General features: G+C 40.8%; 2 protein-coding genes across 2 annotated transcripts; both read left to right on the top strand.

Moving 5' to 3' along the window:
* Positions 1–21,921: 21,921 nt before the first annotated feature.
* On the top strand, positions 21,922–22,550 carry LOC120063500 (inactive phospholipid phosphatase 7-like). The gene is made up of 2 exons (XM_039013878.1): positions 21,922–22,411; positions 22,519–22,550. The coding sequence occupies exons 1-2, from the start codon at positions 21,922–21,924 to the stop codon at positions 22,548–22,550; spliced, it is 522 nt and encodes a 173-aa protein (XP_038869806.1).
* A 1,338-nt stretch (positions 22,551–23,888) lies between these two features.
* Positions 23,889–41,295, top strand: LOC120063501 (inactive phospholipid phosphatase 7-like). Its single transcript, XM_039013879.1, has 2 exons — positions 23,889–24,378; positions 40,910–41,295. Exons 1-2 carry the CDS (start codon positions 23,889–23,891, stop codon positions 41,293–41,295), a joined length of 876 nt encoding a protein of 291 aa, XP_038869807.1.
* The last annotated feature ends 27,325 nt before the right edge of the window (positions 41,296–68,620 follow it).

The following is a 68,620-nucleotide window of genomic DNA, read 5'->3' on the forward strand; positions in this document are numbered from 1 at the left end:
TAATGAATGTAATTATGTGTTGAAGGTCTCCGATGGGGGTCTCTGCGTGGACCATGGTTCTGACTTCTCTGATGACGGTCTGTCTTCGGTTACCGGGTGTAACTCTCTGTTTCTCCTCACTATGTCAGTGTCCTTTCTCTTAGTGCTTTGTTTCCTCGCCCTTGCTCTGAAAAGGGGTCTTTGGAGGAGGGCTCATCAGCTGTGGGGATGGTTCCAGCGTGGGAAGTTGTAGAGCACACGATTCCTTGGAAAATGGTGACCGAGTGGTCCTGCTTGAATTCACCCCCTTTAGATACAGCTACTCGTCCGTAGCATAGGTTGTTAAAAGGTTCCTTTGTCTTCTTCAACCTCGTGTTGCGTTTTGGGTTTGTTGACCACTCAGACCTTGGCTGCAGCTCAGGGTCCTTAGTCTAATATGTTCATTCTTAACTCACATGTTTTATGCCCTCAGGTCAGAAATTGCCGTTTCCGCCTTCAGGGCAATTCTCTGGGTGTACCAAGTTACGAGGCAAGATATGGATTTGACTCAGATCCAATTTAGACAACCATCTTCACATTTCATCTTTACAAAAACATTCTCTTTGATCTTGACATTTTCCACACACCGTACAATATGCAAACAGTTGGCACATAGTAAGAACACTCTTAAAGGTACAATGTTTTCGTTATAACGTTGTCCTTAACTTTTAATGACATAACAAAAACAACGTTCATTTTCATATTCAATCTATCGTCATTACCACCATTGTGGCTGACGAAACCTATTGTCCCAAAGTCAATTTATTGGATGTTAATGTTCTGAGGCCGGTTCTCTATAGTGAGAGGACAAAGGAATTTTGTCTGCTGCCTTACAATGGGCGTGAGGTGTCATAAACCCCCTCCATCTCCATACCTCTCGATCTCTTCCCCTCTGGTGGGTGGGAGAAATCTCTCTGTAGGATTGTGGTCCACGGTAACCTGACCCGAGCAGGCCAGTCATGACTGTGGGGAGATTTTGAATGTTGAAAAAAGTTCCATGAAAGTGAATGACGATGGACAAGGAAAGCACAAAAAGCTTAATTGTTTAACTTGTCAATAGGGGGGCGCTGTTTCCACTTTGGAAAAAATCGTGCCCAAATTAAACTGCCTCGTACTCTATTCTAGATCGTACAATATGCATATTATTATTACTATTGGATAGAAAACACTCTCAAGTTTCTAAAACTGTTTGAATTATATCTGTGAGTAAAACAGAACTCATTTTGCAGCAAACTTCCAGACAGGAAGTGAAAAATCTGAAAACGATGCTCTGTTCCAGGGCCTGCCTATTCAATTGCCTAATATTTATCGATATGCATGCACTTCATACGCCTTCCACTAGATGTCAACAGGCAGTGGAAGGTGGAATGGGGTGTCTAGCTTGATCTGAGGCCGAACAAGAGCTGTTGTAGTGACTGGTCTGGAAATGTCTTTCTCTTCTCTCGCGTGCGAAGCTCCTCCATATTGTCTTCTGATAAGCGTTCGGTATAGACGGCTAATATCTCCGGCTCTGATTTGATTTGATACATGTGATAATAACGTCGTAAAGTAGGTTTTTTCAACCGAGTTTTATCAGTTTATTCAACGTTTATTGGGAGTTTTGGAATTTTCCGTTCTTTGCGTCAAGAGGAGATGGACATGTTCGCGCCACATGGCTAGCTAAGGTTGCTAATTCGATAGGAGAAAAGGACATTCTAAAACCAAACAACGATTCATTCTGGACCAAGGACTCCTTGTACAAGATTCTGATGGAAGCTCAGCAAAAGTAAGAACAATTTATGATGTTATTTCGTATTTCTGTGGAAAATGTTGGTTCCTATTCTCTGCTGTTTTGGCGGGCGCTGTCTCTCAATAACGCAAGCTGTACGTTATGGTAAAGTTATTTTTAAAAATCTAACACAGCGGTTGCATTAAGAACCAGTGTATCTTTCATTTGCCATACCACAAGTATTTTTATGTAAAGTTTATGATGAGTTATTTGGTCAGATTAGGTGAGTGTCCAAGATAGCTCCGGACATTCTGGTGAATCGATGCTACGTATTCACAATGTATAACCACGGTTTGCAGCTCTAAATATGCACATTTTCGAACAAAACATAAGTGTATTGTATAACCTGATGTTATAAGACTGTCATCTGATGAAGTTGGTCAAGGTTAGTGATTAATTTTATATCTTTTGCTGGTTTTTGCGAATGCTATCTATGCGGTGAATAAATGCAGTTGTGTGTTAGACTATTGTGGTAAGCTAATATAATGCTATATTGTGTTTTCGCTGTAAAACACTTAAAAAATCGGAAATATTGGCTGGATTCATTCATTCATTTGCTGTACACCATGTATTTTTCATAAATGTTTTATGATGAGTATTTAGGTATTTCACGTTGCTCTCTGTAATTATTCTGGCTGCTTTGGTGATATTTTTGATGGTAGCTGCAATGTAAAACTATGATTTATACCTCAAATATGCACATTTCCGAACAAAACATAAATTTATTGTATAACATGTTATAAGACTGTCATCTGATGAAGTTGTTTCTTGGCTAGTGACTAATTATATCTCTATTTGGTCGGTTTTGTGATAGCTACCTATGCGGTAGACACATGGTGAAAATATGCGGTTGAGTCTTTGGCTATTGTGGTTAGCTAATAGAAATACATATTGTGTTTTCGCTGTAAAACATTTTAAAAATCGGAAAGGATGGCTGGATTCACAAGATGTTTATCTTTCATTTGCTGTATTGGACTTGTGATTTCATGAAATTATATTATATGATATCCCTGTAGCGTTAGGCTAGGCTATGCTAGTCAGCTTTTTTGATGAGGAGGATCCTGGATCCGGGATGGTGACTCGTTAGAGGTTAAAAAGTATAAAATATATCAAAAAGTTGTATACAACCACATTATTCCAGGCATGTTGTAAAGTTTGAAAAACGTTTCTAGCTGAAACTGTGTAAGAGGAGTAGTGTTCAAAATAATAATAATAACTAGATGGTAACTTTACAAGTAAAGTTATGGGTTTTGCTTTAGCTCTTTAAAAGTATGTTTGTGGTAATGGAAAGCAAAGCAATTCTGAATCATTCATGCTGTAGGTTTCAGATAAATAGATGCAATATTTACTTTTGAAAAACGTTCAGTGTAAATTAAGTTTGATTTTAGTTTGAATGATTTAATTATTAGAAAGTTTTGGGCTATCATTTGGGGAGAGAAATATGATAGTGCATCTAGTGATGACAGCTATTTAAAACATTTTTACAGTAGTTGATGAACTATGAAGAACAGGTTTGTATTTAGACTTACTGGTAGTTAGCTGTAGTTCTATCTAATAAATAAACTCTTTAGGCTAACAGTGATCCCTGAAAAAGATGTAAATTTGAAATAAGTTATAGCAGTGGTATAGTCTGCAGTAGTAATGGTGGTGACTAGTTATAGTTGAAAAGGTAAGTGGATTGATTGATTGGTTGGTTGATAGGCTAAGATAGCCTGAAAATGTGAAAGTTGCTTAAGCAGCTCTATCTTGAATGGTTCAAGATTTACAATTATTGTTGGTGGGTATTGTGAGTTCCAAATATCTCCAACTATGTTTTTCTTCAACTTGTCAATTTCAAAATATTTTTAAACAACAATATATTTTCAGTTTAAATGAGGTGCGGTCCTCCTCCTCGTTAAAACCTATACGGGATAGTTGTTGCTCAATATGCGATAATGTGACTGGAAAACATTGTATACAATAGACAACTTTCCAGGACATAGACATGACCTATACGGGCAGAAAGCTTAAATTCTTGTTAATCTAACCGCAGTGTCCAATTTACAGTAGCTATTACAGAAAAAAAGACCATGCTATTGTTTGAGGATAGTGCACACCAACAAAACACTTTTATCATGGCAACTGGTTTGATACATTCACCTCTGAAGGTAAATAATGTACTTACATTCAGTAATCTTGCTCTGATTTGTCATCCTGAGGTTCTCAAAGATAAAATGTAGTGTAGTTTTGTTTGAAAAAATATATTTGTATATTCAAATGTAGCATCTGGGTTCTTCAGTTTGACCCCACTGCTGTCCCTGGCTCCAAACCCCACCCCGCCCGGCCATCTAGATGTGTGAAGGTTAGTGTCTTTTCTGTATGACATTCCTGGGAGTGTGTAAATTAAATGTTTTATTACCATAGCATTGTTGTATGTTCTCTATAGTTATGTACTTGAAAATGTATAAATTTAGCAATTCAGGCACATTTGGGAAAATTCCTGACAGACGTGCTCCAAAATATTGTGTAGTGAGGTAATTCTTCACTGAATCAGTCTGAAGCTTTGCACGCACACTGTTGCCATCTTCTGGCCAAAATCTAAATTACACCTAGGATCCTATCTTTAATGTATGGCCTTTCTCTTGTATTTCAAAGACGATACATTTTTTTTACAAAAAACGCTTGTTTTTTGTTTGTATTATCTTTTACCAGATCTAATGTGATATATTCTCCTACATTAATTTCACATTTCCACAAACTTCAAAGTGTTTCCTTTCAAATGTTATCAAGAATATGCATATTCTTGCTTCAGGTCCATAGATTTGGGTATGTCACTTTAGGCAAAAATTGAAAAAAAGCGTCCGATCCATATTAATTCACATAGAAGTAGCCCTTTTCACTGTGGCGGACAATTTACATTTGAGGCATGTTATGCTCATGTAAGGCGAGGACTAGCTAGATGAGCCAGACAAACTTCTCTCTTCGATGAGAGCCCAAGCACTTCCCCAGTGTTTTGCCAGTTCAAGTATGCAGACATTTGCACATCTCCAGTCAGAACAAACCTGACCCAACTTTTTCCCTGTGGCGCATTTTCCGGCTGGCTCCCGCATTGCCTTCATGGATGTTTCCTTAATAATAAATCCGTTGAAAATGTGTGCATTCCTGTCAAAGTAAGTGCCTTATTACGTTATCATAATTGTTTCTGTATATCATGTTCTGTCATTCCTACTGTAACACAGCATTTGTAGCTATGTATGGAGCATAATGTATTCCTTGTGTACTATTTTGTAATTATGGACACGCAAGGTACCTAATTCATAACCTTTATGGTGTTGTACTCAATTGTGCTTATGTAGCTAGTTACATTCTTCAGTTAGCTCTGTAAAACAATGCTAATGGCATCAGAGAAGAATTAGCTTGAGTTGTATCCTTTGAAGCTGCTCTGGCCTTATCATGACCATGGCCTGTGTATTCATTTGGACGGTTTAGTATAGCTCTGCTCTGTCACCTTGTGAAAATCTTCAGTCACTATTTCTTATTGTTTCTATATCATTCATAATTGTGATGTTGTAAATGCAACTTTGTCACGCTCGTTATAATGAGTGGACCAAAGCGCAGCGTGATCTGGGTTCCACATCTTTTATTTATAGGTGAAACTCACAGCAAAACAAAAATAATAAATCTCAAAACGAAACGTGACGCTATCAATAGGGCTAACAGGCAACTATGCATAGTCAAGATCCCATCAAGTACAAAGGGGAAATGGCTGCCTAAATATGATCCGCAATCAGAGACAACGATAAACAGCTGCCTCTGATTGGGAACCATACCAGGCCAACATAGATGTATAAATCACCTAGATAACCCACCCTAGTCACACCCCGACCTAACCAACATAGAGAATAAAAAGCTCTCTATGGTCAGGGCGTGACAAACTTATAATTTTATAGCAGTGTTGTTATGTTACTTCATTGTAATATTGTTTTATTGCTACATACTGATATTTTATTCTAATTACTAATAGTTCCTCTTTATTCTGTACTTTCAGAAACCACACACACAAACAGTATTGAACATTATTTGCCAACATCATAACGAGGGCTATGGCAGTCACAAAATTTCGTCAGCCGGTGATTGTCAAGCAAACAACTGTAGGTCTCACGGTAATTGACTGTTAATTAACATAAACACATTTAGCATCTCCTGGCTTCCACACAAGCTACTGATGCAGACCTTTGGAACATCTACATTTTAAAAAGTATAATAAATCCATGTAATATAGCCTACACAGACAGGTCTAAAGAAGCATGAGATGATGATAATGTAGTCTATTTCAGAAGAACAGAATAACATACTCTGAGTTGTCCTTATGTTAGATCCTGATCTGACTACCCCAAATGGCTGTGACACTAGTTCCTTTAGCAAACAAGATTTGCTTAAATTTCCACGGCATTATTTTATAGTATGAAGAATACAATTGAACAAAGTTTAATAAAATAGAAAGGATATTTCCTCCAAACGATTTGAGGGAGTGCGCACATGCTGCTATTCTGTGTTGAGCGGTTAACAAAGAAATAGGTGTCACTGATCACCCAGGTACCGCTGCGCATTCCGTTCACCAGCTTTGGCAGTCTACGTCATCGGCCTTCTAGGCGTCACTGAACTGGATTCATAACCACCAACCCCGGACTGTCTTGTCTCATTACGCACACCTGGTTCCCATTCCCCCTGATTAGTATGTGTATGTATGTGCCCTCTGTTTCCCATTGTCCTTGTTGATTATTGTTACCATGTCCATTGGTCCTGTGAGTACCTGTGCTATTGTATCAGCTTCCATGATACGTGTTATTGTGCATTTGTTTTATGGGTCTCGTCCCGTATATTATGTAGAGGTTTCCACCTCGCTCTTTTGTTTGGGTGGAGAAAATAAAAAACCCTATTATGTATTCCTGCGCCTGTCTCCAATCATTAGACAACGTGACAATAGGTATTCCTAAATGCTTCATTTATTGTTATTAATGCAACTTTAGTTGTTCTACAAACGTTGGGCTATATGTTTTGATTTTTAATACATTGTAAGGCTGCATGATGCGACTCTAAAAATGATTCTAAAAAAAGTAACTTGAAAGGCATGATCTCTGCTTTGTTTTTTGCGCAGGCTGTACACACTTCATCAGTCACTCATTCACAATTTGACAATCACTGGACATTACCTCGAATTTCACAGCGGCGTCCCATTTGTGTGGCCGTAATGCACCCTAAACAAATCCAGGCCTTTTTACGGCCAGTGGCCATTGTGCCCTTCTCCCTGAATGCTCTCACTCACATAGCTCTCCATCATGTGATCGGGTCTTTCTCACAGGTTACAAGTGAAGAAAGACACATCGGGGACGCAACTGCATGCCATTATCCAATTCCAAGGTGCATATTGAAGATATTGGAAGAACTTTCCACATTTACCATTCGTCGGCCCAATGAACAGCAAAAGCACTAGACTATGTCAATTTACTATCCCCATAGTACAAAAGCCTACCTATTCTGTGCAAGAAATACATATTCCAAACATAGTCTGGGACAGTTGTCGGATGCGAAAGATCCCAAATTAATACACCACTACCATCAAAACACTTTTTTACGCAATGTGGCTGATCAGAACGTTTAGCTTAAAATGTTAATATACTATTAGGCTATTTCTTCAACATTTTAAGCGCAGCAATACACACATGGCAGTAGGCTATAAGTGCAAATGTTCCATTAGCGGGAAAACGCCCTTATCAAATTATGCAATTATCTTTCGCTGGAAAAATGGCTGTGCTTATTGTGGTTTGGTGTGACCTAACATAATCGTTTGTAGTGCTTTCGCTGAAAAGCATATTTGAAATCGGACACTTTGGTGGGATTAACAACAAGATTACCTTTAAAATGGTATAAGACATCATTTTAATTATGAGATTTCTGTTTTTTAAATTTGGCGCCCTGCACTTTCACTGGCTGTTGTCATATCATCCCGTTAGCGGGATTGTAGCCATAAGAAGTTAAACCCTCGCAAGGCTGCCGGCCCAGAGGGCATCCCTAGCCACGTTATCAGAGCATGCGCAGACCAGCTGGCTGGAGTGTTTACGGACCTATTCAATCTCTCCATACCCCTGTCTGCTGTCCCCACTTGTTTGAAGATGTCCACCACTGTTACTGTACCCAAGAAGGCAAAGATAACTGAACGAAATGACTATGAGAGGCTAGTCAAGGCTCATATCATCTCTACCTTAACTGACACCCTAGACCGACTTAAATTTGCTTACCGCCCCAATAGATCGAAAGACGATGCAATCGCCATCACACTGCACACTGCCCTATCCCGTCTGGACAAGAGGAATATCTATGTAAGAATTATGTTCATTGACTATAGCTCAGCATTCAACACCATAGTACCCACCAAGCACATCATTAAGCTCGGGCCCTGGGGCTGAACCCCGCCCTGTGTAACTAGGTCCTGGACTTCCTGAAGGGCTTCCCCCAGGAGGTGAAGTTAGGAAACAACACCTCCACTTTCCTGATTCTCAACACAGGGTGCGTACTCAGCCCCCTCCTGTGCTCCCTGTTCACCCATGATTGCGTGGCCACGCATGCCTCCAACTCAATCATCAAGGTTGCAGATGACACAACATTAGTAGGCTTGATTACCGACAATGACGAGACAGCCTACAGGGAGGAGGTGAGGGCCCTGGCGGAGTGGTGCCAGGAAAATAACCTTTCCCTCAACGTCAACAAAACGAAGGAGCTGATCGTGGACTTCAGGAAACAGCAGAGGGAGCACGCCCCTATCCACATAGATGGGACCCCAGTGGAGAAGGTGGAAAGCTTCAATTTCCTCAGCGTACACATCACTGACAATCTGAAAAGTGCCCACCCACACAGACAGTGTGGTGAAGAAGGCACAATAGCGACTCAACCTCAGGATGCTGAAGAAATTCAGCTTGGCCCCTAAGAACCTAACCAGCTTTTACAGATGCACTATTGAGAGCATCCTGTAGGGCTGTATCACAGCCTGGTACGGTAACTGCACTGCCCGCAACCGCAGGTGTCACGTTTGTCATATGAATCGGACCAAGGCGCAGCGTGGTATGCGTACATTCTTTATTATAATAAGAAAGAACACTGAACAAACTAACCAAAATAACAAAACGACACGTGAAGCTATACAAAACGAGTGCTGACAGGCAACTACACATAGACAAGAACCCACGAACACCAAAGGGAAAATGGCTACCTAAATATGATCCCCAATCAGAGACAACGATAAACAGCTGCCTCTGATTGGGAACCATATCAGGCCATCATAGACATACAAATCACCTAGACCTACAAAAACCCTAGACATACAAAAAACCCTAGACAATACAAAAACTACCGTACCCACCCTAGTCACACCCTGACCTAACCAAAATATAAAGAAAACAGAGATATCTCAGGTCAGGGCGTGACATCAGGGCTCTCCAGACGGTGGTGCAGTCTGCCCAACGCATCACCGGGGGCACACTGCTTGCCCTCCAGGTCACCTACAGCACCCGATGTCTCAGGAAGGCCAAAAATATCATCAAGGACATCAACCACCTGAGCCACAGCCTTTTAACCCCGCTATCATCCTGAAGGCAAGGTCAGTACAGGTGCATCAAAGCTGGGACCAAGACACTCAAGGCGATCAGACTGTTAAATAGTCATCACTAGCCGGTTACTTAACCTTTCACCTTAGACGCTGCTGCTTTATATACATGGAAGCAAGGGCCACTTTAATAACGGAACACTAGTCACTTTAATAATGTTTACATACTGCGTTGCTCATCTCATATGTACTGTACCAGTCAAAAGTTTGGACACACCTACTCATTCAAAGATTTTCTTTATTTTTACTATATTGTAGAATAATAGTGAAGACATGAAATAACACATTGAATCATGTAGTAACCAACAAAGTGCTAAACAAATCGAAATATATTTTAGATTCTTCAAATTCACCACCCTTTGCCTTGATGACAGCTTTGCACACTCTTGGCATTCTCTCAACCAGCTTCATGAGGTGGTCAACTGGAGTGCTTTTCCAACAGTCTTGAAGGAGTCCCCACATATGCTGAGCACTTGCTGGCTGCTTTTCCTTCACTCTGTGGTCCAATTCATCCCAAACCATCTTAATTGGGTTGAGGTCGGGTAATTGTGGAGGACAGGTCATCTGATGCAGCACTCCATCACTCTCCTTCTTAGTCAAATAGCCCTTACACAGCCTGGAAGTGTGCTGGGTCATTGTCCTGCTGAAAAACAAATTATAGTCCCACTAAGCGCAAACCAGATGGGATGGCATATCGCTGCAGAATGCTGTGGTAGCCATGCTGGTTAAGTATGCCTTGAATTCTAAATAAATCACTGACAGTGTCACCAGCATAGCACCCCCACACCATCATACCTCCTCCTCCATGCATCAAGGTGGAAACCACACATGCAGAGATCATCCGCTCACCTGCTCTGCATCTCGCAAAGACACGGTGGTTGGAACCAAAAATCGCACATTTATTTTGGCTGCAAATATGAGGTGCAGTTAACTCTAATGAACTTATTCTTTGCAGCAGAGGTAACTCTGGGTCTTCCTTTCCAGTGGCGGTCCTCATGAGAGCCAGTTTCATCATAGCGCTTGATGGTTTTTTCGACTGCACTTGAAGAATCTTTCAAAGTTCTTGAAATTGTCTGTATTGACTGACCTTCATGTCTTAAAGTAATGGACTGTTGCTTCTCTTTGCTTTTTTCAGCTGTTCTTGCCATAATATGCACTTGTACTTTTACCAAATAGGGCTATCTTCTGTTTACCAGCCCATTCCTTGTCACAACACAACTGATTGGCTAAAACCCATTAAGAAGGAAAGAAATTCCACAAATTAACTTTAACAAGGCACACCTGTTAATTGAAATGCATTCCAGGTGACTACCTCATGAAGCTGGTTGAGAGAATGCCAAGAGTGTAAAGCTGTCATCAAGGCAAAGGGTGGCTACTTTGAAGAATCTGAAACATAAAATATATTTAGATTTTTTAAACTCTTTTTTTATGTCTTCACTATTATTCTACAATGTAGAAAATAGTAAAAATAAGAAAAACCCTGGAATGAGTAGGTGTGTCCAAACTTTTGATTGGTACTGTATATACTATAGTGTATTCTGTTCTACTGTATTTTCGTCAATGCCACTCCGACATTGTTCATCCTAATATTTATATGTTTCTTAATTCCAATCTTTTACTTTTTGATTTGTGTTTATTGTTGTGACCAGCATAACAATGGGCTAATAGCACGAAGACCAAATAAACATGTTAATAAAAATAAAATGTATTAACATGTTTATTTGGTCTTCATGCTATTAGCCCATACAAACACATTGAATAACAAATTCACTACATGGAACAACAGACAGTCCCAACAAAAAAAACATCTATGGAAGTTTGTTCTGAAGTGTCTGTCCTATATCTGAGAGATATATGAAAAATCAGGAAACATTTGTAAAAAAAATTGTACATCTATTTAACCTCTTATTTTTGGAACTAAACAGTGTACATACATACTGTACTTTCATTATTTGTTTTCAACTGGGGAGTCTTGTGAGGCCTGTGGGCATCCTTGAGCAAAACAACCGACATGCTTCTGAGAGACTTTCCACAGCGGGGTCATATTAGTGTGTAGCCCAAACTGTACAGACGATTTTGTGTGAAGACCGATTTTTGGGGTGTCTCATGGTCTGACAAACACTCTAGCTCTGTCACCTTTCACCGCATATGCGGAAGTGCGACATAGAGGGATGTGGTGGATTGAGACACATCTAATGCAAAAAAATAAAAAGTATTTTTTTTTAATGGGGATTTTTTTATGATGCTAATTAGATGTCCGTGGGGATGTGGACATCGACCTTAGGGGGTTTTAATAATAGGCTACACATTTAACGAATATGTACAACTTTAAAAAAGCTCTTGTTAAACTTTAAGAAAGCTCCTGAAGAGGTGTATCTCTACTGCAAAGTTGTAAATAGTAAACCATCCAGTCCAGGACTAGGGGACCTTATTTGTCCTTGTCCTGTGGCCAATAATGGCATGTGTATTGAAGAATCCTCCTGTCATGTGTAGGGTAATGTCATACCTCAGCTGCTGTGGCTCTTTTTTTAACCAAGAGGTCTTAGAGCAAGACTTCCCTCTAACATGGCTTGCTACTTGAGAAATGTAGTTGTAGTGAGTTCCTCTTTCAAAACATGCAATAAGCCCATGAAATGTCAATATTTCCAGTTATTGTGTTGGTAGAAAATTGTTATTGCTCATGCGAACACGGGGCCACCAGACCAACATAATAATAATTCCTCCACAGGTTTAGAGCAACCCCATCACCCCAAACTGTATGCATGCAATATGCAAGTCTGAAGCATAATTTATTCTCATATTAACGGAGTGTATAGCACTGTGGATTGGCCTATTAAACATAATTTCTGTTTGAAGTGTGTATGTCTACTCTCAAATCTATCTACTGGTAACTGCCAAAATAAAGGAAACTCTGAGTTGTATGCGGAAGTGCGACATAGAGGGATGTGGTGGATTGAGACACATCTAATGCAAAAAAAAAAAAACATAAATGTTTTCATAGGGAGGTTGGGCCACCACGAGCCGCCAGAACAGCTTTAATGTGTCTTGGCATGGACTCTACACGTTTCTGGAACTCTATTGGAGACATGCGACACCATTCTTCCATGAGAAATTCCATAATTTGGTGTTTTGTTTGATGGTGGTGGAAAACGCAGTCTCAAGCGCCGCTCCAGAATCTCCCATAAGTGTTTTAATTGGGTTGAGATATGGTGACTAAGACTGAGACACACACACATGCTTTAAACCCCCTATGGTCTTTGAGGCCTCTCTTTCAAAGTCACTGAGGTCTCTTCTTCTAGCCATGTTTGCCAAAATAATGGGCAACTAAGCATTTTTATACATGACCCTAAGCACGATGGGATTGCTTAATTAACTCAGAAAATCACACCTGTGTGGAAGCACCCATCATACTTTGTATAACAATAAAAACATATGTTTTTTTCCTATCACTCATTTACTCAAGTGTTTCCTTTATTTAGACTTTGTATATAGACCTGAATATTTAGACCAAGTATAATATTTCAATAAACGCAAAATGATTGCTTAGCTGCACCGGCTGCTGCCTTATGTGTGGTTATCATTTAGGGTAGTCTACTTGTTACAAGATGAGCTATTGTGTAACCAACTTTATTAAATATATGTTGATATACGGCTATCCAGAGCCGCCGGAAAATATGTGGCGAGACAGCATTTCCACTTTCAAATCAGCAGCACCGACCGGGCTAGTAACTTTTCTTCCCTGTTCAACATTTACCTGCTCTGCTGCAGTCTACCATTAAAACCATTGAAGACTACACACAGAACACTGCTGGAATAAAAGCATAGACCAGCATACATTTCAAGCTGGTCCATGCTGGTCTATGCTGGTCTGTACTGGTCAGATGCTGGTCAAGCTGGTCTGACCATCATGGAATAGATGGTCAAGCTGGTCTGATCAGCACAGTCTAGCTGGTTATGCTGGCAGACCAGCCTTTGTTGTGTTTTCTCTGGTTATCAGCCTTAGTTGTGTTTTCGCTGATGACCGGCCTTCATTGTGTTTTTGCTGGTGACCAGCCTTTGCTGTTTTTTTGCCTTATGACCAGCCTTCATTGTGCTTTTGGTGTAGTCTCAACTAACCAGCATTCAGCAGAATACTGTACTTTTACAGCCTAAACACCTTAATTCAGCTGTAAAAATTTAGCAACTTGTTGTTTAGCTTCTCTGGTATCATTGGGACGCTAGCGTCCCACCTCGACAACAGCCAGTGAAATTGCAGGGCGCCAAATTCAAACAACAGAAATCCTATAATTAAAATTCCTCAAACATACAAGTATTATACACCATTTTAAAGAAACTTCTTGTTAATCCAACCACAGTGTACGATTTCAAAAAGGCTTTACGGCGAAAGCACACCATGCGATTATGTTAGGACAGCGCCTAGCCACAAAAACCATAGACATTTTCCAGCCAAGGAGAGGACTCACAAAAGTCAGAAATAACGATTAAATGAATCACTAACCTTTGATCTTCATCTGGTGGCACTCCCAGGACTCCATGTTACACAATAAATGTTCGTTTTGTTCGATAATGTCCCTCTTTATGTCCAAAAACCTCCGTTTTGTTGGTGCGTTTAGTTCAGTAATCCAAAGGCACAAAGCGCGCTCTCAACATCCAGACGAAAAGTCAAAAAAGTACATTAAAAGTTTGTAGAAAGATGTCAAACGATACTTTCAATATTTCAACCGGACAAAAGCTTCATCAATAGAAAAGGAGAAACAAGAAAGGCGCGCTCCCGATCACGCGCTGCACTCATGTCTGGAAATGTCCACTGTCCACTCATTGAAAGTGCTGTATCTCCCTAATTTTTCATAGTAAATGCCTGAAACAATGCCTAAAGACTGGCCACATGTAGAACAAGCCATAGAGATCGTGAACTGGGTCCTAAGTCTTTGTATGGTGGATAGGCTTTCAATGGAAAAACAGCCTTTCAAAATAATAGTACTTCCTGGATGGATTTTCCTCAGGTTTTCGCCTGCCATATCAGTTCTGTTATAACTCAGACATTATTTTAACAGTTTTGGAAACTTTAGAGCGTTTTCTATCCAAATCTACCAATTATATGCATATCCTAGCTTCTGGGCCTGAGTAGCAGGCAGTTTAATTTGGGCATGCTTTTCATCCAAAATTCCGAATGCTGCCCCCTACCCTAGTGAAGTTAACATACTTTCACTGCATCCAGTAGCCAGGTATTCATGTCTTTATTGAACACACTGTGTAAACATTCACAGTGCAGGGTGGAAAAAGTATGTGAACCCTTTGATTTAATAACTAGTTGAACCTCCTTTGGCAGCAATAATCTCAACCAAACGTTTTCTGTAGTTGTGTATCAGACCTGCACAACGGTCAGGAGGAATTTTGGACCATTCCTCTTTACAAAACTGTTTCAGTTCAGCAATACTCTTGGGATGTCTGGTGTGAACCGCTCTCGAGGTCATGCCACAGCATCTCAATCGGGTTGAGGTCAGGACTCTGACTGGGCCACTCCAGAAGGCGTATTTTCTTCTGTTGAAGCCATTATGTGGTTTATTTACTTCTGTGTTTGGGTTCGTTGTCCTGTTGCATCACCCAACTTCTGTTGAGCTTCAATTGGCGGAAAGATAGCTTTACATTCTCCTGAAAAATGTCTTGATAAACATGGGAATTCATTTTTCCATTGATGATAGCAAGTTGTCCAGGCCCTGAGGCAGCAAAGCAGACCCAAACCATGATGCTCCCTCCACCATATTTTACAGTTGGGATGAGGTTTTGATGTTGGTGTACTGTGCCTTTTTTTCTCCACACACGGTGTTGTGTGTTCCTTCCAAATAACTCAACTTTAGTTTCATCTGTCCACAAAATATTTTGTGGACAATACTGGAAAATCCAGATGCTCTTTTGCGAACTTCAGACGTGCTGCAATGTTTTTTTTGGACAGCAGTAGCTTCTTCCGTGGTGTCCTCCCATGAACACCATTCTTGTTTAGTGATTTACAGTTGAAGTCAGAAGTTTACATACACCTTAGCCAAATACATTTAAACTCAGTTTTTTCACAATTCCTCACATTTAATCCTAGTAAAGATTCCCTGTCTTAGGTCAGTTAGGATCACCACTTTATTCTAAGAATGTGAAATGATTTCAAAAAAACTTTACGGAAAAATAAACCATGCAATAATCTGAGACGGAGCACCACTTTATTCTAAGAATGTGAAATGATTTCAAAAAAACTTTACGGAAAAATAAACCATGCAATAATCTGAGACGGAGCTCAGATGAATAGCCAAATTAGCCGCCATGTTGGACTCAACAGAAACCAGAAAATACATGATAAATGTTTCCTTACCTTTGATAAATTCATCAGAATGCAGTCCTAGGAATCCCAGGTCCACAACAAATGCTTGATTTGTTCGTTAATGTCCGTTATTTATGTCAAATTAGCTACTTTCGAATTGTTTACCAAACACCCTAACCAAAGTCTCAAAGCGCGACCACTATAACGTGACGAAATGTCCAAACGTTCCGTTACAGTCAGTAGAAACATGTCAAACGATGTACTGAATCAATCTTTAGAATGTTGTTAACATACATCTTGAATAAAGTTCCGACCGGAGAATTACATCGACTTCAATTGAGAGATGGAACGGAGCTGCCTCTCACGTGAACGCGCGTTGAATGCATGGTCACCTCATGGCAGTGATTACTAATTTCTGTCTCCTTCGACCCCCCTTCACATTAGAGTCATCAGACTTAGTTCTATTGACTGTTGACATCTAGTGGAAGCCGTAGGAATTGAAAACCCATCCATATCTCTCTGTATTTTCAATGAGAGCTTTGTTGAAAATATGGCACCCCCAGAAAAAATCCAAACAGGAAGTGGAACTTCTCAGGTTTTTGCCTGCCATATGAGTTCTGTTAATCTCACAGACATAATTCAAACAGTTTTAGAAACTTTAGAGTGTTTTCTATCCAATACTAATAATAATATGCATATATTAGTAACTGGGACTGAGGAGCAGGCCGTTTACTCTGGGCACCTTTCATCCACGCTACTCAATACTGCCCCTGCAGCCATAAGAAGTTAAATTGTTTAACTTGGGTCAAACGTTTTGGATAGCCTCCCACAAGCATTCCACAATAAGTTGGGTGAATTTTGGCCCACTCCTCCTGACAGAGCTGGTGTAACTGAGTCAGGTTTGTAGGCCTCCTTGCTCGCACACACTTTTTCAGTTCTGCCCACAAATATTTTATAGGATTGAGGTCAGGGCTTTGTGATGGCCACCCCAATACCTTGACTTTGTTGTCCTTTTTTTGCCACAACTTTGGAAGTATGCTTGGGGTCATTGTCCATTTGGAAGACCCATTTGTGACCAAGCTTTAACATCCTGACTGATGTCTTGAGATGTTGCTTTAATATATCCACATAATGTTCCTGCCTCATGATGCCATCTATTTTGTGAAGTGCACCAGTCCCTTCAGTAGCAAAGCACCCCCACGACATGATGCTGCCACCACCGTGCTTCACAGTTGGGATGGTGTTCTTCGGCTTGCAAGCATACCCCTTTTTCCTCCAAACATAACGATGGTCATTATGGCCAAACAGTCCTATTTTTGTTTCATCAGACCAGAGGACATTTCTCCAAAAAGTACGATCTTTGTCCCCATTTGCAGTTGCAAACCTTAGGTTTTGGAACATTGGCTTCTTCCTTGTTGAGTGGCCTTTCAGGTTATGTTGATATAGGATATCGTTTTACTGTGGATATAGATACTTTTGTACCTGTTTCCTCCAGCATCTTCAGAAGGTCCTTTGCTGCTGTTCTGGGATTGATTTGCACTTTTCGCACCAAAGTATGTTCATCTCTAGGAGACAGATCACGTCTCCTTCCTGAGCAGTATGACGGCTGCATGGTCACATGGTGTTTATACTTGCGTACTATTGTTTGTACAGATGAATGTGGTACCTTCAGGTGTTTGGAAATTGCTCCCAAGGATGAACCAGATTTGTGGAGGTCTACAATTTTTTTCCGAGGTCTTGGTTGATTTCTTTTGATTTTCCCATGGTGTCAAGCAAAGAGGCACTGAGTTTGAAGGTAGGCCTTGAAATACATCCACAGATATACCTCCAATTGACTCAAATGATGTCAATTAACCTATCATAAGCTTCTAAAGCCATGACATCATTTTCTGTAATTGTCCAAGCTGTTTAAAGGCACAGTTAGCTTAGTGTTTGCTAGCTTCTGACCCACTGGATTTGTGATGCAATGAATTATAAGTGAAATAATCTGTCTGTAAACAATTGTTGGAAAAATTACCTGTGTCATGCGCAAAGTAGGTGTCCTAACCAACTTGCCAAAACTTTAGTTTGTTAACGAGAAATTTGTGGAGTGGTTGAAAAACGAGTTTTAATGACTCCAACCTACGTGTATGTAAACTTCCGACTTCAATTGTACGTATCGTAGACTCGTCAACAAAGATGTTAGCATGTTCCAGCGATTTCTGTAAGTCTTTAGGTGACACTAGGATTCTTCTTAACCTCATTGAGTATTCTGTGCTGTGCTCTTGCAGTCATCTTTGTAGGTCATCCACTCCTAGGGAGACAAATTATAGACAATTTGTCTTACCGTGGACTGATGAACATCAAGGCTTTCAGAGGTACTTTGTAACCCTTTCCAGCTTTATGCAAGTCAAACATTTTTCATCTTAGTACTTCTGAGATCTCTTTTGTTTGAGGCATGGTTCACATGAGACAATGCTTCATGTGAATAGCAAACACATTTTGTGAGTGTTTTTTTATATTGCAGGGCAGCTCTAACCAACATCTCCAATCTCATTGATTAGCCTAGGGGTTCATATACTTTTTCCAACCTACACTGTGAATGTTGAAACGAAGTATTCAATATAGACAAGAAAAATACAATAATTTGTGTGTTATTAGTTTAAGCACACTGTTTGTCTATTGTTGACTTAGAGGAAGATCAGATCACATGTTTTGACCAATTTATGTAGAATTCCAGGTAATTCCAAAGGGTTCATATACTTTTTCTTGCAACTGTACATGTATCATATTTTTAGAGTGTATCCTGCCCCATTGTGGTCAAGCTGGTCTGCTAAACCACACCCATGATGATCACATTTCCCAACATGCTCTATTGCAGTTACATTTTTAGAATGACATGTAGCCTACATTGATTGATTCATTTATAACTTCATTTATCTTATGCTACACAAAGATAAATAACATACATCCAATCTGTTTGTTGGACTTATTTTACCCATTACTGAAATCGTTGTTCCAGTTTAGATGGTTTAGGTAGTCTCATTCATACATTTTTTTCTAACACTGGCAGTCATTCTGAATGCAGGTTGTGGCTGAATAAAAGTTCAAAATGTTGGATTGCCCTAATAAACCTGGATTCCAATAGGAAATAAACATCTCTTTGCAAGTCAGCTTATGCTGGTCACCAGCAAAAACACAACGATGGCTGGTCACCAATGAAAAAACACAATGAAGGCTGGTCACCAGTGAAAACACAACAAAGGCTGGTCACCAGCGAAAACACAACGAATGATGGTCTATGCTGTTTTTTTCTGTAGGGAAAAGTCGTGCTATTTGTATTTAAGCAAAATGATTGGCCGTTCATTCAAGCACCACTACGCTTCCATGAGTCACAACTACTCGAGCACTTGAGTAGTACAAAAGGTGGTAGCTAACATAAACTCCCTCACTTTTGTACATCGCGCTGGTCCGTACAATTGACCTTATTTTAGTGCCCAAAAAACGTAATACTTCCAGATCAACTGTAATATCAATACCAATGTAAAGCACAATTTCTCCCCTTTCCAACAAAATCAATGACAAGGCCTTCATGATGCCCATCGCTGCATGATCCAAGAAGGCAATGAGCTCCGTCAGGTCTTTTTTAAAATGTCGGGTGGGGAAGCTAACCTATTGTGTGATAGTGAGAAGGAGAGATGTCGTGTTGGGAAACGGCTTTTTTCACTCGATCTGTCCAATTTATCAGCTTATCGCCTCTAAGATATAAATAAAACACTATAAAGAGTTTATATAATGTGTCATTACATACCTATTTGAAGGTTTGTGTCGAATTTGAATCGGGTTTTTAGGGCGTTGCTAAAGTGATCTTCAGAAGTAAACAGCAGCTTTTAAAAGTCATGATAGCTTGCAGTGATGACGCAAAAAATGACTAGGTATCCCCCCTTACTCTGTCCCTGTCCCTTTCTTGTTTTTGAATGGTGAGAGAAGTGCTACACCTAGTGGAGAGAGGCTGTAAGACAAAATTAGTTGCTTTACGCGTGCTGTACGTTACGCCATGACACGTCATGATGTAACGTACAGCGTCGGAGGGGTCAGTTTTTTCAACTTTTCTCCAATACTGTACAGCCATCTATCTACTAGCTGAACTTATTTATTTTAGGGAAAGTGATTTACAAAAGTAAACCTTCAAAATGCTGGCTACTGTTGATAGTCTACAAAAACAAAATACACTTTAGCATTCGTCTGGCTAGTCTACTGTAGCCAGGTTTATATATTTTTTTGGAATGCAATTGTCTTAAAGGGGCAGCGCCCCATTGATAAACTACTCCATTTCCGGGCCAATAGAAATTCTGTTCGGTGCAGTGAGAAAAAAGTTTACGTTAATGACCAGGTCATGAGATCAGGAAAAACTTTTGAACCTGTGGTGCAACTTCTGCAGCTATAATTTTTATATCTTAATAATAGTCCATGGTCGATTGGCTGAGGTTACTGTCAGTCATTTCAAATCAAATCGTATTCGTCATGTTCTTTGTAAACTACAGGTATAGATTAACAGTGAAATGCTTACTTATGGGCCCTTCCCAACAATGCCGAGAAATCAAATAAAGAAATAATAGAAAAGTAATAACACATAATAATAAATACTCGATGAATAACAATAACCTGGCTATAAATCAAATCAAATTGTATTGGTCACATACACATGGTTAGCAGATGTTATTGCAAGCGTTGCGAAATGCTTGTGCTTCTAGTTCTGGCAGTGCAGCAATATCTAACATGTAATATAACAATTCCACAACAACTACCTAATACACACAAATCTAAGTAAAGGAATGGAATAAGAATATATACATATAAATATGAGCAATGACAGAGCGGCATAGGCAAGATGCGTTAGATAGTATAAAATGCAGTATATACATATGAGATGAGTAATGCAATATATTTCAAGATTATTAAGGTGGAATTATTAAAGTGACTAGTGATCCATTTATTAAAGTGGCCAATGATTTCAAGTCTGTATGTACGAATCATCCTCTCTGTGTTAGTGATGGCTGTTAAACAGTCTGATGACCTTGAGATAGAAGCTGTTTTTCAGTCTCTCGGTCCCAGCTTGATGCACCTGTACTGACCTCGCCTTCTAGATGGTAATGGGGTGAACAGGCAGTGGCTCAGGTGGTTGTTGTCCTTGATGATCTTTTTGGCCTTCCTGTGACATCGGGTGGTGTAGGTGTCCTGGAGGGCAGGTAGTTTGCCCCCGGTGATGCGTTGTGCAGACCGCACCACCCTCTGGAGAGCCCTGCGGTTGTGGGCGGTGCAGTTGCCGTACCAGGCAGTGATGCAGCCTGACAGGATGCTCTCAATGGAGCATCTTTAAAAGTTTGTGGCGCTTTTAGGTGACAAGCCAAATTTCTTCAGCCTCATACCCAGGACTCGAGGCTGTAATCACTGCCAAATGTGCTTCAACAAAGTACTGAGTAAAGGGTCTGAATACTTGTGATGTGATATTTCAGTTTTTTTATTATTTACATTTGCACAATTTCTAAAAACCAGTTTCTGCTTTGTCGTTATGGGGTATTGTGTCAAGATTGATGAGAAAAACAAACAATATATACATCTTTTAATAACGCTGTAACTTAAGAAAATGTGGAAAAGGTCAAGGGGTCTGAAAACTTTCTGAATGCACTGTATAACTAGCAATAACGTGACTAGGCAGCAGGATAGATAAGAAAAATGTTTATGCAAAAAGGGTCAATGCAGATAGTCCATGTAGCTATTTCGTTAACTATTTACAGTAACTAACTATTTAGCAGGCTTATGGTTTGGGGGTAGACGCTGTTCAAGGTTCTATTGATTCCAGACTTGCCATGCGGTAGCAAAGAGAAATGTCTATGACTTGGGTGGCTGGAGTCTAACAATTTTTAGGGCCTTCCTCTGACACCACCTGGTTTAGAGTTCCTGGATGGCAGGGAGCTCGGCCCGAGTGATGTACAGTCACTTGTCTTGTATGCTAAATAAAAACGGCTGAAATCGAGGAGCCATGTGCAGTCATACAGAGAAGCAAGGCAGTAGATCTATTTATAACTTGCACTGAGTTGACACACTGAGTTGGCGCAGCAGACAACTCTTCACCATATCGGTAATAACGTTCCCGCTACATGGTAAGGGGGAATAGTCAGGTTTTGCTGATTTGATATCAGATTCAAAATGCCTGTAAATCAGACCAGATCCAGGATGAGAGATCAGAATGACCCGATCAACAGACCCGAGTTTATGTCACTGAACCAGCCTCTCAGAAATAGCAACGAGGCACGGGGGACATTACGGCGGCCTGGTTCACTGAAACGCCAGCCAAGCCAACAGCAGCAGCAGCAACCTCAAAATGTACAGCAGGAGCCGCTTGAAAACAACACTGAGGACCGCAGAGAATCTGTTAAACTTCCAGAAGAGGATTGCATACAACTCAACCCCTCCTTTAAGGGCATTGCAATGAACTCTCTTATGGCGATTGATATATGCATGTCCAAAAGGCTTGGGGTTTGCGCATATTCTCACTCCTCATGGGGCAGTGTGCGCTCCATGGTCAACCTGCTTGCATTCACTGGTCATGGCATCCCTTGGATTGTTGGCACAATTATATGTCTCACAAGAAGCAACACAATGGCAGGACAAGAAGTTCTGGTCAATTTGCTTCTTGGTAAGTATTTATTTTTTCGATTTACCTTTTCGGCATCAAATGTCGCAGACTCGAATCATTCAAGCATAAGGGACACGTCTTCAGTGTTTTTTTCTGACTGAATTTAGTTTTCGTTCCCACCACTCTTGAGAAGTATTAATAGGTTGTTGTCTGTGCATTTCATTTCATCCCTTATGTACAGCTTATTCAAATCAAATTATATGTGTCACATGCAATGAATACAACTGGTGTAGACTTCACAACGATGCACAAAATAAAATAGTAGCCTGAGGAATAAAAAAAATACACAAGAATGGAGCTACCTGTACCAGATCAATGTGCAGAGGTATTTCAGGTAGATATGTACATAGGGCTGTTGCGGTGACTGCATTACCGCCACTCCGGCTGTCAAGAACCATGAAGGCAGTCAAATTCCACATGACCGTTTAGTCACAGTAATTAGGCTTCTCCAAGCTATGATGCTGCTGCTGGTCATTAGTAGCCTACCAAACTTGCTAACTGCCTGGTACTCAGCACTCTATTGTCCCTCTAATCACTCTGACATCAATGCAAATATGTTCTAAAATCTAATCAAACAATTCATGAGAGTCCATGCGCTCATGTTGCGCACCATTTCTATAGGCTATGCAATTGCGGGAGAAAACAGAGTGATGGCCACTAATAAAATGACAAGGATCTCATCAGCTTTCTATAGGCTAGGCCTACTATATTTATTTGAAAATAAACAACGGGGAAAAGCATCCTCCATTCGCTATTTAAGTGCAAAGATGACATGTATCTTTTCCCACTGCCCCTGTTTCGATATAGGTGCATGATAATGGTCCATTCTAAATCAAAACAAATTTCACACATATAGTATTTACTATATGTTAAGACAATATTATATCAAGAATAGTCTGATGGGTGACAATATTAGCCTACCACTTGTGAATTATATATTATCACTGGTGAATGATGCCCAGTATAAGAAACAATATATTTTTTTGTTGTCGCCTTTTTCAATCATAGTCGCACACCTCATGTAGCCTGGCCCATAGGCCTATATGTTTTAATAAGGTTTGTATCACAACTAAAGTGGCCAAATAACTTATTCAATTTAAGGACATTAATCTGCTTTACAAGGGGTGTAGAGCATAACTGACATAAGCAGCGCATGAGTTTCAAGTTTGGTGAAAATAATTTTCAACATAAAAATGTACCTTTATAATAGAAGCATTACATTTACAATTGCATTTGCGGTCACTTTTGATAATGGTGTTTTCCGCTAATGGAACATTAGCCGCTGAAATCGAGGAGACGTGCAGTCATACAGATACAGAAGTAAGGCAGTAGATCTATTTATAACTCGCACTGAGTTGGCGCCTCAGAGCAACACTTGATCTCTCTGCAGACAACTCTTCGCCATATCGGTAATAACGTCCCCGCTACATGGAAAGGGGGAATAGTCAGGTTTTGCTGATTTGATATCAGAATCAAAATGCCTATAAATCCGACCAGATCCAGGATAAGAGATCGGAATGACCCGATCAACAGACCCGAGTTTCTGTCACTGAACCAGCCTCTCAGAAATAGCAACGAGGCACGGGGGACATTAAGACGGCCTGGTTCACTGAAACGCCAGCCAAGCCAACAGCAGCAGCAGCAACCTCAAAATGTACAGCAGGAGCCGCTTGAAAACAACACTGAGGACCGCAGAGAATCTGTTAAACTTCCAGAAGAGGATTGCATACAACTCAACCCCTCCTTTAAGGGCATTGCAATGAACTCTCTTTTGGCGATTGATATATGCATGTCCAAAAGGCTTGGGGTTTGCGCATATTCTCACTCTTCATGGGGCAGTGTGCGCTCCATGGTCAACCTGCTTGCAATCACTGGTCATGGCATCCCTTGGATTATTGGCACAATTATATGTCTCACCAGAAGCAACACAATGGCAGGACAAGAAGTTCTGGTCAATTTGCTTCTTGGTAAGTGATTTAATTTTTCGATTGACCTTTTCTTCATCAAATGTCGCAGACTCGAATCATTCAAGCATAAGGGACACGTCTTCACAGTGTTTTTTTCTGACTGAATTTAGTTTTCTTTCCCACCACTCTTGAGGAGTATTAATAGGATGTTGTCTGTGCATTTAATTCCATACCTTGGGTACAGCTTATTCAAATCAAATTATATGTGTCACATGCAATGAATACAACTGGTGTAGACTTCACTTACCAACGATGCACAAAATAAAATAGTAGCATGCGGAATAAAAAAAGAACACAAGAATGGAGCTACCTGTACCAGATCAATGTGCAGAGGTATTTCAGGTAGATATGTACATAGGGCTGTTGCGGTGACTGTATTACCGCCACACCGGCGGTCACGAGTCATGAAGGCAGTCAAATTCCACATGACTGTTTAGTCACAGTAATTAGGCTTCTCCAAGCTATGATGCTGCTGCTGGTCATTAGTAGCCTACCAAAATTGCTAACTGCCTGGTACTCAGCCCTCTATTGTCCCTCTAATCACTCTGACATCAATGCAAATATATTCTAAAATCTAATCAAACACTTCATGAGAGTCCATGCGCTCATGTTGCACACCATTTCTATAGGCTAGGCAATTGCGGGAGACAACAGAGTGATGGCCACTAATAAAAGACGAGGATCCCATTATCTTTCTGTAGGCTAGGCCTACTATATTTATTTGAAAATAAACCCCGGGAAAAAGCGTCCTCCATTCGCTATTTAAATGCATAGATCATATGTATCTTTTCCCACTGTCCCTGTTTCGATACAGGTCCATTCTAAATCAAAACAAATTTCACACATATTATTTAGTATATGTAAGACAGTATTAAATCAAGAATAGCATAAGAAACAATTACTTTCTTTGTTGTTGACTTTTTCGAATCATAGTTCCACACCTCATGTAGCCTAGCCCATAGGCCTGTATGTTTTAATATGGTTTGTATCACAACTAAAGTGGCCGAATAACTTCAAATTAAGCACATTAATCTGCTTTACAAGGGGTGTAGAGCCTAACTGGCATACATAAGCAGCACATGAGTTTCAAGTTGGGGGAGGATAATTTTCAGCATATAAATGCACCTTTATAATAGAAGCATTACATGAATAATTGAATTTGCGGTCACTTTTGATAATGGTGTTTTCTGCTAATGGAACATTTGTGCTTGTAGCCTACTACCATGTGCACATTGCTGCGCTTATAATGTGATTAAATAATATTTTGTACTATGGGGGATAGTAAATTGACATAGGCTAGTGCTTTTGCTGTTCATTAGGCCTACTCATCTTGTTGGCTGACGAAAAGTAAATGTGGACAGTTCTTCCAATATCTTCAATATGGACCTCAGAATTGCATAAGGACGCATGCAATTGCGTCCCCAATGTGTCTGTCTTCGCTTATAGCCTGTGAGAGAGACCCGATCACTTGACGGAGCGCGCAGCACTCAGAGAGAAGGGCACAACGGCCACTAACCACAAAAGGCATGGATTTTTTTGCGTGCATTGCAGCCACACAAATTCTAGGCATTATCAAGTGTTGTCAAATTGTGAATGAGTGACTGATGTAGTGTGTACAGCCTGCACAAAAAACTAAGCAGAGCTCATGCCTTTCAAGCAACTTTTTTCAAATCATCATTAGAGTGGCATCATGCAGCCTTACAATGTATTAAAAATCATCAAAACATGTAGCCCAACGTTTGTAGAACCGGTAAAGTTACATTAATACATCTAAATTAAGCATATAGGAATATATAAACTACCGTTCAAAAGTTTGGGGTAACTTAGAAATGTCCTTTTCTCTTAGAAATGTCAAATTGATCAGAAATACAGTGTAGACATTGCTAATGTTATAAATGACTAATGTAGCTGGAAACGGCAGATTTTTAATGGAATATCTACATAGGCGTACAAAGGCCCATTATCAGCAACTCCAGGATGCTGGCCTTCTAGGCAGAGTTGCAAAGAAAAAGCCATATCTCAGACTGGCTAATAAAAATAAATGATTAAGCTGGGAAAAAGAACACAGACACTGGACAGAGGAACTCTGCCTAGAAGGCCAGCATCCCAGAGTCGCCTCTTCACTGTTGACGTTGAGACTGGTGTTTTGCGGGTACTATTTAATGAAGCTGCCAGTTGAGGACTTCTGTGAGGCGTCTGTTTCTCAAACTAGACACTCTAATGTACTTGTCCTCTTGCTCAGTTGTGCATCGGGGCCTCCCACTCCTCTTTCCATTCTGGTTAGGGCCAGTTTGCGCGGTTCTGTGAAGGGGGTAGTACACAGCGGTGTACGAGATCTTCAGTTTCTTGGCAATTTCTCGCATGGAATAGCTTTAATTTCTCAGAACAAGAATAGTCTGATGAGTTTCAGAAGAAAGTTCTTTGTTTCTAGGCATTTTGAGCCTGTAATTGAACCCACAAATGCTGATGCTCCAGATACTCAACTAGTCTAAAGAAGGACAGTTGTATTGCTTCTTTAATCAGGACAACAGTTTTCAGCTGTGCTAATATAATTGCAAAAGTTTTTTCTAATGATCAATTAGCCTTTTAAAATGATAAACTTGGATTAGCTAACAACATGCCATTAGAACACAGCAGTGATGGTTGCTGATAATGGGCCTCTGTACGCCTATGTAGATATTCCATAAAAAATCTGCCATTTCAGCTACAAGTCATTTACAACATTAACATTAACAATGTCTTTCAGATCAATTATTTCAAATTATTATTTAAATTAAATTAAATAATTAAATTATTTCAACAACAAAAAAATTGTATTTCAGATCAATTTTATGTTATTTTAATGGACAAAAATGTGCTTTTAAAAAAACAAAACAAGGACATTTCTAAGTGACCCCAAACTTTTGAATGGTAGTGTATTTCTTTGTTAACCGCTCAACACAAAATAGCATCAAATCAAATGCTATTTGTCACATGCGCCGAATACAACAGGTGTAGACTTTACCGTGAAGTGCTTACTTACAAGCCCTTTCCCAACCATGTGGAGTTAAAAAGTAAGAAAGATCCAAGGGTCCTATCTGAGATATATGAGAAATAGCTTATCCTGTAATTATTATTTTGTTTTCTAAAGAGCACTCCCTCAAATCATTTGGAGAAAATATCCTTTCTATTTTTTTCAGCTTTGTTCATTTGTATTCTTCATACTATAAAATAATGCCACGGAATTCTAAGAAAATCTTGTCTGCTAAATTAACTAGTGTAGCCCTCAGCCATTTGGCATAGCCAGATCAGGACCTAACATAAGGACAACTCAGAGTATGCTATTCTGCTCTTCTGAAATAGACTTCTTAGACTTCATGCTTCTTTAGACCTGTCTAAAATAATGGATTTATTGTGAAGGTGTAGGCTATATTACATGGATTTATTATACTTTTTAAAATGTAGATGTTTCAAAGGTCTGCATCAGTGGCTTGTAGGCTATGTGTGTAAGCCAGGAGATGCTAAATGTGTTTATGTTAATGGTCAATTACTGTGAAAGTGACAGTTGTTTCCTTGACAATCACCGGCTGACGAAAGTTTGTGACCGCCACAGCCCTATATGTACATGAAGGCAGGGTAAAGTGACTAGGTGTCAGGATAGATAATAATAAGAGTAAAATACAGAACAGAGTAGCAGCAGGAAATGAAGAGTAAAAGTGTGTGAGTGTGCCTGTGTGTGTGTAATGTTTATGTACTGTATGTGTTTTTGTGTTGTTTCGGTATGTGTGTGTGCGCGTATGTAGTGTATGTGAATGTGTGTGGGTTTTTTGTGGGAGTGTCAATGTTGTGTGTGTGTGTGTGTATGGTGTGTATACACTGAGTGTACAAAACATTTGGAACACCTTCCTAATATTGAGTTGCAATGCACTTTGCCCTCAGAACAGCCTCAATTCTTCAGGGCATGGACTCTACAAGGTGTCGAAAGCGTTCCACAGGGATACTGGTCCATGTTGACTCCAATGCTTTCCACAGTTGTGTCAAGTTGGCTGGATGTCCTTTGGGTGGTGGACCATTCTTGATAAACACAGGAAACTGTTGAGTGTGAGAAACCCAGCAGCATTGCAGTTCTTGACACACTCAAACCGGTGCACCTGGCGCCAACTACCATATCCTGTTCAAAGGCACTTTAATATTTTGTCTTGCCCTATGAATAGCACACATACACAATCCATGTCTCAAATGTCTCAAGGCTTAAAAATCCTTCTTTAACCTGTCTCCTACCCTTCATCTACACTGATTGAAGTGGATTTAACAAGTGACATCAATAAGCGATCATAGCGTTCACCTGGTCAGTCTATGTCATGGAAAGATCAGGTGATCCTAATGTTTTGTACACTCATTGTATATAGTCTAGTGAGTGTGCGTAGGGTCAGTGCAAGATAGAGTCAATGCAGATAGTCCAGGTACCATTAATTGACTTTTTAGCAGTCTTATGAATCGTAGGTAGAAGGTGTCTCAGAGCCTGTTGGGCCAAGAAATTATTTATTTACTTAAAACCAGGTAAGTTGACTGACAACACATTCTCATTTACAGCAAGTACCTGGGGAATAGTTACAGAGAAAAGGAGATGAATGGGCCAGTTGGAAGCTGGGGATGATTAGTTGGCCATGATGGTATGAGGGCCAGATTGGGAATTTAGCCAGGACACCTGGGTTAACACCCCTACTCTTACGATAAGTGCCATGGGATCTTTAGTGACCATAAAGAGTCAGGACACCTGTTTAACATCCAATCCTAAAGACGGCACCCTACACAGGGCAATTTGGGATATTTTTTTCTACATTCAAGACAGGATAAACAAATTGATTCAGAAGATAATAAAATAAGTTTATTTTAATTACTTTTTTTCTCAACTTGTTTCTATTACTTTCTAGCATGTCAAGCTAACATACTCAGTAGGTAGCTAGCTAGTCATCTAGCTTTGTAGCCATGGATTGTGCACCTTCCATTGTTTAGAGAAGTAGCTACCTGCCTTAGACACCTAGTGGTTGTTTTTCTTTTCAAACCAGGGCAGAGGAAAGCAACATTCACCTACACAAATGCTGTTTACATTTTTACATTGATTTCCATACTGAATGAAGCACTTAAGGGACCTCATGGGAGCCATTTTTCACTTAATTTAAGAGGGACATTTTCCTTAAAATGTTTTGTGCAACTGACTTAAAGTTAAGGAAACTTTAAGGGAAAAGGTAAGAGGGAAATTTACTTAAGATGTTTTAGGCAACCGGGCCCTGGAGTCTTTGGCAATTTTTGGGGCCTTCCCCTGACACCGCCTGATATACAGGTCCTGGATGGCAGGGAGCTCAGCCCCAGTGATGTACTTGGCTGTCCACACCACCCTCTGTAGCGTTTGCGTTCATTTGGTATACCAAGCGATGATGCAGCCAGTTAAGATGCTCTTAATGGTGCAGCTGTCTAATTTTTTGAGGATCTGAGGGCCCATGCCAAATCTTTTCAGCCTCCTGAGGAGGAAGAGGTGCTGCCATGCCTGCTTCACGACTGTGCGGGTGTTTGTGGACCATGTTAAGTCCTTAGTGATGTGGAAACCAAAGAACTTTAAGCTCTCGACCCGCTACACAACAGCCCTGCCTTGCATGCATTTTTTGTAGGTAGAATAAAAGTGGTCTAGAATTTTAGCTTACTCTGGGTGAGGGGTTTCGTGTTTGTTTATGGCCCCATCCAGACGTGTCTAGGAAAGCTGTCTGTGATATCTGTGTCCTCAGTAAGCTCTCTCATGTTGAAACAGTTGGAATACTGGTCATGAGCTGATTCACAATATAAAGAATGTTTTCAATAGGCTACCATCAGTGATAGACTGGCCACAGGGCAATTCTATCATATGCCAGATGGGCTGGTACATATTCAGCCACATGGGCCTTTCTAATATTTTTTGTTGTATAATAATAATAATAATAATAATAAAATGCTAATAATAGGGGCCAGTGTGCGGACTGCTTGTTGCAATTTTGATGAGGCTCTTGTTCAGGGCATGAATGGGATAACAAATCCAGTTTTTGGTGTCATCCGTAAAGAAAACTTTAAGCTTGTCTCTCAATTTTAAAAAAATGTGTCAATACATTGCCCCTTGATAACCAACACTCCCCATATCATTGCATAGTGCAGAAAATACATGAGAGTTCAGGGACCTTGCTTTAACTTGTTATGGATAGGGGGCAGCATTTTCACGTTTGGATGAAAAGCGTGCCCAGAGTAAACTGCCTGCTACTCAGTCCCAATTGCTAATATATGCATATTATTAGTAGATTTGGATAGAAAACACTCTGAAGTTTCTAAAACTGTTTGAATGATGTCTGTGAGTATAACAGAACTCATATGGCAGGCAAAAAACTGAGAAAAATCCAACCAGGAAGTGGGAAATCTGAGGTTTGTAGGTTTTCAACTCTTGGCCTATCAAATACACAGTGTCTATGGGGTCATTTTGCACTTCCTAACGCTTCCACTAGATGTCAAGAGTCTTTAGAACCTTGTTTGATGCTTCTACTGTGAAGTGGGGCCGAATGAGAGGGGAATGAGTCAGGGCTCTGGCAGAATGCCAGGAGCACGTGACGCTCGTTCACGTGAGAGCGAGCTCTGTTCCATTGCTTTTCTGAAGACAAAGGAATTCTCCGGATGGAACATTATTGAAGATTTATGTTAAAAACATCCTAAAGATTGATTCTATACTTCGTTCGACATGTTTCTACGGACTGTAATATGACTTTTCGTCTGAACTTTTGCCTGGACCTGCCCGCACGACGTGAGTTTAGATTGTGTACTGAACGCGCGAACCAAAAGGAGTAATTTGGACATAAATGATGGACTTTATGGAACAAATAAAACATTTATTGTGAAACTGGGATTCCTGGGAGTGCATTTTGAAAAAGATCATCAAAGGTAAGTGAATATTTATAATGCTATTTCTGATTTATGTTAAATCCAACATGGCGGATATCTCTTTGGGTTGATTTGTTGTCTGAGCGCCGTACTCAGATTATTGCATGGTTTGCTTTTTCCGTAAAGTTTTTGGGAAATCTGACACAGCGGTTGCATAAAGGAGAAGTATATCTTTAAATCTGTGAATAACACTTGCATCTTTTATCAATGTTTATTATGAGTATTTCTGTGATTTGATGTGGCTCTGTGCAAATTCACGGGATGTTTTGGAGGCAAAACCAAATGTAAACTGAGGTTTTTGGATATAAATATGAACTTGATCGAACAAAATATACATGTATTGTGTAACATGTTGTCCCGGGAGTGTCATCTGATGAAGAATATCAAAGGTTAGTGATTAATTTTATCAATATTTCTGCTTTTTGTGATTCCTCTCTTTGGTTGGAAAATCGCTGTTTACTTTCTGAGAGTAGTTGCTGACCTAACATAATGATATGTTCTCCTTTCGCCAAAAAGCTTTTTTGAAATCGGACACTGTGGTTAGATTAATGAGAATTTTATCTTTAAAATGGTGTATAATACTTGTATGTTTGAGAAAATTGAATTATGATATTTCTGTTGATTGAATTTGGTGCCCTGCAATTTCATTGGCTGTTGGCGAGAGGTTCCGCTAGTCCTAGACAGGTTAACCTCTTGAGCCTATGGGGGGTGCTATTTCGACTTTGGAAAAATGTGTTCCCAAATTAAACTGCCTCGTACTCAATTCTTGCTCGTACAATATGCATATTATTATTACTATTGGATAGAAAACACTCTCTAGTTTCTAAAACCGTTTGAATTATTTCTCTGAGTGAAACAGAACTCATTCTGCAGCACTTTTCCTGTCAGGGAGTGAGATTTCAGAAATCGAGGTCCCTGTTCTGAGGTCAGTTTATAAGTCCCCATGTAAGCCATCGGGCTACATGCACTGCATACGTCTTCCTCTAGATGTCAGTAAGCGGGGAGAATTTGAATGGAGTGGATTGCGCAATCTGGGACCTTATATAAGACCCTGGAGCGGAAGTACCGTCCTTTTCAACGGTGCGCCTGGCGCAGTAGGGACATCAGAGTGGGCTCCTGCCAAGCTTTCGTTTTGCCAGTTCTATATCTCCGGTCATGTTTTTATTCGTTATAGTTGTTAAAGACATCATAAGGTAGTTAATTTAAACCGACTTATAGCAATTTATATCAGTTTATTGCGATTTTCTGGCATTTCTTTGTGACGCGCTTTCAAGAGTTGGACACCTTTCCGGCACATGCCGAACGTTAGCGGCTATTTCGACAGGACAAGAGGACAGCTTTCAACCAAAAGACGATTGTTCTGGACAAAGGACACCTTTCCCAAGATTCTGATGGGAGGTCATCAAAAAGTAAGAACTATTTATGCTGATAAATCGTTGTTCTGTTGAAAAATGTTAAATGCATAAGCCGCCATTCATTTCAGTGTAGCCTTGCTTTAGCGCACGCTGTATTGCGCAATAACGTTAATTTTTAAAATGTAACAAAGCGATTGCATTAAGAACTAATTTGTCTTTCATTTGCTGTCCACCCTGTATTTTTTAGTCAAGTTTATGATTATTTATTGATTAGAATAGGTGTCTCTCCAAGATGGCGCCCGACATTTTCTGGGCAGCTTGGCAACTTTTCTCATTGTATAACCACGATTTGTGCCGCTAAATATGCACATTTTCGAACAAACTCTATATGCATTGTGTAATATGATGTTACAGGACTGTCATCTGAAGAATTCTGAGAAGGTTAGTGAAAATTAATATATTTTGGTGGTGAATACGTTATCGCTATGTTTGGCTGGAATCAATGCTGTTGTGTGGTTTGCTATTGTGCTAAGCTAATATAACGCTATATTGTGTTTTCGCTGTAAAACACTTAGAAAATCTGAAATATTGTCTGGATTCACAAGATCTGTGTCTTTCAATTGCTGTACGCTGTGTATTTTTAAGAAATGTTTTATGATGAGTAATTAGGTAATACACGTTGCTCTCTGTAGTTATTCTAGTCGCTTTGGGGAGAGTTGTGATGGTGGCTGCAATGGTAAACTATGATTTATACCTGAAATATGCACATTTTTCTAACAAAACATATGCTATACAATAAATATGTTATCAGACTGTCATCTGATAAAGTTGTTTCTTGGTTAGTGGCTATTTATATCTTTATTTGGTCGAATTTGTGATAGCTACTGATGCAGTAAAAAAATGGTGGAGTAAGAAAAGTGGTGTCTTTTGCTAACGTGGTTAGCTAATAGATTTACATATTGTGTCTTCCCTGTAAAACATTTTAAAAATCAGAAATGATGGCTGGATTCACAAGAAGTGTATCTTTCATCTGGTGTCTTGGACTTGTGATTTAATGATATTTAGATGCTAGTATTTACTTGTGACGCTATGCTAGGCTATGCTAGTCAGCTTTTTTACTGGTGGGGGTGCTCCCGGATCCGGGTTTGGGAGGAACTAGAAGTTAACTAAGTTAACCATTTTCCAAAACGTCTTTCAAGTTGTCAGGCATTCCCTTGGCAGCAAGAGCCTCTCGGCGGATGCTGCAGTGTACCCAAGTGGCGTCGGGAGCAACTGCTTGCACGTTACCACTCCACTATGTCTCCCTGTTATGGGCAGCAGCTACGTTTGGCTACATAAGGACCGTTAGTGGAATTCCCGAGAGAGAGTAACAGTAAATGTGATTGGATGTTAATTATTTGACTAGGCTACCTGTATTTAACATTGTGTTATTTCGCTGAACACTAGATGGTTTAATTTTATTTTTAGCAATGAAACAAGGCTACTCAGGTGAGAAAAAAAACTCACCCAAATGTATAGCCCCGTTGAAAAATATAAATGGACTGTTTGAAAATGTGAAGAATGTTTTTTAAATATATATATACAGTATATATATATCATTTCATTAATGTAAATCACATTTTTATTTGGCGTACCCCGATGGCATTGCGCGTACCCCTGGGGGTAACACAATTTGAAAAATAGATTTTGATAGCTATCACAACATTTAAAGGAACAACCTCCTAATTGTTATTTGTTTTCATAAAATGCAACTAACTGGATTCATGTCAACTACTTCAGAGACCATAAAAGGCATTTCATTTTTAAATCTATTGTCCAACAAATGTTTAAAGGCCTTGCTTGTTTAATTATCAATGATAAGATTATTCAAATATATAATACAAATCTCCAAAGTTCTTTTTGTTTTGTTTTATAGCATTATATATTGCTCCAGGGCTAATTTCATTAGCATATTTTTGTTAGCATTTTGTAGATATTCAGAAAATGTATCAACCTTTATAAAGCAAACATCATCCCTTCGGTCTAGCACAGCAAATACTTAAATAGTTTAAGCATATGTTGCAGAGCAGTGATTCAAAAAAAATATTTATTTTTATTTAACCTTTATTCAACTAGGCAAGTCAGTTAAAAACTTCTTGCCGCACGGATCCCTTTAGCGGGATCATTTTCGTAAACAACCGCTGAATTTCAGAGCGCCAAATTCAAAAAAAATACAAAAAATATTTATAATCATGAAATCACAAGTGAAATATACCAAAACACAGCTTAGCTTGTTGTTAATCCACCTATCGTGTCAGATTTAGAAAATATGCTTTACAGCGAAAGCAATCCAAGCGTTTGTGAGTTTATCAATCACTAGACAAAACAGTAAGAACAGCTAGCCTCAAATTAGCTTGGTCACGAAAGTCAGAAAAGCAATCAAATTAATCGCTTACCTTTGATAATCTTCGGATGTTTGCATTCACGAGACTCCCAGTTACACAATAAATGTTATTTTTGTTCAATAAAGATTAGTTTTATAACCAAAAACCGCCATTTGGTTTGCGCGTTATGTTCAGAAAACCACAGGCTCATTCCGGTCCTGAAAGGCAGACGAAAATTCCAAAAAGTATCCGTAATGTTCGTAGAAACATGTCAAACGTTTTTTATAATCAATCCTCAGGTTGTTTTTAACATACATAATCGATAATATTTCAACCGGACGGTAACCTATTCAATACTACAGAGAAAGAAAATGTCGAGCTACATCTCTCGCGCGCAGGAACTAATCAAAGGACACCTGACGCGTTTTGAAAAATCTCGCTCATTTTTCAAAATTAAAGCTTGAAACTATGTCTAAAGCCTGGTCACAGCCTGAGGAAGCCATTGGAAAAGGAATCTGGTTGATACCCCTTTAAATGGAGGAGGGGCAGGCAACGGAACAGGGATTTTTCCAAATAAAAGGCACTTCCGGGTTGGATTTCCTCAGGTCTTTGCCTGCAAAATCATTTCTGTTATACTCACAGACAATATTTTGACAGTTTTGGAAACTTTAGAGTGTTTTCTATCCTAATCGGTCAATTATATGCATATTCTAGCATCTGGACCTGAGAAATAGTCAGTTTACCTTGGGAACGTTATTTTTCCAAACATAAAAATTCTGCCCCCTAGCTGAAAGAAGTTAAGAACAAATTCTAATTTACAATGACGGCCTACCAGAAGGCAAAAGGCCTCCTGTGGGGACGGGGGCTGGGACTAAAAATAAATTAAATAAAAATATAGGACAAAACACACATCACAACGAGAGACAACACAACACTACATAAAGAGAGACCTAACACAACAACATAGCATGGCAGCAACACATAATAACACAGCATGGTAGCAACACAACATGACAACAACATGGTAGCAACAACATGGCAGCAGCATAACATGGTAGCAGCACAAAACATGGTTCAAAAATTATTGGGCACAGACAACAACACAAAGGTAAGAAGGTAGACACAACAATACATCACACAAAGCAGCCACAACTGTCAGTAAGAGTGTCCATGATTCTTTGAATGAAGAGGTTGAGATAAAACTGTCCAGTTTGAGTGTTTGTTGCAGCTCGTTCCAGTCGCTAGCCCCAGCGAACTGAAAAGACAAGCGATCCAGGGATGTGTGTTACTCATTTGCCTCAACAAGAGCCAGTCCGCCTGAGTATGCGTGTGCCGTTCAATACAAGTTCAATACAAACATAAGTAAAATATGGAAAATTAGTAATTTGACAACCCACAATAAAAACAATTCTATCAGGTGTTTTGGCACCTTATCGGCACTTGAAATGACAGTCTAACAGTCTATGATTTACAGAGTTGACAAAAGTGACATTTTTCTTATTCATTCAAGTGTTATACAGTGGCAATTTCGTTTTTGCTCACTTGCTTTATGACTGAAAGCTAAATAAAATAAACATAATTGAACCAAAATGAATATCCTATTAGGGAGATGGAGTTGATAGTTTATGATTGTGACCATGGTGATTTCAATATTGTTTGTTTAAATCTATCAAAAGTAGAGACCTTTACAGACCATGACTCATGTGGCACTATATGTAATTAATACATGAAGAAGGGGTCCAGAACTGTTCGTTTGTCGTTTTTTGTTGTTTTGTTCAGTGTTCAGTTGATTGATTAAAATATGACACTTACCACGCTGCACCTTGGTCCTCTTCTCCTTCTCCCGACGACGTTCGTTACAGAACTACCCACCACCAAAGGACCAAGCAGCGTGGTGGAATGGACTCCTGGACATGGGAGGAAATCTTGGACGGCAAAGGACCATGGGCACAGCCGGGAGAGTATCGCCGTCCGAAAGAGGAGCTGGAGGCAGCTAGAGCGGAGCGGCGACACTACGAGGAATTGGCTCGAGGTAACGGGCACGAGAGGCAGCCCCAGAATTTTTTTGGGGGGTGGCACACGGGGAGATTGGCGGACTCAGGTAGGAGACCTGAGCCAACTCCCCGTGGTTACCGTGGCGAGAGAGTGACTGGGCAGGCACCGTGTTATGCGGTGAAGCGCACGGTGTCCCCAGTGCGCACGCATAGCCCGGTGCGCTACATCGCAGCTCCTCGAATCGGCCGGGCTAGAGTGGGCATCGAGCCAGGAGGGATGATGCCGGCTCAGCGCATCTGGTCTCCAGTGCGTCTCCTCGGCCCGGGTTATACTGCACCAGCCCTACGCACGGTGTCCCCGGTTCGCCAGCACAGCCCAGTGCGGCCTGTTCCAACTCCCCGCACTTGCCGGGCTACAGGGGGGGATCCAGCCAGGACGAGTTGTGCTAGCTCTGCGCTCGAGACCGCCAGTGCGCCTCCACGGTCCAGTGCATCCGGTGCCTCGGCCAAGGACAAGGCCTCCTGCATGTCTCCCCAGCCTGGTGAGTTCTGTGCCTGTGCTAAGCCCTAACCCTCCAGCATGTCTCCCCAGCCTGGTGAGTCCTGTGCCTTCTCCCAGAGCCAGGCCTCCTGTGTGTCTCTCCATTCCAGTGGTGATCCATGGCACGAAGCCTCCAGTGATGATCCATGGCAAGAAGCCTCCAGTAATGATCCATGGCACGAAGCCTCCAGTGATGATCCATGGCAAGAAGCCTCCAGTGGTGATCCATGGCACGAAGCCTCCAGTGATGATCCATGGCACAAAGCCTCCTGTGATGATCCATGGCACGAAGCCTCCAGTGAGGATCCATGGCACGAAGCCTCCAGTGATGATCCATGGCACGAAGCCTCCAGTGATGATCCATGGCACGAAGCCTCCAGTGAGGATCCATGGCACGAAGCCTCCAGTGAGGAGTTATGGCACGAGGCCTCCAACGAAGGACGTCAGTCCGGAGCCTCCAGCAACGCCCTCTAGTCCAGAGCCTCCAGCGTCGCCCTCCAGTCCGGAGCCTCCAGCGTCGCCCTCTAGTCCGGAGCCTCCAGCGAAGCCCTCTAGTCCGGAGCCTCCAGCGTCTCCCTCCAGTCCGGAGCCTCCAGCGTCACCCTCCAGTCCGGAGCCTCCAGCATGGCCTTCCAGTCCGGAGCCTCCAGCGACGCCCTCCAGTCCGGAGCCTCCAGCGACGCCCTCCAGTCCGGAGCCTCCAGCGACGCCCTCCTGTCCGGAACAGCCAGAGTCTCCCTCCTGTCCGGAGCAGCCAGAGTCGCCCTCCTGTCCGGAGCAGCCAGAGTCGCCCTCCTATCCGGAGCAGCCAGAGTCGCCCTCCTGTCCGGAGCAGCCAGAGTCGCCCTCCTGTCCGGAGTCCGCTGCGAGGGTCCCCGGTCCGGGGTCGGCGGTAAGGGTCCCCGCTCCGGCGTCGCCCTCCAGTCCGGAGCCTCCAGCGACTCCCTCCAGTCCGGAGCCTCCAGCGACGCCCTCTAGTCCGGAGCCTCCAGCGTCCCCCTCCAGTCCGGAGCCTCCAGCGTCGCCCTCCAGTCCGGAGCCTCCAGCGACGCCCTCCTGTCCGGAGCAGCCAGAGTCTCCCTCCTGTCCGGAGCCTCCAGCGACGCCTTCCTGTCAGGAGCAGCCAGAGTCTCCCTCCTGTCCGGAGCAGCCAGAGTCTCCCTCCTGTCCGGAGCAGCCAGAGTCTCCCTCCTGTCCGGAGCAGCCAGAGTCGCCCTCCTGTCCGGGGCCCGCTGCGAGGGTCCCCGGTCCGGGGTCGGCGGTAAGGGTCCCCGCTCCAGAGGCGCCACCTAGTGGGCCAAGACTAAGGTAGAGCGGGGTCCACGTCCCGCACCAGAGCCGCCACTGCGGTGAAATGCCCACCCAGACCCTCCCCTATAGGTTCAGGTTTTGCGTCCGGAGTCCGGAGGGGGGGGGGGGGGGGGTACTGTCACGCCCTGACCTTAGAGATCCGTTTTATGTCTCTATTTTGGTTGGTCAGGGCGTGAGTTTGGGTGGGCATTCTATGGCTGGTGTTCTATGTTATCCTTGTTTTGTATTTCTATGTGTTTGGCCTGGTATGGTTCCCAATCAGAGGCAGCTGTCTATCGTTGTCTCTGATTGAGAACCATACTTAGGTATCCTGTTCCCACCTGTGTTTATGGGTAGTTATTTTCTGTTTAGTGTGTGTCGTCACCTTACAGAACTGTTCGTTTGTCGTTTTTGTTGTTTTGTTCAGTGTTCAGTTGATTGATTAAAATATGAACACTTACCACGCTGCACCTTGGTCCTCTTCTCCTTCTCCCGACGTTTGTTACAGAATCCCTGCTGTCTATGAGGTAATTTTCCGACGGTCTCAAAATACAGTGCCTTCATGGAGTATTCCTAAAGTAGCCTGAATTCAAAATTGATTACATAGATTTTACAATACCCCATAATTACAGAAATATCTCATGTACATAAGTATTCCCACCCCTGAGTCAATACATGGTAGAATCACATTTGACAACGATTACAGCTGTGAGTCTTTCTGGGAAAGTCTCTATTGTACATGGATTGTACAATATTTGCACATTATTCTTTAAAAAATTATTCAAGCTTTGTCCAGTTGGTTGTTGATCATTGCTAGACAACCATTTTCCAGTTTTGCCATAGATTTTCAAGCCGATTTACATCAAAACTGTAACTAGGCTACTCAGGAACATTCAATGTCATCTTGGTAAGCAATTCCAGTGAATATTTGGCCTTGTGTTTTAGGTAATTGTCCTGCTGAATGGTGAATTTGTCTCCCAGTGTCTGTTGGAAAACAATCTGAAACAGGTTTTCCTCTAGGATTTAGCCTGTGCTTAGCTCTATTCCTTATCTTTTTACCCTAAAAAAACTCCCTAGTCCTTGCCGATGACAATCATACCCATATCATGATGCAGACACCACCATGCTTGAACATATGCGGAGTGGTACTCAGTGATGTATTGTGTTGGATTTGCCCCAAACATAACGCTTTGTATTCAGGACATAAAGTTAATTTCTTTGCCACGTTTTTTGCAGTTTTACTTAAGTAACTTATTGCAAACAGGATGCATGTTTTGGAATATTTTCATTCTGTACAGGCTTCCTTCTTTTCACACTGTCATTACGTTTAGTATTGTGGTTGTATTGTGTGTTGTGTTGGTGATCCAGTGTCAGTTGTCTCCTATCACAGCCATTAACCTCTGTAACTGTTTTAAAGTCACCATTAGCCTCATGGTGAAATCCCTGAGCTGTTTCCTTCCTCTCTGGCAACTGAGTTAAGAAGGACGCCTGTGTTTTTGTAGTGACTGGGTGTATTGATACACCATCTCAATTTAATCAATTTTAAATGAAGGCTGTAACACAACAAAATGTGTAACTGATAACTGATTCATTATAATATGATACTAACAGATTATAAACCGTTCATGGATACTGACAAGGCTTATAATGAATTATGAGATCATCATAAAGGGATAGTTACAAAATTACGCTTTGGTTTCCTTAACCTATTAGCAGTCTATGGACAAGGTAAGACAGCAATTCACGCTTTTTTTGTTTACCTGGTCACTATCTGCAATGCTATTTTTTTGGCATTTTTGTCCAAAAACCAATGCAAGTCAACTGCTCTCCAGACCCTATGAACCCCTTTGTGTGATTGGTACAGTTGGCTAGGCTAGATGGGCTGGAATCTACAAACAGGGACAGATTTGGGGCATGCCAACTTTAAAAACAAGTGGTTGGCACTGGTAAAACTTGTACAGGTCCTGACTCAGATACCCTACTGTCTATCATCTAGGTCTAGGATGTTTTCTGTTAATCCTTTACGCTAACACATAATTTCCTCTCCCTCCTCAGCACTTTTACTGGATGTAATGACCGTCGCCGGAATGCAGAAACTCGTGAAGCGCAAAGGACCATGGGAGATGACGCCTGGCCTCTTTGATTACATAGCGATGGACATTTACTCTTTCCCAGCAGCACATGCAAGCCGGGCTGCCATGGTATCCAAGTTCCTTTTGTCACACTTAGTGCTCGCTGTCCCTCTGCGCATCTTACTGGTGCTGTGGGCTTTCCTGGCCGGCATGTCCCGCGTTCTTCTTGGCCGCCACCACCTGACAGATGTGGGATTTGGTTTTGCATTGGGCTATCTCCATTTCAATCTAGTTGAAATGGTGTGGCTTCCCTCCAACACTTGCCAGACTTTGATCTCCATCGGGAAACTCAGTTGGATCCCCCTCTAATGACAATATCAGCATTTTAGGCAACCCACAAAAGCTTGACATCCTCCTATCCCTCGGTCCCTATTTTAGTTACGTTTTTCTGTCACAGCCCCTCACTGGCCCTCATGTCATTTTAAATAGAAGTCTATGAAGACATAATGTATGTTAATCACATTTACCCCTAGATAATAAGGTTTTTTTCAGCATTGACTGAATTTCTTTCTCCAGTGTAAATGCAGTATGCAAGGAAATTAATGCATCCTTGTGACACATTTCCGATGCCTTTCTGACTAGCGTTTATTTATTACATTTTGATCCACAATTTTTAGTTTTGTCAACATATATGACAATTAATTTTTTACTATAAAAAAACATTGTTTTTAAAACTCATTCTCTGCACCTGAAAGTGTATGTATTTAAAAATTGCAAGTATCAGTAAAACAATCATAAGCTATCAGGGATTTTGTGAAAGACACACTTTTACATGACTCACTGTCAGATATTTTGTGTACAGTATGCAGGAGAAGATACAGGTAACTGCCAAAGTAAACACTTGAGTAAATGAGGGACGCAAAGTATATTGATAGCAGATGCTTCCAACCAAGTGTGGTTCCTGAGTTAAAAAAGCAATTAACATCCCATCATGCTTAGGGTCATGTATAAAATGCCTAGTTGCCCATTACTTTGGCTACCATGGCAAGATGAAGAGTTCTCAGTTACTTTGAAAGAGGGGTGTCAAAAGAGCATTATCAGGCCCAAGGACCCACAGCAAAAATCCATTTTTTTTCTTCACTACTTTCATTTATCTGCAGTCCATATTTAGCCTTAAAACTAAGTGTTTTACCATTTGCGTTTCAGGACATTTAGGGCTACAAGTAGAATAATTTGACATAAACAGTTGCATTCATGAGTTTTATTGACAAATGTCAATAAAAAATGTTGGTCTGCCAATCAAAAACCTGACTAAATTAATTTCTAAGAATGCTGTAAGTACAGAAATGGTTTGCTCAGTGGGAAATGAATATCCAACTATTTTGTGGCTTGTGAGCATCATATACAGCTGAAGTCGGAAGTTTACATACACTTAGGTTCGAGTCATTAAAACTTGTTTTTCAACCACTACACACATTTCTTGTTAACAAACTATAGTTTTGGCATGTCGGTTAGGACATCTGCTTTGTACATGACACAATAATTTTTTCCAACAATTGTTTACAGACAGATTATTTCACTTATAATTCACTGTATCACAATTCCAGTGGGTCAGAAGTTTACATACACTAAGTTGACTGTGCCTTTAAACAGCATGGACAATTCCAGAAAATGATTAGAAGCTTCTGATAGGCTAATTTACATAATTTACATAATTTGAGTCAATTGGAGGTGTACCTGTGGATGTATTTCAAGGCCTACCTTCAAACTCAGTGCCTCTTTGCTTGACATCATGGGAAAATGAAAAGAAATCAGCCAAGACCTCAGAAAAAAGACCTCCACAAGTCTGGTTCATCCCTGGGAGCAATTTCCAAATGCCTGAAAGTACCACATTCATCTGTACAAACAATAGTTTGCAAGTATAAACACCATGGGATCACGCAGCCGTCATACCGCTCAGGAAGAAGACGCGTTCTGTCTCCTAGAGATGAACGTACTTTGGTGCGAAAAGTGCAAATCAATCCCAGAACAACCTCAAAGGACCTTGTGAAGATACTGGAGGAAACAGGTACAAAAGTATCTATATCCACAGTAAAACGAGTCCTATATCGACATAACCTGAAAGGCCGCTCAGCAAGGAAAGGCCGCTCCAAAACCATCATAAAAAAGCCAGACTACGGTTTGCAACTGCACATGGGGACAAAGATCGTACTTTTCGTACTTTTTGTCCTCTGGTCTGAGGAAACAAAAATAGAACTGTTTGGCCATAATGACCATCTTAATATGTGTAGGAAAAAGGGGGTGGCTTGCAAGCCGAAGATCACCATCCCAACCGTGAAGCACAGGGGTAGCAGCATCATGTTGTGGGGGTGCTTTGCTGCAGGAGAGACTGGTGCACTTCACAAAATAGGTGGCATCATGAGGAGGAAAATGATGTGGATATACTGAAGCAACATCTGGAGACATCAGTCAGGAAGTTAAAGCTTGGTTGCAAATGGGTCTTCCAAATGAACAATGACCCCAAGCATACTTCCAAAGTTGTGGCAAAATGGCTTAAGGACAACAAAGTCAAGGTATTGGAGTGGCCATCACAAAGCCCTGATCTCAATCCTATAGAAATTTTGTGGGCAGAACTGAAAAAGCGTGTGCGAGCAAGGAGGCCTACAAACCTGACTCATTTACACCAGCTCTGTCAGGAAGAATGGGCCAAAATTCACCCAACTTATTGTGGGAAGCTTGTGGAAGGCTACCCGAAACGTTTGACCCAAGTTAAACAATTTAAAGGCAATGCTACCAAATACTCATTGCGTGTATGTAAACTTCTGACCCACTGGGAATGTGATGAAAGAAATAAAAGCTGAAATGAATCATTCTCTCTACTATTATTCTGACTTTTCACATTCTTAAACTAAAGTGGTGATCCTAACTGACCTAAAACAGGGAATTTTTACTTGGATTAAATGTCAGGAATTGTGAAAAACTGATGCTGTTCTAATTGCCTAAGATGCTATTTTTACATGAATGGAAATACGTGTCTCTACGTTTTCTTTACAGTAATTTCAGCAACACACTTTATATTGTGTTTAATTTTGTGGGTTTTGCCTTAAATATTGTCCGTTTCAAATGTGTAAGCGATAGCTTCCTGAAGCATTCAGATCAAAATATTTCTATGCGGTAATTTTTTTCATGCCACCACATAATGAAACTGCTGTCCTTTTGTAAGGCAGTCTACAGTTACTGGTTAAAACAAAAGTTAAGATTGAAATTAGATTTTTCAATAGATCAACATTTTGGATAAGTAAGGTGTGGGACAGGGTTGCGTAATAATAAAGTATTCAGTAAGTAAGCATTCACTGAACAGATTGATTTGAATTCAGATGGATGAAATTCTACTGGGTTAGGGTTGGTTTAATTCTATTACAAAGTGGGTCATTTATCTTTGAACAATGAAATGTTACCAGCAATCTTTTCATGTACTTTCTGATCTTGAATAGTGTATACACGCATGCGTCTATGTATTGGCATATCCATTAAACATAAATGATATCCTCAATTGATTTGCTGAAATGTGTGACATTTTGTATGGATGAGAACATAAGGGACAGTGCCCTCGAGATGCAGGTGCATTTTATGTAGGTGCATTCTATTTTTACAGAGGTGTGCTCCATCTAGTACACCTTTAACAATACCTTCCTCTGCGCTATACAGTAGCTGTACACTTTGTCAACATGGCAATTATTTGTTGGATGTGCCTGAACCAAACGCAATTTTAATATGTCAATTCAACTATTTATTCAATGGTATTCATCAACATAGTAATGCAATGCAATATTATGGACCTTTATCCCGTATATACACTACATAGCCAAAAGTATGCTCATCGAACATCTCATTCCAAAATCATGGGCATTCATATGGAGTTGTTCCCCCCTTTACTGCTATAACAGCCTCCACTCTTCTGGGAAGGCTTTCACTAGATCAGGGCTCTCCAACCCTGTTCCTGGAGAGCTACTGTGCCATCCTGTAGGTTTTCACTCCAACCCTAATCTAGCACACTTATTTCTAATAATTAGCTGGTTGATCAACTGAACCAGGTTAGTTACAACTGGGGTTGGAGTGAAAACATACAGGAAGGTAGCTCTCCAGGAACAGGGTTGGACACCCCTGTACTAGATGTTGGAACATTGCTGTGGGGACTTGCTTCCATGCAGCCTCAAGAGCATTAGTGAGGTCAGGCACTGGCTCCCAGTCAACATTCCAATTCATCCCAAAGGTGTTCAATGGGGTTGAGATCAGGGCTCTGTGCAGGCCAGTCAAGTTCTTCCACAACAATCTCGACAAACCATTTCTGTGTGGACCTCGCTTTGTGCATGTGGGTATTGTCATGATGAAACAGGAAAGGGCCTTCCCCAAACTGTTACCACAAAGTTGGAAGTACAGAATCGTCTAGAATGTCAATGTATGCTGTAGCGTTAAGATTTCCCTTCACTGGAACTAGTGGCCTGGCCCTAACCATGAAAAACATTATTCCTCCTCCACCAAATTGTACAGTTGGCACTATGCATTGGGGCAGGAAGTGATTTTCTGGAATCCGCCAAACCTAGATTCGTCCGTCGAATTGCCAGATGGTGATTCATCACATTTTTACGCGCTGTGCGCTTCAGCACTCGGCTGTTCCATTCTGTGAGCTTGTGTGGCCCACAACTTCCCAATAACAGCCCTTACAGTACAGTTGACCGGGGCAGCTGTAGCAGGACAGAATTTTGATGAACTGACTTGTGTCATGTTGAAAGTCACTGAGCTCTTCAGTACGGGCCATTCTACTGCCAATGTTTGTCTTTGGAGATAGAATGGCTGTGTGCTCGATTTTATACACCTCAGCAACGGGTGTGGCTGAAATAGCCGATTCCACTACTTTGAAGGGGTGTCCACATACGTGGCCATATGTGGCCATGTAATGTATTTGTGTGTGTCAGCGAGAGAGATAGAGAATGGGAGTGAGAGACATCAGTGCATTTTACTTATGACTGTCATGTGAACTTAGTCTCACAGTTGCAATGGTAAGTATCTTGTTTGGCAATTAAAATGGCCGTCAGGGGAATTTTGTTGTTGCTGCAGCAGAGGGAGTCTGTGTTTCACAGAAGGTGTCACTAACACAAGGTTGTTGTTGTGCTGCCTCTCCTGCCTGGTCTCATAGACTAAAGGTAACATAGTAACTGTAAATCCAGGACACTCAAATTAGTATGATATGTTACGTTTGGTATGGTTACATAAGACATAAGGTAAGGTAAGGCATATACGAAGGTAGGGTGGTTGGTCAGGGGGGATGGGTAGGTGTATAACACAAATGTTTTGCAACCCAAAAGTTGTGTGTTCAAATCTCATCACAAACAACTTTAGCAACATTGCAAGTACTTATTACTTTTTAACTACATTGCACCTACTTAGCATGTTAACTAACCCTTCACCTAACCCTAACCTTAACCCTTTAACCTAACTCCTAACCTGAACCATAACCCCTAGCCTAGCTAATGTTAGCTTAGGTAATGTTAGCATTAGCTACCTAACCACCTAGCTAATGTTAGCCACAACAAATTGGAATTTGTAACATATCATACGTTTTGCAAATATGTAATACATTGTTGAAATTGCAATTCTTAACATATAAGAATTGTAATTCAAATCATATGAGATGTATGATGGAAATCCACAAATGAATACTTAATACATTTACTATGTTACGTCTACCCCTGAGTCCGAGTTGCTCCTGACAGACTGAGGCTCATAAAGCAGCTGCCTTTATCAGTCCAAACACCACCACCACTCCTACCACTCCTCCTCCTCCTGATGGTGATCCAGTAACTTTACTGAAGCTCAAGTCTGACTCAGCACTCTATAAATACCTGCCTGAGCTCAGACATTCACGTCTCTGGACAAGCATGCCTCATCGTTTTAACATCAAACCTTTCCTTACACCCCACCCTGGCAAATGCATTCGTCACATGGTCACTGTTTTGGCAGTACACTGTAAGACTTTTCTGTAATTTCAACCGTAAAACACTGTAGAATGCACAGTAAAATACCGTGAATGTGTTTTACAGATTTAATTATGATGCATTGTGGGAAAATGTTAAAATAATCCCTGGCTCATTAACATATCTTAATGTAGGCCTTGTAAGAGGCTATATTTGTTGCGCCCATGAGTGAGAAGGCTGTACACCACAGAATAAAATAATATACTGTATCAAAACCTTATGTACAACACTAGTGGATACATGGTATTGTTGTTTCTGACTCATTAACATATTTTGAGGTGTGTCTTCTAAGAGGCTATATTTGTTGCACCCTTTAGTGAGAATGTGGTACGATTTAATTTATAACAAATTATTTTATGGAAGGGACAGATCAGAGTGGTAGTGTTAAACCTGTAATGGTTGAGTGGCTAGCAATGTCCTTTTGATCTGTTTTGTCTTGTAGTTACTGTCAGGTTAGAAGCCTTTGTTAAGGCCTAAAGTGCAAGTGCTATGAAAAACCAAGTATCAGTTGGTATGCTGTAATATATAATTACATATTCACTATTAGCAATCGTTTTTTCTGTATAATTCAACAATAAAGTACTGTATTGATGTTTTGTGGTATATTTACTGCAACATACTGAACATGATGGTGTACTGTGGAAAATGGGATTTCTATGTGGATCTAGATTTCTAAGGCACTTGCTTGCAGTTCCTATTGCTTCCACTGGATGTCAGCAGTCTTTAGAAATTGGTTGATGTTTTTCTTTTGAGTAATGAAGAAGTATGGCTGTTCAGAACGAGGGTCGAGTCTAGTGTACTGTTGTCGTTGGGGCGCGTGACCTGAAAGCTCGCTCCACTTTATTTTCGTCCGGTATTGAACACAGTTTATCCCGTCTTAAATTTTACCGATTATTTACGTTAAAAAATACCTAAAGTTGTATTAGGAAAGATGTTTGAAATGTTTGGATCAAGATTACAGGTAACTTATTAGATATTTTGTAGTTATGTTGCGCGAGTTGGAACCAGTGTTTTTCTGAATCAAACGCGCCAAATAAATGGCTATTTTGGAGATATAACAACGGAATTTATCGAACAAAAGGACCATTTATGATGTTTATGGGACATATTGGAGTGCCAACAGAAGAAGATCTTCAAAGGTAATACATGAATTATATAGTTATTTCTGAGTTTTGTGTCGCGCCTGGTGGGTTGAATTATGATTTTCATGTGTTTGTTTGATGGGGTGCTGTCCTCCGATAATAGCATGGTTTGCTTTCGCCTCAGATCCTCTGGTGTAGTAGGAGCTGGTGTAGTAGGATTCAATCTTATTCCTGTATTGACGCTTGGCTTGTTTGATGGTTCGTCTGAGGGCATAGCAGGATTTCTTATAAGCGTCCGGAATAGTCTCCCACTCCTTGAAACCAGCAGCTCTAGCCTTTAGCTCGATGCGGATGTTGCCTGTAATCCATGGCTTCTGGTTGGGATATGTACGTACAGTCAATGTGGGGATGACGTCGTCGATGCACTTATTGATTAAGCCGATGAATGAGGTGGTGTACTCCTCAATGCCATTGGATGAATCCCGGAACATATTCCAGTCTGTGCTAGCAAAACAGTCCTGTAGTGTAGCATCTGCGTCATCTGACCACTTCCATATTGAGCGAGTCACTGGTAATTCCTGCTTTATTTTTTGCTTGTAAGCAGGAATCAGGAGGATATAATTATGGTCAGATTTGCCAAATGGAGTGCAGGGGTGAGCTTTGTATGCATCTCTTCAGTGCATCTTTGACATTATCGATCAGTGTGTCTTTGTATGCGGATGACTCAACACTATACAATCAGCTACTACAGCGACTGAGATGACTGCAACACTTAACAAAGAGCTCTAGATAGTTTCGGAAAGGGTAGCAAGGAATAAGTTAGTCCTAAATATTTCCATAACTAAAAATATTGTATTTGGGACAAATCATTCACTAAACCCTAAAACTCAACTACATCTCGTAATGAATAATGTGGAAATTGCCTAAACTGCTTGGAGTAACCCTGGATTGTAAACTGTCATGGTCAAAACATGTTGATAGAACAGTAACTAGGATGGGGAGAAGTCTGTCCATAATAAAGCACTGCTCTGACTTCTTAACAACACTATCAACAAGGCGGGTCCTACAGGCCCTGGTTTGTCGCACCTAGAATAATGTTCAGTAGTGTGGTCAGGTGCCACTAAGAGGGACTTGGGAAAATTGCATTTGGCTCAGAACAGCGCAGCATGGCTGGCAGGACTTGCAGCGCGATCTGCGTCAGAAATAGGAATGACATATTTTACATGCTGACCAGACCAGACACGTCGCGCGCCAACGAGCGTCTGCGTTGCCAAGGGCTAAAATAGAAGTCATTCCTATTTCTGACGCAGATCGAGCTGCAAGTCCTACCTCTCCCATCTCCTCATTGGTTTATAGAAGCAGGTACCCACGTGCCATCTCCTCATTTGGTTATACCCACGTGGGTGATTGAAAGACGAACTGTTTTGCCGGTAATACTATGAAAGTGTAGATGCCAATCACCATATAAGACAAAAAATCCTGGAAGGAGGAGAGATGACTAGAAACGATTCGGTTGACCGTTTTATGTGTGGATTAATTGTCGGAGTATTTATTTATTTATTTTATTTTTTTATATATTTTTTTATTGTAGAAAAATCAGTATACATACAAGAAGTATATAAACAGACAATGATAACATATGCTAGGGGGTACAACAAATGACAGATTATACAAAGACCTTAAAAGATGCACACATATTGATTGTTTTAACAGCTTTGTTATGAGAAGAATGTAGAATGGTCTTAATGTACTGCTCAAATTCCTTATAGAAAACAGAGGAGTGTTTTTTTTGTTGTGAATTTACATTTATGAATATGACATTTTTCCATTAGCACAATTAGATTTTTAAGGTAAAATTGTTTTTCATTTTCTTTATTATGGTTAAGGAAACCGAGCAGCACATTCTCCCATAAAAAACAAAAGTCATCAAGAATGTTAACAATTATAAAGCTGAATATCTTTCCATAATTGTTTTACATGTAGACAATGCCAAAATAAATGCGAAACTGGATGCTCAACACAAAAAGTACAATCAATGTTAATGTCTTTTTTGAGTTTCTTCAGGTAATGATTCGCAGGGTAATACTTATGGATCATTCTGAGAGACCTCTTTGACCTTGTTAACAAGCAAGTATTTGTGTGGTAATAACCAGACTTTTTTCCAACAGATATTAGCGACCAATGTATTCCAGTAACTTGTGACATAAGGAATGGATACAATATCCCTTTGAAATAAAGCACGTATAGACCTATTTTTCTGGGGGAGCAAGGAGAAACACATTTTCCCTATTGGAGAGTGGAGAGTCAACTGGATTAAGCGAGGGTAGGTCAAGAAGGTGAGGTCTGGCTACACCTCTAAATAACATGAGAGTTCCAGATGGAATAGCATCAAAGACTATGACGAACTCTCTAGGTGTTACAGGGATATTGTAACGAGATAAAAATTCCTCATAATTAAGTAACAATCCTTCTGCATTAAAAAGTTGACTCACCGGTAGGATATGATTATTGAACCAGTTCTTAAAAAATAAAGACTTGTTTCTATACAAAATGTCCTTATTGTTCCAAATTAAATACGTATGAGGGGAAAAATTGTGTTTATATATTATTGACCACGCTAAGAATACTTAGCAGATAATTTTGCAGGAATATTATCAATGTTATAGTTACAAAGTAACATAAAATTAAGGCCACCAAAACGGGACAAGATATAATGAGGGATGAAATTCCAAATTGAAGTAGGATTCTTAAAAAAATGTTTAGCCCAATTTATCTTAAAAGTATTATTCAAAGTAGGAAAATCTAAAGAATTGAGTCCACCATATTCATATGAGTTCATAACAACAGATTTCCTAATACAATGTGCACGATTTTTCCAGATGAAGTTGAAAAGCACCTGGTCAATCGCTTTACCTATTTTGTTGTCAAGATATAGAGACGGAGCTGCATAAGTAGGTCTGGAGATACCTTCAGCTTTAGAAAGCAATACTCGACCTTTCAAGGATAAATCCCCCTGCAACCAATGGTTCAACTTCTGTCACGCCCTGACCATAGAGAGCCCTTGGTTCTCTATGGTATTGTAGGTCAGGGCCTGACTAGGGGGGTGTTCTAGTTTTCATATTTCTATATTGGTGTGCTTGGTATGGTTCCCAATTAGAGGCAGCTGGGTATCGTTGCCTCTAATTGGGGATCATATTTAGGTAGCCGTTTTGCCACCTGTGTGGGTGGGATATTGTTTTTTTTGAGAGAGTGCATGTAGCACTTCAGTACTGCATGGTCATTGTTTGTTTCTTGGTTTGTTTAAGTTTCACTATAATAAAGATGTGGAACTCGAATCACGCTGCGCCTTGGTCCGTCTCTCCACACGATCGTGACAACTTCTTTTAGTTTTTTTCAATAATAGGTATAAAATTTCATCTTTCCTGTTGATACTTAGATATGGTAATCCCAAGGTATGTTACTTTTTCCTTGACTGGAATATTGCATATAGAGGGTATCACACAGTCTTTAACAGCAAACAATTCACACTTATTCAGGTTTAGGAAAAAAACTGATGCTTTGGAAAATATATTTATCACATCGACTGCTCTAGGAATCTGGTCAGCATCTTTCAAAAAGAGGGTTGTGTCATCTGCAAGTTGACTTATGATAATAGCTCTGTCCGCAATAGAGATCCCTTTTATGTTACTGGATTTAACAAAACTTGTAATAAATTGGGTTGCAAGCAGGAAGAGGTATGGCGAAATTGGGCAACCTTGCCTAATTCCTCTTTTCAAATCAAATTGTATTTTTTTATTTCACCTTTATTTAACCAGGTAGGCTAGTTGAGAACAAGTTCTCATTTGCAACTGCGACCTGGCCAAGATAAAGCAAAGCAGTGTGACACAGACAACAACACAGTTACACATGGAGTAAACAATAAACAAGCCAATAACACAAACAAGTCAATGACACAGTAGAAAAAAGAAAGTCTATATATAGTGTGTGCAAAAGGCATGAGGAGGTAGGCAATAAATAGGCCATAGGAGCGAATAATTTCAATTTAGCAGATTAACACTGGAGTGATAAACGAGCAGATGATGATGTGCAAGTAGAGATACTGGTGTGCAAAAGAGCAGAAAAGTAAATAAAATAAAAACAGTATGGGGATGAGGTAGGTAGATTGGGTGGGCTATTTACAGATGGACTATGTACAGCTGCAGCGATCGGTTAGCTGCTCAGATAGTTGATATTTAAAGTTGGTGAGGGAAATAAAAGTCTCCAACTTCAGCAATTTTTGCAATTCGTTCCAGTCACTGGCAGCAGAGAACTGGAACAAAAGGCGGCCAAATGAGGTGTTGGCTTTGGGGATGATCAGTAAGATATACCTGCTGGAACGCGTGCTACGGGTGGGTGTTGTTATCGTGACCAGTGAGCTGAGATAAGGTGGAGCTTTACCTAGCATTGTAACGGCATTCAGAGGAAGAAGGTGAGGACCAAGGTGCAGCGTGATACGTGTTCATATTATTTATTCGAAACTGAACACTGAATACAAAATAACAAAGGAATAACCGGAACAGTTCTGACAGGTGCAACAAACACTAAACAGAAAATAACCACCCACGACTAAAAGTGGGAAAACAGGCTACCTAAGTATGGTTCTCAATCAGAGACAACAATAGACAGCTGCCTCTGATTGGGAACCATACCAGGCCTAAACATAGAAATACAAAACCTAGACATACAAACATAGAATGCCCACCCACATCACACCCTGACCAAACAAAAAATAGAAACATACAAAGCAATCTACGGTCAGGGCGTGACAAGCATAGACTTATATCTCCTAAATCTAGGAGAAGTGCCATGCTTTCCCATTCATATAAAGAGTTTAAATAGTACTACAAAATGTTTCCCCAAAACCAAATTTCTCAAGGGAGAGAAATTAAACTCATGTTCCACTGTATCGAAGGCTTTATTAAAGTCTAAGAAGACAATAAAACTATCTTCGAAAATTAAATTAGAATAGTCAATAAGGTCTAACACCAGTCGGATATTATTAGATATATGTCTATTCCTCATGAAGCCAGATTGGGTCTCTTCTATAATTGAGTCCAATACTGCCTTCATTCTTTTTGCAAATATAGAGGCTAATATTTTGTAGTCATTATTGAGCAGACAGATTGGATGCCAATTATCGAGTAGAAGCAAGTCTTTCTTGGGCTTAGGGATTAATGTAATCAGACCTTGAGTCAAACTGGGAGGGAGAGCATTATTTACAATGCTTTCAGAAAAGACCTCCATCAGAAAAGGGGCCAACTGAATTTTTTTTGTAAAACTCAGCAGATATACCATCAGTCCCAGGAGACTTATTATTTTTTAGGTGTTCAATAGAATAAATTATTTCTTCAACTATAATAGGGTCATCACACTGTTCCCTCTCAGCCTCCCCAATTGATTTCACATCCCCCAGAGAGTCAAAAAAAGTGTTGAGCAAACCTCACAATACTTAGAACTATATAAATTCCTGTAGAAGTTGCAACTAAAGTTAGAGATTAATTTGGGATCATCTGTGATGAGCCATTAATATTTAATTGTTGAATTGTATTATTTTTAGAGTGGTATTTTTCTAACCTGAAAAAATAAGATGAATTTTGTTCACCCTCCTGTAGCCACTTCTTCCTAGATCTGACAAAGGCTCCCTCTGCTTTCAGTTTATACATATCATCCAACTTGTTTTGTAGCTCAAACAGAACAGATTTGTTCTCCTCTGAGAGACTTTCAACAGGCTTTTGAACAAGAGAGGTGATCTTTGTAATTATACTTTCTTCTTCAGCTCTCCTTGTCTTGGCAAGAATACTCCCATATTTTCTTAAATATTTTCCAACCTCATATTTAAAAAGCTCCCAGTTATTACTGTATGAATGGTCATTTATAGCTTTGTTCCAAAAGTGTGTAATTAAATTGTTTATCTCCATCTTGACCAACTCATGTTTTAATATAGAGCTATTAAGCTTCCAGTAGGATGCTCTACCAAGGCCATTATCAGAGATAAAAAGTTTAATGTCAATATAAATAGCTCTATGATCAGTAAGGGGAGTGGCAGAAAAACCCTGTTTATCAAAACATTTAGACACCAGCCAGAAATCTATGAGTGATTGTCTGGAGCTTGCCTTATTACTCCATGTGAAAGACCTGTCATTAGGAAACTTTACTCTCCAAATATCTATAATATCAAACCTTTCCATAATTTGCCTCAAACTTGTATTCATAGAAGTGGACTGTCCCGGAGGCCATCTATCAATTAAATTATTCCGCAAAATATTCAAATCCACACCTACAATAAGTAAAGCATTTGGGAACTTGGTTAGCCAATGGAGAATACGCTTTTCTAAGATTCAAGTAAGTGATAATTTTCACGTTTGGAATTGTAACCATAAATGTTGGTAATAATAATGATGATGTTGTTACAGTTGATAACAAGACAAAGAAAGTGACCAGAAGGGTCACAGTCGGGGTGCAAAATACGAATTATTCTTTAGAGTAATAACTCCAGCAGAGCTTTCAGAACCATGAGAGAGCCATACATCATTACCCCACTGAGATCTCCAGAAGTTGACGTCGGTAGCAACTAAATGAGACTCTTGAAAAAAACATAAATCTGTTTTTAGCCGTTTGGTAAATAAAAATAATGCTTTGCGCTTTACATTATTTCTTAACCCCCTAGCATTGAGTGACACAATAGACAACGACAAAGTGGAATATAGAACAAAGTACTATAAGCTAAACAACAATCGCAAATCGAAAAATAATATAAGGAAAACAGCGTTGCATACCATATAGATACAAATTATTGAGTGCGAATAGTTTAGCATAACAAAGCTAACTGCCAGAACAAGAAACAACAAAGAGCTTGCTCACTGCCTATACTGCAGGTAAAAATATCAGAAGTGAGAGAACAAATAAAATAGCAAATATCCATTACTCCAGTAGTCCTAAGCAGTTAGAACGAAGGTTAAATCACCTTCGAGCCAGGAGTGGGATCTGCTCACATCAGAGGTAGCTATCTAGGTAGCCTATGTTGACCAGCAGGTACAGTCTATGACAGTCCTCAAGGAGGAAGGTTGATTTCGGGTCCGTTAATGAAAGTGCTTTCCCTTCTTTTCCCACAGCTGGCCACTGTTTTCTCTCTCCTTTCTCTGTCTGCTTTAGAGAGGTCTTCAGCAAATCGTAGATTGTTATCACGTAGGAAAGTAGATTTCTTGGCTGCTTTCCAAATGGCATCCCTGTAGATCCGTGATGTGAACTGGAGAATGACACCTCTAGGCTTGGAGTCACCCTGCCTTCTCGTGCCAAGGCGATGTACAGTGTCGACAACATCTGCTAGCTTAGCCTTCTCCACAGGTAGGATAGCTTGGCAGACTTTGATGGTCTCTTGCCGCACGTTCTCCCCATCTGCTTCGGGAACTCCATACAGTCTCAGATTCCACCGTCTGGAGTAGCTTTCGAGTTCCGCGATTCTTCTTTGGCACAAGTCCATCTTTCCCTCCTCCTTTTCGACACGCTTTTCGATGTGGGCTACCTTCTTCTTAACATCCTTGATTTCCATGCATGCAAAGTCAACAGTTTTTTTTAAGCCCTCGATTTTCATTGCGTTGTCGCCAACTATTTCCTCTATGGCATCGGACCTTGCATTGATGAGCCTGGAAATAGTGGCGATAACATCATTATTGGCAGTGGCATCTGGGCCCAGTTAACACATGTCTTTCTTGGAAGCTGGAGGTTTGCTTGGGGTTATAGGCAAAGTAGGAAAATCCTCGTCTGACACGAAAAGTGTCATAGAGTCTGTCAGACCAGTATAGTTGTGGCAGTTGTCAATCAAAGCATTTGCTTCCTGTGTAACGACATTGGATGATGCCTGAGTATTGCTAGCTGAGGAGTTTGCCATAAGATATCTCTTTCTGTCAGCGTGCTGTGACATTTTGGAAACTATCATCTTAAATCATCAATAACCTGGTGTTTTTAGCAAGCAAAGTATTAGTTTGGTAGTTCAAAAGAACACACTTTTCACTATCTTTCAAAAGTTGGTATGCAGAGCTCGGTACGAAGTTTACGTTCAAGCTGCCATCTCGGAGCCTTTTGTTTTGATATTTTAACCTGCGTGTCGTGATCGCGTTTGGTATAGGGGGACAAAATAAATGTATGCACCATAGCGCACGATGGCGCATGCGCGCAGCCTGTTTGTGTTCGGTGTTAGATCCGATGACGTGCTTGTGCTTCTACTTCTACGCATGAGCTTAGCTAGCCAATGTCACCATGACATCGCTTACAACTGTGATTGGCAATTTCTATTGGAGAAGCAGTTTTATCTTCATAATGTACTGTCTTTGAACTAATTTCTTTTTGATGGTTGAGGTGGTTCTGGTCAAGATGTAAGCTCCCAGCATGGTCTCAAGATGTAAGAGCCAAATAGCCAAATTGATATTGATATTTGAGGTGCCTTATTGTTATTATAAACTGGTTACTAACGCAATTAGAACAGTAAACAATGGGAATGGCTGGAATGGAATTGGCTGGCAAGAGCCCATACAGTCTTTTGACCATGCTATTTGTGCATCCGCTATTGTTTGTTATTGTTTGATTCAAGAACACCAAAGTTATAGTTCAATGTGTTGTATGTTAATATATTTATATTAAAGATATATTTATTGTAACAGTATCTACATGTATGTGTGTTTGATATAGAAATGTCACTTCAATGTGTAGAGATTACAATGTAGAATTACTCAAATACTCTTGTCTTAAACTGTATGTGCAATTGGGCTAGGATACTCTTAATCAGAATAGGCTTGCTCTAGGAGGATTAATGAGACTGAAATATAATTTTTTTACATAGAAAAACCTAAGCCGAACATATTTTGATTTGATTTATTTCCAACTGGTAAATGGTAATCAGCTGATATTTAAGGTTTAAAATAGCATGTCAATGTCAGTATCACAAATAATTCCAAGTATCAAAATGGCATGTCAATATTTTTTAACCTTTATTTAACTATGCAAGTCAGCGCAGCTCATCGGTCAACGAGTGCCCCATGGGGGCGGTGGGCAGGCATAAGCTTCAGACAATGAACACAATTGCATTTTATCTATAGCAATTAATGCACAGAGATACGCCGTCATCACCTCATGTTACAGCATGATAATGCACGGCCCCATGTCGTAAAGATCTGTACACAATTCCTGGAAGCTGAAAATGGCCCAGTTCTTCCATGGCCTGCATACTTGCCAGACATGTCACCCAATGAGCATGTTTGGAATGCTCTGGATCCATGTGTATAACAGCGTGTTCCAGTTTCTGACAATATCCAGCAACATTGCACAGTCATTGAAGAGAAGTGGGACAACATTCCACAGGCCACAATCATATAAAATCAAGTCAAATCAAATTGTAATTGTCACATGCGCCGAATACAACAGCTGTAGACATTACAGTGAAATGATTACATACAAGCCCTTAACCAACAATGCAGTTTTAAGAAAAATAAGTATTCAGTAAAAAGTGGATAAGTAAAAAAATATAAAATAAAAGTAACAAATAATACAACAGCAGAAGTAAAATAACAATTTCGAGGCTAAATACAGGGGGTACCGGTACAGGGTCAATGTGCGGGGGCACCGGATAATCGAGGTAATGGAGGTAATATGTACATATAGGTAGAGTTATTAAAGTGACTATGCATAGATAATAACAGAGAGTAGCAGCAGCGTAAAACAGGTGTCTGGGTAGCCATTTGACTAGCTGTTCGGGAGTCTTATGGCTTGGGGTAGAAGCTGTTAAGAAGCCTTTTGGACCTAGACTTGGCGCTCCGATACCGATTGCCGTGCGGTAGCAGAGAGAACAGTCTATGACTAGGGTGGCTGGAGTCTTTGACAATTTTTAGGGCCTTCCTCTGACACCGCCTGGTATGGAGGTCCTGGATGCCAGGAAACTTGGCCCAAGTGATGTACTGGGCCATACGCATTAACCTCTGTAGTGCCTCGCGGTCGGAGGTCGAGCAGTTGCCATACCAGGCAGTGATGCAACCAGTCAGGATGCTCTCGATGGTGCAGCTGTAGAACCTTTTGAGGATCTGAGGACCCATGCCAAAACTCTTCAGTCTCCTGAGGGGGAATAGGCTTTGTCGTGCCCTCTTCATGACTGTCTTAGTGTGTTTGGACCATGATAGTTTGTTGGTGATGTGGACACCAAGGAACTCGAAGCTCTCAACCTGTTCCACTACAGCCCCGTCGATGAGAAGGGGGAGTGCTCGGTCCTCCTTTTCCTATAGTCCACAATCATCTCCTTTGTCTTGATCACATTGAGGGAGTGGTTGTTGTTCTGACACCACACTGCTAGGTCTCTGACCTCCTCCCTATGGGCTGTCTCCCTATGGGCTGTCTCTATTGTTGTTGGTGATCAGTGTGTTATCGGCAAACTTGATGATGGTGTTAGTCGTGCCTGGCCTTGCAGTCATTAGTGAACAGGGAGTACGGGGGGTACTTAGCATCGACCCTTGAGGGACCCCCATGTTGAGGATCAGCGTGGCGGATGTGTTGTTACATACCCTTACCACCTGGGAGCGGCCCGTCAGGATGTCCAGGATCCAGTTGCAGAGGGAGGTGTTTAGTCCCAGGGTCCTTAGCTTAGTGATGAGCTTTGAGGGCACTATGGTGTTGAACGCTGAGCTGTAGTCAATGAACAGCATTCTTACATAGATGTTCCTTTTGGGGGGGGGGGGGTAGAAATTGGCAGTGTTGAGTGCAATAGAGATTGCATCATCTGTGGATCTGTTGGGGCGGTATGCAAATTGGGGTTTCTGGAATAAGGGTGTTGATTTGAGCCATGACCAGCCTTTCGATGCACTTCATGGCTACAGACGTGAGTGTTATGGGTCGGTAGTCATTTAGGCAGGTTACCTTAGTGTTCTTGGGCACAGGGACTATGGTGGTCTTCTTGAAACATTTTGGTATTACAGAGTCAGTCAGGGACAGGTTGAAAATATCAGTGAAGACACTTGCCAGTTGGTCAGCGCATGCTTGGAGTTACACGTCCTGGTAATCCGTCTGGCCCTGCGGCCTTGTGAATGTTGACCTGTTTAAAGGTCTTACTCACATCGGCTATGGAGAGCATGATCACACAGTCGCCCGGAACAGCTGATGCTCCCATGCATGTTTCAGTGTCACTTGCCTCGATAGCTCATCTGGTAGGCTCGTGTCCCTGGGCAGCTTGCGGCTGTGCTTCCCTGGGTAGTCTGTAATAGTTTGCAAGCCCTGCCACATCCGACAAGCTTCGGAGCCGGTGTAGTGCGATTGGGGAAAATGATAGCTTGATTAACAGCCTGATTAACTCTAAGCGAAGGAGATGTGTTGCGCTGCATGAGGCTATTGTTGGTCAAACCAGATACTGACTGGTTCTCTGATCCAATCCACTACCTTATTTTTAAGGTATCTGTGACCAACATATGCATATCTGTATTCCCAGTCATGTGAAATCCATAGATTAGGGCCTCATTTGTTTATTTCAATTGACTGATTTATTTTTATGAACTCAGTAAAATATTTGAATATTTTGGTTCAGTGTACATTTTCTGGCATACATATTAATCTTCTGTGATGGCTCATCTATGTGAAGAGCTTCATATGGATTTGTGGTTGTCAAATCACCCTTCTTGCAGCCTAGACCTGTTTGACACCATTATTGGGATATTTTTATACTAACTAGTCATCATTACAATCATATCAATATCACTAATGAAACAATAAAGCCCAAGTGTTTATTATAGATGGTGTCAACAGAAATGTGAGCATTTTCCCTTCATGTTATCCTTCGAACTGAAGTTGTGTGGGAAGCACATTGCCTAGAAGCAATGCCTCAAAGCAGCTTAACCTACATACTACCACCACAGCTGACGGCCTTTTAACTTCCTTGGAGAGCTAGCACACCTTAACCAGTTTATTTAACTTAGCTGCTACTTTCTTTTCCCCAATGCTGGACCTAGTGTCTCTATTACCGCCCTGATTCAGTTAACCTGTCTAGAACCCTGTTCCGCTAGCGGAACCCCTCGCCAACAGCCAATGAAATTGCAGGGCACCAGATTCAATCAACAGAAATCTCATAATTCAATTTTCTCAAACATACAAGTATTAGACACCATTTTAAAGATAAAATTCTCGTTAATCCAACCACAGTGTCCGATTTCAAAAAAGCTTTTCGGCAAAAGCAGAACATATCATTATGTTAGGTCAGCAACTAGTCACAGAAAGCATACAGCGATTTTCCAACCAAAGAGAGGAGTCACAAAAATTCTCCTAATAAACATTTTTAAAAGATACAAGTGTTATTCACAGATTTAAAGATATACTTCTCCTTAATGCAACCGCTGTGTCAGATTTAAAAAAAACTTTACGGAAAAAGCAAACCATGCAATAATCTGAGTATGGCGCTCAGAGACCAACACAACCCAAGAAGATATCCGCCATGTTGGAGTCAACATAAGTCAGAAATAGCATTATAAATATTCACTTACCTTTGATGATCTTCGTCAGAATGCACTCCCAGGAATCCCAGTTCCACAATAAATGTTTGATTTGTTCCATAAAGTCCATAATTTATGTCCAAATTCCTCCTTGTTGTTCGCATGTTCAGTACACAATCTAAACTCACGACGCGCGGGCAGGTCCAGGCAAAAGTTCAGACGAAAAGTCATATTACAGTCCGTAGAAACATGTTAAACGAAGTATAGAATCAATCTTTAGGATGTTTTTAACATAAATCTTCAATAATGTTGAAACCGGAGAATTCCTTTGTCTGTAGAAAAGCCATGGAACAGAGCTTGCTCTCACGTGAACGAGCGTCACAAGCTCAAAGCATTCTGCCAGACCTCTGACTCATTCCCCTCTCATTCGGCCCCATATCAGAGTAGAAGCATCAGACAAGGTTCTAAAGACAGTTGACATCTAGTGGAAGCCTTAGGAAGTGCACCATGACCCATATCCCACTGTATCTTCAATAGGGAATGAGTTGAAAAACGACCAACCTCAGATTTCCCACTTCCTGGTTGGATTTCTTCTCAGGTATTTACCTGCCATATGAGTTATGTTATACTCACAGACATCATTCAAACGGTTTTAGAAACTTCAGAGTGTTTTCTATCCAAATATACTAATAATATGCATATATTAGTAACTGGAACTGAGTAGCAGGCAGTTTACTCTGGGCACCTTATTCATCCAAGCTACTCAATACTGCCCCCAGCCATAAGAAGTTTTAATAAGGATTTTTTTTATTATTTATACTTTTACTTTTGATACTTAAGTATATTTTAAATCAAATACTTTTAGACAAGTAGAATTTCACTTGGTGACTTTCAACTTTTACTTGAGTCATTTTCTATTAATCTTATGGCTGCAATCCTGTTAACGGGATGATATGACAACAGCCAGTGAAAGTGCAGGGCGCCAAATTCAAACAACAGAAATCTCATAATTAAAATTCCTCAAACATACATGTATCTTATACCATTTTAAAGGTAATCTTCTTGTTAATCCCACCCAAGTGTCCGATTTCAAAAAGGGTTTTCAGCGAAAGCACCACAAACGATTATGTAAGGTCAGAGCCAAGTCACAGACAAACACAGCTATTTTTCCAGCCAAAGACAGGAGTCACAAAAAGCAGAAATAGAGATAAAATCAATCACTAACCTTTGATGATCTTCATCAGATGACACTCATAGGACTTCATGTTACACAATACATATATGTTTTGTTCGATAAAGTTAATATTTATATCCAAAAACCTCAGTTTACATTGGCGCCATGTTCAGAAATGCCTCCAAAATATCCGGAGAAGTTGCAGAGAGCCACGTCAAATAACAGAAATACTCATCATAAACTTTGATGAAAGATACATGCTTTACATAGAATTAAAGATACACTTGTTCTTAATGCAACCGCTGTGTCAGATTTCAAAAAGCTTTACGGCAAAAGCACAATATTCAATAATCTGAGAACAGCGTTCAGCCACAAAAGCAAGCCATACAGTTACCCGCCAAATTGTGCAGTCAACAAAACTCATAAAAAGCATTATAAATCTTCACTTACCTTTGCTGATCTTCGTCGGAATGCACTCCCAGGACTCCCACAAGAAATGTTTGTTTTGTTCGATAATGTCCCTCCAAAGTTTATCTCTTCCCTTCTGAATTGGCCGATGATAAACTCGACGCATTAAATGTTTATCCTACAATAATAGACATTTAATAAGTGTGAAGCAGAAAGTGAATATCCAACAGAGATTGGTAATACAAATATAGAGTAACATTGTTAGGGTAGACAAACATTTAAACACTGCCTTCCAATATGGAGAAAGTTATCATGTGTGTTTTGTTTTGAAACCTTGCAATTGTCACGCCCTGACCTTAGAGATCCTTTTTATTCTCTATTTTGGTTAGGTCAGGGTGTGACTAGGGTGGGTAGTCTAGTTTTTTAATTTCTATGTTGGCCTGGTATGGTTCCCAATCAGAGGCAGCTGTCTATCGTTGTCTCTGATTGGGGATCATATTTAGGCAGCCTTTTCCCACTGTTTTTTTTTGTGGGATCTTGTTTTTGTATAGTTGCCTTGAGCACTGCAATACTGCACGTTTGTTTTATTCTTTGTTGTTTTGGTTGTAAGTTTCACTATTAAATATAATGTGGAACTCTACGCACGCTGCGCCTTGGTCCACTCATTTCAACAAGCGTGACAGCAATAGGGAGAAAAGCAGAACATTGTTTGAGAGTGATTCGAGTATATTAGCAGTAGTGATTTGGAGGGTCTTGAGTGTCCTAGTTGAAGGAAACAGATATGGATAAAATGCAATATCTTAGTAATTTGAAGAAGTAAAAGTTGTTTTACTTCTTCAAGTGATAATGCGATAACACTTTGTTTGGATAGTACATCTGTAGATGCTCTACAGACAGTCTACAGACTATCAGTAACATTTCAACTAACCTGTGTTGGGGAGTAGCATGTGTGTAGCAACACTCCCTCACTTTTTTCAATTTGAGATTACACAAAGCTGGTGAAACTATTTCTGGAAAATGCATTCTGATAAATGCTAAATGAACTATATTTAGTTATCATAAAAATTCCATGAAAAACTGTAGAATGACAAACCAAATAAATATGTATAGCAGCCTAGAGGCAGGTAAATGGTGGTTTCTTCCCAGTCTTCTCCCTGGCGGTGGCGAGAATGATGAAGAACTGTAGGCTATGTGTGTGCAATACGGAGGGCCATCAGAGGCTTGGCCACTTTGGCCAATCAGAAGGTTGAAAAAAAATCCTTAGACTTGCATCATCATTACCTCACTTTCCAGCATGCACGTTTAGCAGAGGCACATTTTTTTGGCATAATGGCGACAAAACAAATAAGCACTGGTGCATTATTTAAAAATATATGCAAAAGCTGCAGCAACTACCACCACAAATAGGCCAAACAAAAGCACAAACAACAGTCAGCAAGTCGACATAGGTGAAGATTCTGATCCTGATCCAGCTCCTTCCTCATCTGACCTGGCTATTAGCATGGCAGCCCCCACCACGACCTTGACAGCTCCCTCCCAGTCCCCGGGTCCTGGCCCAATCTCCGCAACACTGACAGTTCCCGATCACACCACCTCATGCCAACACCTCGGCTACCGATCCCAACATGTCTTCAGCTACCAATCCCACCACCACCTCAGCTACCTCGGTTCCCTCAGATGACAGGACAGCTCCTCTCCCTGCAGCTGGTACCACCACCAAGGCACCAATAGGCCTGTTACTATGCACTGATGTATGGACAAACAGTATGTGGAGGAACAAACAGGAGGCATACCCATGGATAGATTGTAAAGAAGGTAAGCTGGGCTGCAAAACATGTGCTGTCACACATCAGTCAGTCTACAAGTCTCAAGGGTTGACACTTTCAAACGAACGGTGTTTGTCCAAAGTCATAGTGGTTCAAATCACATCGCACAGCTGAAATAGCTGCAGAAAAAAACCTTTCCAACACAAGCAATGAAGAGTGCATGAACAGGCACAACTATCATTAACAATGCTAAAGTGGCGCTATTGTTTCAGTACCATGAAGGTCACTCAAATTGCTTAAAATAACACTCATCAAGATCTTTTGGCTACTGTATATGCCTAGTACTACATAGAGCCATGGCTACATGGAACTCTATTCCTCATCAGGTAGCTGATGCAAGCAGTAGAATCAGATTTAAAAAACAGATAAAAATACACCTTTTGGAACAGCGGGGACTGTGAAGACACACACACACACAGGCACAGATAAACATACACATGATAAGACACGCACTCTACACACAAGTACACATGGATTTTGTATTGTAGATATGTGACAGTAAAGTAGTGGCCTGAGGTCAGACACTTAATGTGTTGTGAAATGTGTTATGAAATGTAATATCATGTCAAATTTTAAATTGTACATAACTGCCTTAATGTTGCTGGACACCCCCCCCCCCCCCAAAAAAAAGCATAATAAGTCCTACTCATCACTCATTATTATTATTATTACAAATAGAATATTATCACATCTCTCAATGGTGCTCGTTTAGTAAAGTTAGATCAAAGATGAATCAATGTCTCGCAAGATCACATGATTATTTTAATTTTACATAACATAACCGAATATAATAGCATAGCATAGTAGGCATATAACGTTCACAAAAAACACCTCCTCATTCTGAGATTTTATGATGAAAAAAAGCTGAAGCTGAATAGTCACTAATGTTTTCTCATGCGCCAAAACTCAACAGAGCGTGCCACTAGGCAGGATATATGCTTTGTTTGTTTATTGGTGTATTTGGATCTAATATATACACTCTATATACAAAAGTATGTGGACAACCCTTCAAATTAGTGGATTCGGCTATTTCAGCCACACCCGTTGCTGTCAGGTGTATAACATCGAGCACACAGCCATGCAATCTCCAATGAAAAACATTGGCAGTAAAATGGCCTTACTGAAGAGCTCAGTGACATTCGATATGACAGTGTCATAGGATGCCACCTTTCCAACAAGTCAGTTCGTCAAATTTCTGCCCTGCTAGAGCTGCCCCGGTCAACTCTAAGTACTGTTTTTGTAAAGTGGAAACGTCTAGGATCTACAACAGCTTAGCAGCAAAGTGGTAGGCCACACAAGCTCAATGAACGGGACAACCAAGGGCTGAGGTGCGTAGCGCGTAAAAATCGTCTGTCCTCAGTTGCAACACTCACTGCCGAGTTCAAAACTGCCTCTGGAAGCAACGTCAGCACAAGAACTGTTCGTCGGGAGCTTCATGAAATTGGTTTCCATGGCCGAACAGCTGCACACAAGCCTAAGATCACCAAGCGCAATGCCATGCGTCGGCTGGAGTTTTGTAAAGCTCACCACTGTTGGACTCCCGAGCAATGGAACCATGTTCCCTGAAGTAATCACACTTCATCATCTGGCAGTCAGACGGACAAATCCGGGTTTGGTGGATGCCAGGAGGATGCTACCTGCCCCAATGCATAGTGCCAGCTGTAAAGTTTGGTGGAGGAGGAATAATGGTGTTCGGGCTAGGCCCCTTAGTTCCAGTGACGGGGAATCTTAACGCTACAGCATACAATGACATTCTATATGATTCTGTGATTCCAACTTTGTGGCAAAAGTTTGGGGAAGACCCTTTCCAGTTTCAGCATGACAATGCCCCCGTGCAAAAACCGAGGTCCATGCAGAAATGGTTTGTCAAGATCGGTGTGGAAGAACTTGACTGGCCTGCACAGAGACCTGACCTCAACCCCATCGAACACCTCAGATGAATTGGAACGCCGACTGCGAGCCAGGCCTAATCGCCCAACATCAGTGCCCGACCTCACTAATGCTCTTGTGGCTGAATGGAAGCAAGTCCCCGCAGCAATGTTCCAACATCTAGTGGAAAGCCTTCCCAGAAGAGTGGTGGCTGTTAAAGCAGCAAATGGGGGACCAACTCCATATTAATGCCCATGACTTTGGAATGAGATGTTTGACAAGCAGGTGTCCACATACGTTTGGTCATGTAGTTAATAAGGTAAATGCATATTCCCAACTGATTTAGGTCAATCGATTGATTAGCATGCAGATGCAGTTTGGACTTTTAACCGGTAAAATTATAAATAATTATAATTCACAATTGACAGTAATGATGGCCTGTTTTGAAATGAGGTATGCCTAAGTGTGGGCATAGGCAGATGTTGCAATTGGAGGATGCATTTTATGAATATTCTATAATGATAGGCTATTCAATAGTCTATATCTGTCAGAACAAACTTTGATTGATGAACTGATGACGTTATTTAAATATTTTTTTGCGCTCCCTCACCTAAAAAAAATAGCACTACACCATTTATCTACATTTTGCAGTAGCTTGGTGGTAGTTGAATTAAATTAAAATCTAGTTCTGAGCGATTAGTGCTTTTTGAGCTCTGTTCAGTTTCGGTTAGATTAGTAAAAAATAATCATGGTTTTCCATTTCTATAATAAAAAATATACATTATGTGGGTTGAATGCTGTAACAACACAGAATAAAACGATTAATAAAAATCTCATGATGGTAGTGACGGACTGGTTATCACTACATGGTGATACTATGCCACTTTATGTTTATATACCCTACATTACTCATCTCATATGTATATACTGTACTCTATACCATCTACTGCATCTTGCCTATGCCGTTCTGTACCATCACTCATTCATATATCTTTATGTACATATTCTTTATCCCTTTACACTTGTGTGTATAAGGTAATAGTTGTGGAATTGTTAGGTTAGATTACTTGTTGGTTATTACTGCATTGTCGGAACTAGAAGCACAAGCATTTCGCTACACTCGCATTAACATCTGCTAACCATGTGTATGTGACAAATAAAATTTGATTTGATTTGATTTATCACTTATTAACCATAATTTATTCACAACTTTACTTGAATTAAAATATTTCAGTTGTTGTGTACATTAAATTTGTTTTATTTGATGACTTTATTATTTCATTTCAAGTCTACAGAGCTGCTGCCTATGCTGTCTGACAAAATCACTATTTTGTAGTACTTCAAAGTAAATAAGGCATACTTTTATGACTGCGGAATACCAACTATCAATTACTTAGGTCTTGAATTTTCAGGTAGCTTGCGAAGCAACAGCTGCTCTCTATATCCCCTCATGATTGCGCATTCTTCTGTCTCTTCCATAGCAGGCATAAAATGAACACACAGACCTGACAAGTAAACTCAGGAAAAAAAGAAACGTCCCTTTTTCAGAACCCTGTTTTTCAAAGATAATTCGTAAAAATCCAAATAACTTCACAGATCTTCCTTGTAAAGGGTTTAAACACTGTTTCCCATGCTTGTTCAATGAACCATAAACAATTAATGAACATGCACCTGTGGAGCATGCGCCGGTCGTTAAGACACTAACAGTTTACAGACAGTAGGCAATTAAGGTCACAGTTATGAAAACTTAAGACACTAAAGAGGCCTTTCTACTGACTCTGAAAAACACCAAAAGAAAGATGCCCAGAGTCCCCTGCTCATCTGCGTGAACATGCCTTAGGCATGCTGCAAGGAGGCATGGGGACTGCAGATGTGGCCAGGGCAATAAATTGCAATGTCCGTACTGTGAGAAGCCTAAGACACGGCTACAGGGAGACAGGACGGACAGCTGATCGTCCTCGCAGTGGCAGACCACGTGTAACAACACCTGCACAGGATCAGTACATCCGAACATCACACCTGCGGGACAGGTACAGGATGTCAACAACAACTGCCTGAGTTACACCAGGAACGCACAATCCCTCCATCAGTGCTCAGACTGTCCGCAATAGGCTGAGAGAGGCTGGACTGAGGGCTTGTAGGCCTGTTGTAAGGCAGGTCTTCATCAGACATCACCAGCAACAACGTCGCCTATGGGCACAAACCCACCGTCGCTGGACCAAAAACAAAAGTGCTCTTCGCTGACGAGTCGCGGTTTTGTCTCACCAGGGGTGATGGTCGGATTCGCATTTATCGTCGAAGGAATGAGCGTTACACCGAGGCCTGTACTCTTGAGCAGGATCGACTTGGAGGTGGAGGGTCAATCGTGGTCTGGGGCGGTGTGTCACAGCATTATCGGACTGAGCTTGTTATCAATGCAGGCAATCTCAACGCTGTGTGTTACAGGGAAGACATCCTCCTCCCTCATGTGGTACCCTTCCTGCAGGCTCATCCTAACGTGACCCTCCAGCATTACAATACCACCAGCCATACAGCTCGTTCTGTGCGTGATTTCCTGCAAGACAGGAATGTCAGTGTTCTGCCATGGCCAACGAAGAGCCCGGATCTCAATCCCATTGAGCACGTCTGGGACCTGTTGGATCGGAGGGTGAGGGCTAGAGCCGTTCCCCCCAGAAATGTCCGGGAACTTGCAGGTGCCTTGGTGGAAGAGTGGGGTAACATCTCACAGCAAGAACTGGCAAATCTGGTGCAGTCCATGAGGAGGAGATGCACTGCAGTACTTAATGCAGCTGGTGGCCACACCAGA

This window comes from Salvelinus namaycush, chromosome 18 (genome assembly GCF_016432855.1).
Source record: "Salvelinus namaycush isolate Seneca chromosome 18, SaNama_1.0, whole genome shotgun sequence".
NCBI classification, from domain to species: Eukaryota; Metazoa; Chordata; class Actinopteri; order Salmoniformes; family Salmonidae; genus Salvelinus; species Salvelinus namaycush.

Bases quoted from the DNA above. Each gene is read 5' to 3' on its own strand.
- LOC120063500 (XM_039013878.1), top strand. From the start codon at position 21,922: ATGCCTGTAAATCAGACCAGATCCAGGATGAGAGATCAGAATGACCCG. The intron at 22,412-22,518 runs GTAAGTATTTAT...GACTGAATTTAG, and splicing joins TCTGGTCAATTTGCTTCTTG to TTTTCGTTCCCACCACTCTT.
- LOC120063501 (XM_039013879.1), top strand. From the start codon at position 23,889: ATGCCTATAAATCCGACCAGATCCAGGATAAGAGATCGGAATGACCCG. The intron at 24,379-40,909 runs GTAAGTGATTTA...CTCCCTCCTCAG, and splicing joins TCTGGTCAATTTGCTTCTTG to CACTTTTACTGGATGTAATG.